Here is a 57235-nt window from a genome sequence, read left to right on the forward strand (position 1 = left end):
GGGGTGCTCACCTTTGCTCTCAAATTTTAATACCAGATTTGAGAGAAAAATACATTTTGTGTGCACACAAGAAATCTCCGATCTTGGAGCTTACCTGGTGAAAAATGTAAGTGTTGCAGTTATATCTTTTTTGAGTGTACCTCAGATATGAATGGCACCATCTTGCAATTTTGTAGCCAGAGGTTGCGCATTAGCAATTGGGGGATTGAGCCTCTGTAGCAGGGTCCTGTTGATATATGCTTTTGACCAATCATGAGACAAAGTCAATGATGAAGTTGCAGGTCATGATATCAACAAGTAAAAACAAAAATATTGGAAGAATTAACATTTGAACATACATCATTGTGATGAGAACTACTTAAAAAGACATGAACCATCTTTGAGAAAAATGTATTTGACGTGTACATAGATTTTTTAGGTTGGTCCATCTCTCATCTATTAACATGGAGGAGTCAATCGACCTATAGTGCAGCCAGTCACCAGGTGGTAATAAAGAGGCTTTGGCTTTACTTTGGGGAGCTGTCATGTCCTCCATTTTTATATTTAGTCTATGATGTTAAAATTACATTTTGTGAATTATATCCTTACTTACGGTTTATTTTTAAAACAGAAGAATATTCATACAACAAAAGTAAATTTAAAGTTAATTTAAAGTGACAGTTATGGAGACATTATACAATTGTTAATATTGTTATTAATATTACGATTATTATTATTGTATTATTATTAAGATTGGTGAACTTGGTTTCAATAGAATATTTGTGCATACACATTTATTTCCCCAGTGTGGGGTCAGAAAATCTGACATCTTATCTTATCTTATTTTTGAACTTTTAAAATACTCTACAGGTCAGACACACAAGATATTAAAATAAATTATTAGTCTAAACTCCCAAATAGAAACATCGGCCATATTACATTTTAAATAGTTCTTTCTTCAAATAGTTTTAAGTGTAGGGTAACTACATTGAAATTTACAATCACAGTGAGAGAAAAAGACACATAGGAAAACAATCTCTGAAAGCCAAATTCTAACATTGAATAGTGACTGTACGAGGTGTCCCTGAAGGCACCATGGTCCAACAGCTGCCTGGCTGTTTGCGCATGCGCGTGTTGAGCCGTGGAGCAGATGGTGAAAAAGTGAGGAAGACTGAGGAAAGACTCATGAAGAAGACACAGGAGGAAGACGCATGTGGAACACAATAATATATGAGCTCAGCCTCTGAACACTCACAGCATTTAGCAGCTGCTGCTGTTTAAACCTGTGTCAGCTCCACAGACGCGTCAGAGACTTTTTTTATCCTTAAACAAACAGCGGCTCGATTATATTTTCCCTTCATTCATATTTTTTATTTGTGCGCAGGTTGTTTAAACTTTTTGTCTTGACGGAAACTTCGTAATGATGCAATCGATTGTCATCGATTGTGAACCTGCTCACGTCTTCTAATCAAAGAAATGGGATTAACCGGCACGAGAGACGCGTGGTGGGACTGTGCGTCTGTTGTCTTTAGAAACTCAAGCTCCTGAAGCTGCCGCGAACGCGTCTGTTTATTTTCTTGTGTTTGCTTGTGATCATTGTTCGTGATGGAGTCGGTTGGGAACTTTGAGTTCAGCAGGAAAGACCTGATTGGCCACGGTGCCTTCGCTGTTGTGTTCAAGGGAAGACACAAAGAGGTAACTTTAGTATCCCAGACAAAGTGAGGTCGGTGTGTTATTGATGTACCTGATTATTACAACTTTATTTCAGAAACGGGACTGGGAGGTTGCTGTGAAGTGCATTAACAAGAAGAATCTGGCCAAATCAAAGTCTCTTCTTGATAAAGAAATCAAGATATTAAAGGTGATAACACTTTTTAATGCTTCCATTCATACTGTGTCGGGCTCTCTGTGCTCACTGTTTACTGCAATGTTATTTTCTCATCTCTTCCAGGAGCTCAAACATGAAAATATTGTCAGTCTGCTTGACTATCAGGTAAGAATCTCTCAGACCAGACACGTCTGCTGTAACTACATAGGAATACACATACTGTGAAGCCTCATGCTGCAGATGTTGCCATGTGATCATGATGTGCAGATACGGCTGCTGGATGTTGTAGTTTTTCGCAGAGCTGAGAAGCCTCAACTTCAACAGTAGTGTTAAATGGAAGTTTTCTCTATTCTTAAAGATTACATTGGTTTATCCTAAATTGAAATGTAAATCTCTGTAATGTGTTTTACTCGTATCCCCTTAGATCATACACTTTAGAAACAAGTCACACGTCACTCAGGTCGTTAACCATTTGTGTGGTGAGTTTGTTTTCCTCTCACCTTACCGTCAACCTGCCAGACAGTCAGACATGGGATTACCTTTTCTGACAGATGGCAGGGTGCAGCTGGTTAAACAATGGCTTTCAGAACAGAGGCCGGTCTCCCAGCAGACACCAACAACACATCAGGGATCATGACTACATTAGGAGATGGTGCTTATTCACCTGGTATCTACACAAACTGTGCTTCTCTGTTCTCTGGTACCATGGTAATCGCCATAAGCTGTTTTTAAACCGTAGTACGATAGTGATAAACGGTCACTAAGTTTCACTCCGACACTTAGCGCTTACTAGCTTTAACTTGGTGACGCACAAGTAGAGTCCAACTGATATGGAGTTTTGGGGGCCGATGCTGATGTTAGGGAGGAAAAAAAATTCCCAGACCGATATTTACAAAATTGACCATGATTCCTAAACAGTCGTTATCAAATCCTTATGACAAAGAATGTAATTGCAACCAAATATATATAACTTATTATCGAAGTACTTATTTAGACAATAATAACTTTTGTAAACAAAAAATGTAAACACAAAGTCACATCCTAAACCGATACTGATATGTCTGTGTAAGGCTCATATCAGCCCTGACTATCTACTGGTCCAAATAGGATTTGACTTGCTCCCCCCCTTTCCTTTCAAGTCCGGTGGGGCTGACACCCTTAACTTCTCACACCCCGAAACCCCCCCCCCCCCCCCCCGTCTCACCTCACTGCTCTGTCAATATTCCCAATGCTAACACACGCTCTTATTGGGGTTAAGTTTCCGACACCTGCGTTAGCTGCTGTCAGGGAGGGAGGGGGGCCCCCAGAATTTCTAGAAGCTCTGCTGGTGACAGGTCAACTCAGAGTTTATTAAGTTTAAGCAACGACCCAATGTCACTTCTTGTGTAACGTGTGGGCACTGACATTGATTTATTATTGGTTATAAGTAATGTATTTATTATTGTTAAAGCCCTTTGAATCTGCTATTTATCATTGAGTGTATGTCAGTTATTACTAGGCTGATCGTGTCTATTTTATGTTATTAACAGGAAATGGGAGGATGTGTGTATCTTGTCATGGAGGTGAGTTGCATTAGCAATGGATTACATCATATTCACTATTAAAGGGACAAAGTCAAAGCTTCTATAAAGACATTTACTCTCTGTCATTTCAGTACTGCAATGGAGGCGACCTGGCTGAGTACCTTCACTGTAAGTTTGCTACTTCACATAGACCTTATTATAGTCCACATGTCAACACAGTGAAAACTTTCCATTCCAACTGCGGTCCAGGCATAAAGAGGGACAGTGACACCACTCCTCAGTGTTGCAACAGAGTTGTTGGTAGAAAACACATTTGGAGCAGCTTACTGCACTGGCTGGTCAGGTGTGGCTTTTAAGAGGTTTTGAATGAATAATAGGATTTTGCCAGTACAATGACAGAATTCAGGTTTCAGTTTGCAACAAGTCTGATCACTAATACTCAGAGGTACTTGACCCAGATACAGTTTAAACCCTCTCTTGACCTGGAATCAAGTTTGTTATGAAGAATGTAGGTGTAGTGTTTGAATTCTCCGATGATTCTTTTCTCAGTCGACTGCACCGCTGAAGATTTGCACCACCTCAAGTTTCAACCCCTGTTTTAAAAAAATGATGAGGCAGGGGGAGGTGTGGGATTTATTTCTTCCCGGCTAAATATGCCTCATTGGTGTAGGTGTTTCTATTGAATGGCTGATGTAGTGTGAGGGTCTGCTGCCATCATCTCTTCTTCTGTTGATTGGACCATTCTGTGCCTCTGCTAAGACGACACATCCAGTTATTTGCAGCACAACACTCAGTCACACTTGGCAAGGCTCACGGAGCACCCGAATGACCTCACCCATCTGTCAGCCACTTATCCCGTGTGCTCCGGGTGGAAAAACACTGCTGCCACAAACACGGGGCGTATGAGGGAGGAGAGGGTCGCCAGCATGTCACACAGCGAAGACATGTTTTTCCAAATGAAGCCTCATCATAAACAGACTTCTCTTCCAAGAAGACCGACGCAGTAGTTAGAGGTGTATATCTCCTCCTCAGATCACATGCTCATTCATAGAATTGGTTTTGTGTATCGCATTGAGAACATCTCCGGTAATATCTATCTAAGTCATTCACTCATGCTCCTCAGAGAATCAGGTTAACACAAGTAAAGTGAGAGGGACTGAACAAATCAATTAAATCTTGTTTTTAAAATCAAAGGCTGCAACTAACATTTGTATTATTATGAACCTTAATAATAATTTGATCTCAATATTTTATTTATTATTATGATTTTGATATTAATAATTATTTGTCCCAAAGCTCAAATAGAAATACTCAAAAAGATTGTTTTCTATTTTTAAATAAAAAAATATGTAGTTTAATTACTTTATATAAAAAAATACAGCTGAGATGCAAAAATGGGCAACAATCTTAATACATTTTAACTAATTGGTTCCCTTTTATCACGAGTTATTACTACTACTAACTTGCCTGCTGATGGAATAACCAGTTTAACAAAATAAATAATTTAACGCTACTAAACACTTTGTTTACATTTAGCTGTAGAAACTTTTGATGAGCATATGTCTAAATTTGTGTATTCTACTCTTTTGATGACTATATAATAATAGATTTAGTTTGATAATAGCACTTATACATTGTTTATTAATATGATAGTAGGTAGCAATATAATAATCCTTCTATATACTGCCATGCTGACTGTTCTTATGCATTTCATCCCTCTGATCCACAGCAAAGGGCACGTTGAGTGAGGACACCATACGCGTGTTCCTGCAGCAGATCGCTCAGGCCATGAATACCCTGCAGAGCAAAGACATCCTCCACAGAGACCTCAAGCCCCAGAACATCTTACTCTGCCACCCTGAGGGCCGCAGGTCCAGCTCCATCAACATTAAGATAGGTAATGACAGCACAGCACGCACCAATGCACCCAAATGCACAGAGACACTACTCTCCATCCCTCACTTCATGTCTCTCACCCCTCAGCTGACTTTGGGTTTGCACGTCACCTCCAGACCAACACTATGGCAGCCACTCTGTGTGGCTCCCCCATGTACATGGTGCGTATTAAAGCTCTCGCACTCTGTTGTCCTTGGCCAACACAGTGTTAGGTCACCGTGTCTCTTACCTGTGAGCTCTTTGTTTTTCTGAACCCAGGCTCCTGAGGTCATCATGTCCCAGAACTACGATGCCAAAGCTGATTTGTGGAGCATAGGTACCATTGTGTACCAGTGTCTGACTGGAAAGGCACCATTTCATGTGAGTGGCACTAAAAACCGATACATGCAGCATCATCGTTTTAGGTGTTTATGTAAATAGGTGTTTGCTGAGGCTCCTCACATAATTACAAAGGCTCAATTAGTTGTTTTGCTTTAGTTTTTAGAGAGGGCCGACTCATTGTTGTGGAGACAACACTTGACATGATACATCCCTTTCACAACACAGAGAAACAACATGATCCTCAAAACCACCTGCCTGCTGGATGTCACTCTCCCACATATCCAGTGTTGTTCATTGGAAAGTGTTGGAACAGCTTGACTACTTATTAGGAAAGAGCCTTGTTTACAGACTGGGGCATGCGGAAATGGCTGTGAGCCATTTCACTGAACTCAGAGTAAATATTGTTTCGCAATACTGGGTATTAGTTTCTGCTATTCATGTGGCTGCTTAGATGAAGCTGTTATTTGCAGTTTGCCTGAGCCATGACTTATTTATTTTGTCTTCTTCCTTTTTTTTAACAGTGAAATTCCTTCTATTCCTATGTATTTGCAGTTAAAGACGGAAACAGGTTTATTGTTTACCTGTTGAGGTTATTTATGTTGCATTTCCTTGAATGTGTTTCCCTGAGAATGACAGGGAAGATTGACTTCTATTTGTGCCAGACAGGTTAGTGAGTTGAGATTAGTCTAAAGGTCAGAGTGAGGCTAGCTGGGGATGATGTTGATGATGATGTTTACTGAGCTGGCTTTCACTTGCATATCCCAGCATTCCACTTTGTTTGATCGTCAAATACCCACATGTTATTACTGTTCAGATCCTATACACTTTGGCACGAAGCATTTGTTTTATATTTGTAATGATGCAGGCAAATAAATAGAAAAACATTTCACTTTCATTTATTTATCGATCAAAATAACTGTTTGTGAAGGTTCTTTAATTTGCATATGTTTACAAGTTCAACTCATCTTTTGTGTGTGTCTGTACGTGTATAGGCAAGCACACCACAGGAGCTCCGTCTTTTTTACGAAACCAACAGGACCTTGTTACCCAGGTGAGTGCACCAACCAACCCACAGCATAATCAATGTGCGTACACAATAGAGCCCAACCGGAGTTAGAGTAAAACACTTCTGATGCCGATACATACACGTCATTGAGAAAGATTCTAAAGATGTTGTTATCAAAAGAAAATGAATTAACCTTAAACTTTATTAATAAACTGGGATGGCAAATACCTCCACCAAGGCCCAACAGTCCCCTTGTGAAACTGCATTTCAATTCATGATTTGATTTTTATTTGGATCTGCACCACATTTCACACACTCTTAAATATCAGTCCCCTAAACATGCTTGATTTTTGCTTGATTTAATGAAAACATAACACACTGCATCCTTTACCAAGTTCCATGTCAATCTGTCCAGTAGTTTTTGCGCAATCCTGCAGCTGACAGACAGACAAACCAAGGCAGACGAGAACAGAACATTCATGTAAATTATAAATGCACATGTTTTCTACATTGTTTATTTTATAAACTAAAAGTTTTCATATCGGCAAAGGTAAACACAGAAACTGATTTTTTTGTGAAAGGTTTATATCAGTGACTTTATATCGGCCAACAGATATATCAGTCAGGCTCTAATGCTCAATACACTCAGGAAGAGGAGTGTAAACAGGCTTTACAGGGACACCTGCTCAGTTTACTGATGTTAATGATGTTCACATGCACAGGGATAGTTTGCAAAGCATAGGCTTACACACACTCACACCCATGCACACATACTGTAGCTAGCTACTGTATATAAATCCATAGCATTACCAAAGATAGTCCCGCTGTGGAAGGCAGTGATACAGACACTCAACAGGAACGATCTGAATGTGGTGTCCTAACCCTAACCCTACCTATGGTATCTATGTGTACAGTTTTGTAATGTGAACTACCTCTGTTGTGATGTTAATAAAACAAGTTGCTTTACATCAGTTAACATGACTATTTGCAGTCATTATCAACACTGGAGCTCTGATGCTTATGAGCTGAACATGGAAAGTGTTCAAAGAGATTCATGGATTGTTTGTCACTGTTTTCATGGTGCACTTTATCAGCCTGTGGATGGCTCGGAGCCATGCTTATCTTCTGCAGTGATAAAGCCGGGTGATAAGTCGGACCCTGCCTGTGTGAGCAGACATGGTTTGTTGTTCATTCTATATATAACCTGCTCCGAGCTGCCAGTTTGTGGCTTGCACGGCTATCATTTTCCACATGACCCACATAGCTCAACCCAGGGACACACACCCACTCACTGTCTCTGCTGACTCGGAGTGTCATGCTGCCCTGAGGTTTTGCACTGAAACCATAAATTAAATTAACAATTCACATTTTTATAGCTCACTCTGAGCTTCTGAAAAACCACTGACCTAAATATCATTTCTTTTTAAACCAGATGTATCTGCGACAAAATCACGAAAAAACACTCTGAAGCAGCAAGTTGAAAATGTATCTAGGAAACACACACTGTGCTTCACACTGTGTTAAGACTCTCATACATCTTGGACATGTTTTTTCTTCAGTGTTTTGATTTTTCCAGTATTTAATTTAATAACAGTGTTATTTATCGAAATGGGAAACCTTTGTATTTTCCCAGCATCCCAAAGGAGACTTCTCGTCACCTAAGACACCTCCTGTTGGGGCTCTTGAAGAGGAACCACAAAGAGCGGATCAGCTTTGGTAAGTCCCTGCCTTCTCAAATTCAGAACCCTGTTTCATCATTTGATTTATAAAGCTTATTTTACATATACATGTGCTCTACGTGTGCAGATAAGTTTTTCCACCATCCTTTCCTGGAGACGAGCTCCTCCTCCAAGAAATGTATGTACTATTTCCTGGTTTATTTAAGTATCTATCTATGTATAAACATAGGTGCTATAGCCAGTCTCCTAACACAACAACTTATTTTGACAGGTTCGCCTGCTCCCATGTTCTCCTACCCCCTCTCAGGCCTGGGCAGCTCTTCAAGCAGCTCCTCCACGTCCCAAATGGCCTCACCTCAAGTACATACTGCTTTCTCATATGGACAACTTGGGTGAAGATGTGAATTTCTCAGAGTTAAACCTGATCAAACGTTCCTTTTTTCTTATGTGCTCTTAGCATTCCGATGGAGAGATCCAACAGCTCAAGCCTAAAGCGAGGTACTCCCCTACACAAAACACAGCTGACTTCCTCCTGCCGAAAGAAACAGCCAATCAGGACAGTCAGACCACCTCGTCGTACACAGAGGACTACGTCCTGGTGCCTGATCAGTTTCCCAGTACGTCCTCTTACCCTCACTGTGTAGTCAACTGTTATTCTTATTACACCAATGTTTTCTTTACATCAATTTTGACTTTCTGTTTCACTGCTTGTAGGTGAGTACCCATGTGAACTGGAAAGTTGCCTTATATACAGTGGGTGAGTGGCACATAAACAAAATAGTAGTAGTAGAACTATTGAACTGCTAGATGTATTAATAAAAACTGACATATATATATATATATATAATTATGCCTGATATATCACACAGAATTACTAGAGCAAAAACATTATTTAACATTTTCTCCAGGAGCCCAGTCGGAGCTGAGCGAGGGCCCAGGCCTGCAGGAAAGATTCCTCTCCACCCCCCCTCTAGGCCTGTTGGGTAAGAGAATCAGTTTATGTATTCAATGTTCTTTATGATCGATAGTGCTTTAATAACATGTGAATTTGCTCTTACTCATTTCCACTACTGTTTTCCCTGGGCTCTCTCTTTCATCCACATAGCAAGCCTTTTGAATTGGTTGGGCGTAAGTGCAGCGACTCTGTGCCCATTCCCGTCCCAACACAGATCCTAAACTACCAGCGCATGGAGCAGAACCTGCAGCCTGTTGCCCTCCATGACTCCAGCAGGCATGTACAGTACAGCCTCTTAGCTGATTTACCTCTGCACCTACGCCACCTCAGTGTCTTGCAACTCTCTTCTGCCTGCATCTAACTATACATCTCATATCATCCAGGGTCACACCGTCCAGTGCAGGCAGCAGCGGTGAAAGCTGTGCACAGTTTGGAGGCCGTAGAGCAGCTGGTACAGGATTTGGCGTTAACTCCCCAAGACTGGCAACAGGAGTAGCTCAACCTCAACAGGGCTCCCCTCCAGGTAGGCATCTCCATTAGGTATTGTTTAACCTGTCTGGGGCTGGGCTTTTACAGACAAGTGAACTAGTTGATCCTAACTTATCTGTGACGTCAAGCAGCTGCTGACGTCATTAGCAATGAATCAATCTAAATTACATCACATATTCGATTCTGAAGTTGGTTTACCTCGGATCTACAGAACGTTTCTTTTACCGCAACTGTGTTGGTCACACGTCTGCAGTCCGACACACTCCATAAGAATTTGTCAATGTGGTGTCAATTGCTGCTTCTTGGGCGTTAACAAAAAACTCCAACACCTGATTTATGTCTTCTTTATTACTTTCCCAGAGTAGTTTTGTGTTTGTATTTGATTGTTTTTTCTGTGTATCCACATTCCCTCTGCCTAACTCATCTTCTTTTATTGAGGCCTTTTGACAATAAACAGTGAACATGCCTACACTTGATTCATTCAGTGTTAGTGTTATTGTTTTTCAGAGCGGTAACACTCTTTTGGCACAATTCATTGGTTATGCTAACAATTTAATATCTCCAACCCTCTGTATTCTAGTGGGAACCACCCCAAAGAGCTCAGAGCCGACTCTCCCACTCAGCACGAGGACTGGACAGTTCACTGGCTCACCCGGCGCCTTTGCTCCCAAGGTCAACTTCTAAAACATTGATCTTATAATTATTCATATTATTTATTCGTTGTTGTTGTTGTTATTATTATTATTGTTACAGAATAAAAGTGTTATAACCTATAACCTACACTGCATCATGTCACGCACACTAGTTTCATTTCACGTTTCTTGAGAATCAAAAAAAACTAAATGGTGATTTATTCTTTATACTCTGTATAAGGGCTAAGAATATGAATAACTTGAATTATATTATACCTTTGAATTTAAATACAAGGTTTACAAAGTGCTTTGACAGAAAAGGCATTAGCATGATACTCAGCGGCACCGGCAAAAATGCATTCACAATGATAAAAAACATTTAATAGATAAAAGCAATAAGAGGTCAGCATCACTTGAAGCAGTAACTACAGATATAATGAACAGTAACGACGAAAAAAAAGAAGATGCCATTACATAAAAGCAAATAAATACATACAAATTCTTAAATCAAACATCACGTAACCATACATGTTTCTGATTAAATTATGTTTCTGAAGAATTTCTTTTGATCAGCAGGTTCAGTCGAGACTGCTAGACAGGATCAGGACGGTCCCAGACCTTCAGTCATTCGACCCATCTGCTGCTCCTCAGACCAAACACAGCAGGAAATCTACCAATAAAAACTACCCATTTAAAAGGTGAGAACATTATAATATAATATATATAATATAATATATATAGACAAACAATTATTGATGTTTGTCTATGTTTATTGAATTTTTTTTTTGATGGAATGTAATGGGAATTTGTTTGTGTAAATAATCCACATATAAGTGAGACCATCATGCCACCTGGCACCTAGAGATGTCACATATACGGAATGGTGTCTGATCAATTATTAAATGCTCATGATGGTGTCTCTGGTTGTATTGAATGTCCAGAGCCCTGAGCACAGGCAGGCTGTCCGATCTGCTGCTGAAGGCGGCGTTCGAAGCTGAGGAGGAAAGTGACGAGAGCCTCAACAGTGAGAAGAGCATGGAAACAACAGGTACCAGTGCAAAGTAAAAAACAAAGAGACCAGCGCTGTTTCCTCTGATAGTGTTTGTCTTTGTACGCCAGTAAATGATTAATACAGCTAGTATGTTGCTGTATTAAGTCTTGTAAGTTCTGAAGTCATGCACAAGGAAGGCTCTCATTGACAATGAGATAAAAACATAGTGTGAATAACTATCATAATGTATCAGCAAGGTGTTAATATGCAGTAGTCAATTTTAAAAGGATAGTTCACCCTCCCTTTAAGGTACCCCCTGCTATGACCATGGTATTTACTTAGCTGAAGTTCAACTGGACTACATCTTTAAGGAGGTCTTGACCATTTTACTTTTTAAACTGTTTTGTTCCTACAGCTCCACCTACTGGTTATAATAGAGGATTTCAATGCTCTGACAGCCCACCTATTGCAGTCTTCACTATCGGGTCTCCATCCAAGGGAAACACTCCGCCTGATACCAGGGTGTCAAAGATACTCTCAGGTTGGTGCCCTAACTACCTGAATATTGACCAAATGTTGAGGTGACTGATTGTGTTGTTGGAGGTTTTGAGAAGTCACGTAATTAAGTATTTTACAGTCATGAGTGATCCAATGAGGCGGTGGTTTTATTAAGTGCGTTTCTCTCTAATTTGAGTTCATTTAGACCACTTGTGAAAATGAATGAGGTGTAATGATGACATTTTTACTTCTCAAGCACAACACAAGCACTGAGTTTCTTTGTTAACTTGAAGATTTGTCAGGTAAAAGAAAAGTAGTTTTTGTAGATATAAGTTAGTCTGTTGTTCTAAAGAACTCTAAAGAAAAATGTTGAAAAAAATGTTTAGGTAATTATTATAGTCCTCAAATGTGCAATCTGTTACCCCTATAATGATTTCAGCTGTAAACCTGTATTTTTCTTAAACGCAGGTTCTCCCTCCTACATCAACTCAGCCTGGCTTCTTCACAGTCGCCTTCTCCAGGGAGAAGGTCGTAGAAACAGTGAGAGTGAAGCAATGGACGCTTCTCCACACAGCAGTCTGCTCTTTCACCCTCCAGAGCTTGCAGAAGATACGCTAATGGAGGTACAAACTAAACCCTCTGATGAAGCTGGCATTACGTTCATTTGCAGATGGACATGAAATAATACAATTTAGATCACACATAAAAAGATTCCATACTAACAAAGTTTGGTTCTTTTCACAGCAGGCTCACACAGATGCCCTCAGTGACCTGCGCTTCACCTTGGCTTTTGCCCACTGTGTCATGGAACTGGCTTCTACTAAAGACCCAGGGCTGGATGTCGTCAGCAGTTCTGATGTTTCGTTTCTGGAGCAGAGCCTGGTCACAGATCAGATCAGCCTTTTGAGCAGAGAATGGAGGTGAGAGCCATGAAGCTTTAAGCATTTCATCAACATGTATGGCAGCTTGCTTCCTCTACAAGTCTTCAGGGAAATGACTTTCGTTTCTTTTGTGCATATTCCAGCTATGCCGAGCAGTTAGTATTGTACATGAAAGCTGAAGAGTTTTTGTCATCAGCACTGCACACAGCGAAAGAGAATATCAAACAGGACCGACTCCTTCCCTCTACTACAGTCAAACAAGGTGAGACCAGTGATCATCAATCACTCCTTTTGTATCGGTTCGGTTTACCGCTCATAGTTGTTAGCGAGCATTTCAGAGCATTTACAAATGCCAAGAGCGTCTTGATCTATCCAGGTATTTCTGGTGTGGTATTCATTGAGAATTGTTTTGCTTCATGACCAGGATGAGTTGATATTCTCGATTTCCTTTGTACAGTGATCCGGAAGCTGAATGATTCCTATAAAAGCTGTGTGACTTACTGTCGCTGCCTCAGTGATCGCCTGCAGACTTTCTTGCTCGACAAACAGAAGCTCATGGACCGTTTCAACGGCCTCACAGCAGAGAAGCTCATCTACAGCCACACTGTGCACATGGTGAGCTCACCTTACTGAAGTACATGTTGATGTTCACTCCAAATCAGTTTAGATCCAGTACACTGTATATTCAGCATGTACCTTTATCTTAGATATAATGTGTGTGTTTTATCGCATTCAGGTGCAGTCTGCTGCTTTAGATGAGATGTTCCACTATGGCACAGCTTCAACCCAGCGTTACCAAAAAGCCCTTCTGCTGATGGAGGGTCTGTCACGAAGCGTCACAGAGCAAAAGGACCTGGCCAGCATAGATAAATGTATGTGGCAGCCTAACATGCTTGAATCAGAACACGTATGAAAAGGTCTGCATTGTCAACTCACCCACGTCTTGGCAAAATGTTAGTCTAATCCGAATTGTTCTTTCTCCCTGTGTTGTTTGCAGGTAAACAGTGTATTGAACGACGCCTTTCTGCTCTTCAGACTTAACCGTATGCACAAGCTCTACACCCGCACTAACAGCTACTGGATTATCTTCACTCATCCATTACCTGCGATGTAGATGAATCCTCCTGGACTGTCAGTAAACACAAGCACTTTGATCTTTCTTAGGGGAAACGACCACTGGAGCATCTGCTCTAATCCCAACACCCAGTCTGTGAACTGCTCATAAATGCACAGAAAAGACTGGAGGTCCTGTTTTGTACACATTTGAGTGTAATTTGATTGTTTGATTTTGATAAGGTAATTTTTGTCAGTAGTTGATGTCTTACATGCTGTTCATTTATATATTTGTGAGTTGTTTTGTGTTTTGCACATGGAAGTATCGGAGGAAATAATAACTGATTTTAAATGAGTTGTACTTGAAACATGGTGACAGGGTGGTCCTGCGATTAGCGCTGTCGCCTCACTACAAGTGAGGCCGGGTTCTTCAGCTTCCTCCCACGATCCAAAAACATGCAAGTTGGATTAACGGATGACTTTAAAATGCCCACAGATGTGAATCGGAGCATAACTGGATGTTTTTCTCTATATATCGGCCCTATGATAGACTTGTGCCCTGTGTAGGATGAACCCGCCTTTCGCCCAATGTCTGCTGGGATTGGCTCCAGTCACCATGCAATGCTCTAAGGATAAGCAGTGTAGATAAAGGATGGACGTACTTGAAACACCGATTGATAAGTCTTTTTTTGTACTAGAGGCATTTGTGTTATTTGTACAGTAGCAGTTCATCGGCAAACAGGAGTCAATATTCTGGATGAGATGACCACATATTGCCAATGTGTAGCAACATAAATCTGTGCTTGCTTTTTGTACATTTTTCATTACAGCTAAATAGTGGCTGTAAATCATAGCTGTCTCACACTCATATAGACATTGGCAATAAGTGAGATTTTCGCTTTATAATAACCGGTTCAATGATTCTCAGATGATTATGTACATGGTCATTACATTTACTACAGGCCACATATTTTTGTTTATTCTGCTGTTTGAGTGTATGTGTGAACATTTTTACTTTCTTACAGTTGTGCTACTTCTGATTTTAGAGGTATGAGTTTAAATGAATATAAAAAGTTAATTGTGGATTAATTTGTACTTGATTTCTGCCTGATACACTATATTGTTTATTACAATCACACACTCAATATTTTGTGAAAATATTGGTGTTAAAACGGAAGTTTGTTAGAATTTCGAATTTCAAATTGCCTTTTCTACTTTTGTTTGATGACAACCAGTCAAACTTGCCAACATGAGTTGTTAAATACTGTGTTGACAATAAATGTTTCTTGTTAAAGCGATGGGCAAGTCTTTTTCAGTGTGCTTTATTAATCAGTGTGTCCCCAGTTTAATATATTATATGACTATTATATGACCATATCATTACACCTCATAATGAATCCCATCTTCCAAATAATTAGTTAAATTAATACATTTTTTTTTATTGTTACAACGTTTTGTTACATTAACAGCAGGTTAAAAAACTACTAATGCATTCCTATAGATTTGTATTTTATTAAAGTTGATCAATTTAATCCCACTTTCTTTCATTTATTTAATTCATAACAATATTATCGTTTTACATCCATTTATCAATGTAAAGTATGTATTTATTGTTATTACTGTTATTTGCAGTAGGAAAACAACATACGAAACACAACCCTTTCAGTCGAAGCTAAATACCAATCGGAAATTATATAATCAAAATGAATCAGGTTGCAGATTTTATTCACGTCATCGTTTCATAGTGTCCCTGCTTCCTGGAGACAGAACGACATCCGGGTCACATCAAAGGTTGCCGCGGTCGCCATGTTGCTGAATGAAATTAGCTCCAAAACATTGACTAGCCGCTAGCAATATCGATATTTTATTTTTCCGCGTAATAACATTTGTTACAGCATGTGACTCACTGTCAATATGACCTAGGATTTATGACGTTACTACAGAAGCCCCACTCCCTGTAAGTAACATCTCTGAGGTGATATCATGTATTTATTGACCGGTAGCTGGCCTGCTAGCAGCAACAAGCTAACACCGTTAGCATTAGTTAGCACGCGTCCCGCAGAGAGGTTCATTGTAATTAATTGAATGGCACAGACAGCCTTAATGCACATGTTAACACTTTGGCAATTGTAGTACACTTTAGTCGTATTCTTGAACCTTAGTAAAATAGGCTAAATGATTATCTAATGTGCGTGTGAATGTATTATTGTATTGCTATTAGCTAGCTAGCGGTATCTTGCAGACCGTCCCGGAGCTATACTTTAAGTTGACGCTACAAACAAACATGACAATTCATGCGAGGATTCTGTCACTGATATCCGTGTTTAGCTGTAAGAGCTTTTGGTCTGTTTACATGCTGTCTCTTATTTACTGTAACAGGCCAATAGCAAGTGAAGATCACCACTGTTAGAGTAACGATACATCACCTTTGTTTCTAATGCATCTGATTCACAGCTGTACATTAGATCAACTGTATTATTTACATCACTTAACAATATGTAGTTACCATGTCGGGGATTTTTGAAATGTCCATGCCTACTTAAAATGATGCATAGATACATTAAAGAGTTGTTGTAATGTTACTTTGAATATATTGTCTTGTAGCCTGTGAGTAATTTAGTCATAGTATAAGTTATGGGCTTAAAGGTGTCTGTCATTGCCTTGTTTTGCCCTTAACTCACCATTAGTTCGCCTAAACGATCATATGCTGATGTACCAAGTGTAGAGTGTGAAGTTTACCTGTCACATAAGTGATCTCTATATTTCTTATTTGCTCATTGTACATGCATTAAGACTGATGTATTTGGCAAATGTCATGTCTACCAATTTCAAACAAGTTATTTGTAACATTTATAAAATCGTCTGTTACAATATGTCTGATTTTACATGGTTAGTTTCTCAGATATATCAACCAGTTATGAATATTCGTTTCATGTGAATCCAGTCAATTTTATAGATTTAATCAAATATTGACAGTGTCACTGCAAGTATTTAAGTGATAAAGAGATAGATGGCGGTAGCTATGTTGTCATACTGTCTAATTGAGAAATCAATTAAAAAACATAAATCAAAAAGATATGTGAAATCTGATTCCAGGCTGGATCTATCGTACTCTTGCAACATGGTGCTAGTGTTTGTGACTAAAATCACTTAATAGTGTGTTTTGTTCTTTTCACAGATTATTGTGTTTAGACATAGTAACAGTGTCACGCAATGCACCATGGAAGTGGATCGCAGAATATGCAACGACAGCTCCAAAGATCCAAGTCTGTCAGCGGGTCTGAAGCAGAGGAGCCCCAACAGCAGCCGCCAAACATGGCAACGACGCAGCAGCAAGTTACAGTTAACCACCCTCAATCACCCGTGACCACGTTTTCCTCCGCTGCCAGCCCTTCAGCACCTCAATCGCCCAATTATCAAATAATCATGAGTCGTAGCCCAGTCACAGGCCAGAACATGAACATCACTTTACAAAATGTGGGACAGATGGTTACTGGTAACCAGCAGATCACCCTTACTCCCCTCCCAATACAGAACCCAGCATCCCCTGGCTTCCAGCATACTACACCTCAGTGGAGGTTTGAACATGCACCATCCTCCTATATCCAGGTAACCTCACCTGTGCCCCAAACCTTGCAGCCCCAAAGCCCCACCCAGCACAGCCCAGTCCCTCTGCAAGGAGTAACTAGACCAGGAGCACCCACAGCAGCATTGGGTGTGTGTGGACAGAGTCCAACACGATTTGTTGACGCTGGTATGTTAGTGCGACAAATCAGTTTAAGCAGTCCATCAGGAAGTGGCCACTTTGTTTACCAGGATGGGACAGGATTGGCTCAGATTGCCCCTGCCACACCAGGCCAGGTACAGCTGGCCTCTGCAGGAGCTCCAGGCTCTGTGAGGGAACGCCGTCTCTCTCAGCCTCACTCACAGACTGGAGGCACCATCCACCACCATGGACCTCAAAGTCCAGTGGCCACTGGAGCAGTTCTCCCCACACTGGGGAGCCCTGGTCACATTACCACTTCCAACCTACCTCCACAGATCAGCAGTATCATTCAAGGACAGCTGGCACGCCCTATGATATTTGAGAAGACAACACAGGGTATGGTAGCTGGAGTCGGTACTACTGCCACATCAACTTTCAGTATACCCTCCTCCATTCCACCTTCTAGCCCTTCCCTCACCAGTCAACCCCAGGGGATCGCCAACAATCCACTTGCAACCACCAGCATCTCTGTGGGCACCTTGAAGAAGCAACTTCCCAAGAAGTTAGAGGAAATTGCTCCTTCTACACCAGAGATTGCCCAGCTGAGGAAACAGTTCTTGGAGCACCACAACAAGAAGATGGATAACCTAAAGGAAGTGTTCAAAGAATATCTGATCGAGCTTTTCTTTCTGCAACACCTCCAAGGGAACATGATGGACTACGTAGCTTTTAAGAAGAAGCCCTGTGTTCCCTTGTATACTTACTTGAGACAGAACGACTTGGACCTTGAAGATGAAGAGGAGGAAGAAGAGCAGTCGGAGGTCATTAATGATGAGGTATCACTGGCTGGCGCTTATTGAGAGATCCAATAGGAACCTTACAATTAGAGAGTTTTAAAGTAATTTAACTTCATGAACAGTGTACATCTGTCCACTCTATCTTTTCAGGTAAAGGTTGGTACAGGAAAGGATGGCCAAGCAGTTACACCAGTTGCCATAGCAACCCAGCTGCCTGCGAACGTCTCTGCAGCTTTCTCCACCCCACAGCAGTTTCAGGTGATACAGGCAACACTTGTTTTTAGCACTTACCACAATTCATTGGAAATTATCCATAGCTACTTTGTTAAATTGGGGTGAAAATATTTTGTAATCTCTTAGTAATGCTGTAAGAGTTTGTTCTTGCAGGGACATCAAACTGTTGCTGGCACCATGGCAAACCCAGGAGACATGGATGCCTTTAAGAGGCAACAGGCTATGGGGCAAGCAGGTAGGGCAAGGATTATAGACTCCTGTCTCTTATCTTTCTTTATTTCCTCCCTGTTTGCTTTGTTTTCTGTTTTTCTTTTCTCCCTCTAATTGCTTCTGCTTTTAGATATTTGGCATCCTTTAGCGCTCTGTGTTGAAGTCTTGACCCAAGGAAGGAGAGGTGACCTGTCAGGTCTTCAGAAGGTCATTGCTCATTGCCGGGTGCTTTTTTTGCGTTATGAGGGTATTGTGTGTTTTGAATCCCAGATCAGGCTAAGAGGTCCCGGATTGAAGTTGGTCGCCATGGGCTGATTTTCCAGCATCCTGGTGTAGCTCCTTTAGGATCAGCTGGCGTTCCGCTCCAACAGCTTATGCCAACTGCGCAAGGTAGGAGTGCTACTACCAGGCCGTTCTGTGCTCTGTTCGATGCTGCTGGACGTATCCCCCTCCTCAAACTAGGGAGATAAAAAAAACTATTTATCACAACAATCATCTTCAAAAAACTTCAATCAGCATCAACAAAGAGACCTTCATCCATCTGCAGGATTTCTCAGTAGTCCACAGGAAGCAGAGTTTAGCTCTACCAGCATCTGCTCTCTATCAAGATAAATGGGGAAGAAGACAATCCAAGTCTGAAGAAGAGTAGCCACGCTATGGGAAGATGCCATGTCTTATAATTTTCCTTTTTTGTTTTTTCTCTTGATCACCCGTCGTTATCCATCTCTTCTTTTCCGAAGTTTGTTTCATTCGTCTTTGTTTGGACGGACCTTCCCGTGCTGATGGATTTTCATCATATTTTGAGGTGGATCGCAGAAAGTGGGAACCCTGTGTGAATAAATTCACTTCACAATGGGTTTTGCTTGTTTTCCCATTTTATGAATCCACGTGTCATGGTTCCCTTTGGTTTCCCATTGTCATTCCTTCACAAGTCCTTCCTTGTCCGATTGTCCTTCCTCACATCATCAACGAGGATTCAAAGTCATCAATCTTCTATTCATACGAAACATCTTCAAGATTGTCTTTATTTCTCTCATGGTCACATTTGGTTGAACTTCTTCCATGTTATTTCATGGCATTCTGTTCTGACTTGGCTTCTTTCCCTCAGTCTAAGTAGGAGGGAAATCATGTGGACGAGTTGTGTTCACGGCACAGGTTTTTGCGATGGTGTGGGTGTGTCAGGGCCAGATGTTGATGGCCTCTAGGCAAGGTGGTGTGGCGTGCAGGGAGGTAAGGCAGGCGCTGCTTAGTGTGCACAGCTCCGCTCATGCCTGCTGTCCGCAAGACCCCACGTGTGTCTTTTTGCTCATTTCTGTGCTCTCTTGCTATATGAGGCATCCAAATGCCTTGGTTACCGCTAGAATGACATCGCTTCATGCATGCCAAAAATATAGTGTTTTTGTGAGTGTCTGCTCTGTATTTTTTTATTTCCCCTCTCTTCTCCCTGTCTCTTTACTTTCTGATGTTCTTATATTTCATTTCCCTTTGTAACATTTCTATTTTTCTCTTTATGAACCTCTCTTATGCATGTATAATTTGATGGTTTTACCCACATTCTCTCAACATTTGAGATGCAATGTTCTGGTTTTGCATTAATCAAAGTAGTATTTTTATTTGAGAGACATGTAGATTCTCACATTGATTTCATTTCTTCTGTAATCATTTTGCTGTATGAGTTTCATTAGTTTCTGCCCTTATCATCAGAAAATAGTATACTACTGTTGATTCATACAGTACATCTAGTTCATTAGATTCTGAGGAGCTCTAACATCGGAAGCTCAACTGTCATTTAAAAATTGAAAGCACTATTTTATTATCTACTTATTAGCTTCAAAAGTCTTGTTTAAATGGGGTCTCTCAAATATATATTAAGGGAAAGCTACCGAGCACTAAGTAATATTTAAAATGTTTTAATTCTATCAAGAGCACAAAATACATTTACAAAACACTGAAGATGACAAGATTTCTCTTTTGCTGTTGCTTTTTTTACCACCCCTTTGTGTGTCCTTTAATCTGGTTACTATGTGTACAGGCGGGATGCCGCCTACTCCTCAAGTGGTCCAGATTGCAGGACAGAAGCAGAACCAGCCACAGTATGACCATTCCAAAGGACCTCCAGTGCAGAACGCAGCTAGCCTGCACACCCCGCCTCCCCAACTGCCGAGCAGGTTACCCGGAGGTGGCCTCCCAATGGCAGGCCTGTCCATGACGCTCTCTCAGCAGGCTCAGTTAGTGGAGAATACAGCTCAGCCTGGTGGTCACCTTCAGGCACAGGTGAAGATGCAGGCAGGTGGGCCTGTCCTTGGCACAGTTAACCCCCACACCCAGCTCCAGGCCCAGCTGCAGCAGCAGATGCAGCCTGGTCTTCATCTTCAGTTGCAACCTCAGCAGCAACAATCCCAGGCCATACTACAGTCAGGACAAGCGGTCAGTTTACATGAACTAATCTGAATACTATGTGTATATATATATATATATGTATGTATGTGACTTAATGCTGATATTACATTCTTTACCACTAAAAAAAATATTTTTCTCACTCTATAGACGGTGGCACTGGCTCGACCAGGTGCAGATTCAAACCAGCCAGTTCAGAGGATAATGACCAACTCTATATCCATGACAACCATTTCTCCTGCTCCTCTCTCTACTCCCAACTCTGTTACAACCCCCCACACTGCAAGTCCTCTCCGTCCTCTTGGCCCTAACATTAACCCAAGCACGCAGTCCAAACTGACTGGAACCAATGGTATATCTGCTGTAAAAATAGGTGGCTTTGGTCAAACAGCGACTATGCAGTCGTCACAGGAGGGTTCTCAGGATAAGCAAGTTGAACAAGTTAAACTGGTGAGTTACCAAAGTACGCTTTAGTTGCAAACAGATTATTTAATAAACTTTTGGCTTTAATAGATTTCAGTGCCTTTAAACAAAATATAGAATTGAAGTTGTGTTTTGTGAAAGTAAAGATTTAGATTTATGTTATTGTTTTCCTTGTAGTTGCTTGTTTTGATATTTGACAGAAGAATAACTGACATTAGGTTACGAACAATGACCAGTGATCTCTGTATTTTGTGCTTTACCTTATATTTAAGGAATAATTTAGATAAATAAGGATAATTCTTCTGGATTACTTTTATTGATGCCGCACTTTCCAATTCTCAGGAGAGTCAAGTGCATCAACGCATCTCTGAGCTAAGAAAGGAGGGCCAGTGGTCAGCCAGTCGACTTCCCAAGCTTGTGGAAGCCATGCGTCCAAAGTCCCACTGGGACTACCTCCTTGAGGAGATGCAGTGGATGGCAGCTGACTTTGCCCAGGAGAGAAGATGGAAAGAGGCTGCTGCTAAAAAGGTACAGCTGAGATGAAATAAAAAAAATTTAAATTAAACATAAGGACAACAAAGGGACAAGGTACAATTGATCTCATGTGTCTTTGCTACAGCTTGTCCGCACATGTGCCCGTTACCATCAAGAGCAGAAGAAAAGTGAAGAGAGGTCAAAGGAAGAAAGGGAACTCCATCTTCGTCACATTGCTAGCACAATTGCTAGAGAGGTGGAATTCTTCTGGTCCAACATTGAGCAGGTAAAATACCCTTTTCAGGATTAGCAAACATTGCAATGATTTTTAAATTACTTTTTATCATTCTGAATGAGGTATTTGTCTCTGTCAGGTTGTGGAAATTAAACTCCAGTTTGAAATTTACGAGAAGAGGCTCAAAACACTCAGTTTAAAAAAAGCCCCGGCTAAAGGTACGACCCACCTAGCAAAACAGAACTTCTTTCCTCTGTATCATGACTTAACTTATTTATTCATTAATCTAACTACCTAACTTCTTTTATTTTGTTATTTGTATTAACATCAATTGTTTGTGTTGCAGCATTAGGTCAGTCGACTGGAGAGAACATTGATAAAGAGGTAAGTGCTGCACAAATGTGAATGATAATACAAACATCTACTGCACCTCAGATTTATCCCTTCATACGTTTAATTTTTATAGGAGGCGGCCACATCAACAAAGAAAAGAAAATTAAATGTGTCCTTGTTTGATGAAGAAGGTATGTTTCATATGGTGATAAAAACACATTAACGAGATTTTGCACTTTGTTGTTAATTTTCTTAACTTTGCTAAATTAATTGTTTTTTCAGTGCCTGATGAAGTTAGCACCATAGAGGAACAGGAGGCAATGGAAGGAGAAGCAGACCACAAGTCAGAGTTGGTTGACCTTGCAAAAAATGGTACTTATTCCATTATGTTGACTTCTGTGCATATGTGGAAAAGCAGAATCGAGGACGATACATTTTCTTTTCACATCCTGACATAATGCAATTCACCATTGATGCTCTGAAAGGTTGAGAGTTGTGTGTGTAACACCAAACTTTTGCCTTCAATAATTCAGTATGTAACACACCATCGTATGCATGGTTAACAAACTTGATATATGCTCCTGATGCTCATAATGGAGAATCATCAACTAATGATCTTAACACACATTTGGTATTTATGCAGTGAAATTATCCCTGGGAAACTTGTTGAGAAAATATAGAATTATATTTTCTCAACAAGTTTCAACCTAATTTAAATGACGGAACCATATTCTGCTCAGTTAAATATACCATACAAGTACCAGAATGATTTGTCTTTGGGTTTTTCTGCTGACTCAAATGCTTTTCTGTTTGGCTTATAGCTGAGATTCCTCTGGACGCTTTGATGAAGCAGTATGCTGGTGCCTATGCTGACAGCTTTGAGTGGCCTCGGCCAAGTCCAAGTCCTAGTGATGAGGAAGACATGGAAGAGACCGAAGGTGCGTAAATCATCCAAAAAATGTATTGTTCAAATGTTCTCCCTCACAGTCGTTTTAGGCAGTGGAATAGTTAATATTCCTTCATTTCCAGAAACGGAGAGTCCTGTGGGGAGTCCACCTGAAGCTGTGTTGATTGACTCGCTGCTGAGCGTGGATCAGTACCGTGGAGCTGACAAAGCCACTTCCTGTGGCACGAGTGGGAAACCTGCCAGAGACATTGCGGAAGTGGCTGCAGCCACAGAGCTCATCCTACCTAAAGGCAGCTTCAGGACCACCTCTTCAGTAAGATTCACACATATAACAGAAACAAATATATGCATTTTGTAATTTTTTTAACTGACCTTCTTTTTTTTTTCATAGTCCCGCAGCCAAGCACCTTTTCTTCTTCATGGGTCGCTACGAGAGTATCAGCAAATCGGTGTGGACTGGATGGTAAACCTTCACAAGAAGCACCTCAATGGAATTCTTGCTGATGAGACGGGTCTTGGCAAGACTGTACAGACAGTGGCTTACATGGCCCACTTAGCTGGCCAAGAGGGTATGACTACATTCAAAGATGTGTGATTTTAAGTGGATAGATAGATAGATAGATATATAGATAGATAGATATATTTAATGGTGAATATGTTTGTCCACAGGCATCTGGGGACCCCACCTTGTTGTGGTGAGAACATGCAAGTTGCTAAATTGGGAGGTGGAGTTTAAGCGTTGGTGCCCTGGCCTGAAGATCCTCCTGTACCTAGGCAACAGAAGGGAGCGCAGATCCAAGAGAATGGTAGTTTTTGCTGTATTTCAACAACACATATTAATGATAATATCAATATATGAGGCCTTTTAAAAATAATCATCCAATGTCTGATCTACAGTGGTGGGGGGAAGCCAACAGCTTCCATGTGTGTGTGACATCCTACAAGCTGCTTATAAAAGACCAGAGTCATTTTCTCAGGAGAAGGTGGAGGCACCTGGTCCTGGATGAGGTGCAGCTCATTAAAAACATGACTGAGAAACACTGGGAAACAGTCTTTGCTCTCAGGAGGTGAGCTGGTTGAAAATTATTATAACAATTCCGGTTTCCCAAACATCAGGATTCTGAGTTTTCACATTATATGATTTATTTGTAGTCTGTAAAGTTGATCATGGATACGAATAAGACTGACGAATAGTCACGTGAATATAAGGGGTGGTTTTAGGCAAATAACTTCACTCATGAGCTTATTTCCACTGTCAGGAATTTCAGTCTTTCTAATATTCTGATCAGATGCTTATAACAAGGCTCAGCTGACTTATGATCTGAAATAATTTTTATTTATTCTTTGCATCTTCCAGTGAGCAGAGGATTCTTCTCATCAACACTCCTCTGCAGAATACTCTGAAGGAGCTCTGGACCATGATCCACTTCCTTCTACCAGGAATCACCAGGTCCTACTCTGACTTCCCTGTTAAGGCAGGAACAGACCAGAACCAGGACTACTGCCACAAACTGGTCATTCGCCTGCATAGGGTGGGTATAACCCCAGCTTATTCATCTATCCAATGAACTGTAAACAGTACAACACATTTATATTCATATACCTGATTAACTCATCTCACCCTCTATCCTTTAACACACATTTGTAGATGATCCAGCCCTTCATCCTGAGACGATCCAAAAGGGATGTGGAAAAACAACTGCCCAAGAAGTACGAGCACATCCTAAAGTGCCGTCTCTCCAACAGACAGAAGAGTCTTTATGAGGATATCCTCACTCAACCAGGGTGAGAAAGGCTATATCAAATAGCGCACCTCTAAAGTTGTACAGTTTCACAGACGTTGTTGAATTTTTCGGTAAATCGATGAGAATAATATATAACCAGCCTGTAGCTGAAGCAGAGAGGAGATTCTCCAAGCTGAAACTCATCAAGTACTACCTGAGGTCCACCGTGGCACAGGAACGCCTTAGTGACCTCTGGGATTCTATTAACCATAAAGTTGATTGATGACTGTTGATCAAAGAAGTCAAGTCAGCATTTAAGTGTGCAATAGTGTGTTGTTCTATTTGTGTTATCCACAAGGAGGATTTGTGCAATTGAGTTATATTTGTGTGTTCTTTGCTAGCTATATGTTATCTTTGGTATTTGTGATTGTTGTGACATATACATAGTTTTGAGAGTAAATAATTGTATATTGATGTAATTCTATAGACATTACATGAACTGTTTTCATAACCATGTCTTCTGTCTGTCCTCCCCTAGAGCTCAGGAAGCACTGAAGACAGGTCATTTTGTCAGCGTGCTTCAGGTTTTGATGCAGTTACAGCGAGTGTGTAACCACCCTGAGCTGGTAGTTCCCAGAGAAACCAGAAGCTCCTACTTTAGGTCCTCTCTGCAGTTCAGCGTCCCATCATTGGTGCTAGGAGCTCTACAGAATGACTCAAATAAGGTATAAATAATTGTGCTTTGCAGTTCTGCACCAAGGTTTCTATCTAACCCTGTGTAACTGTCTTTACTCGAAAAATATGTGTACAGCCTAATTGGCGAATGCTTTCAAGCTGTTTATTAAGATGAGATAAATTCATGGTCACTTGAAACGTGAATAATAAATGTTAGTAATATCTAAAATTGAAGTATGAAGTATTTGGTTGCTGCTGAAATGTAATGGTATTCCCTCTCTGTAGATATAACAGATACCATAGGTTCTTCGAATCCTTGAATGGATTCTGGCAACTTGCGATATTCATTTTTATTGCTTTATTTATACTTTGTGAAGGCTAATTAACATATCCACTAATTATCATGTCATCTTTTTATGATAATAGAATTCTGTCTTCATTTTTAATCTTGCTAAAAATCTCATTATTCTCCTAGACTGTGAACCTGTCCATATTTGATCTGATCAATAATGAGAGCACACTGAGTCGGTATCAGACTGAGGAGGTGGTACCGAAACTGAAAGTCACTCAGCAGCTCATAGAGGAGATCTACACGGCTCCAGATCCTCCACCACGACCCAAACAATGTCCGATAAAACCCATGAGGTCAGCAATAATATCTTTCTCCAGACATCTATATAACCTGATGTGGTGATGTCGAGATCCTCTGATGTTTTGAAAAATTTGGAAAGTGTAAATTGATATTTTAATGTTGCTATTCTGATGCAGATTATTCCAGCCAGTGCAGTATGGGACAAAGCCAGAAGGTCGCCTTGCTGCCATCACAAGTGCAGCAGGCCAGCGTCCACTGAGTTCCCCCGCTGCTACCTCTGCCTCCACCACCAGCCAATTGGCACAGAGCAGGGGCAAGCCCCCAATCACAACTGCAACTACTACCCCCACTTCTCATGGTAAGACTATTCAGGGGCAGTTCTCAGTAAAGAAAAGGAGATTTTGTTTTCACAGTGGCTGAAGGTATACAGATGGTGTCATCTCACATCAAAATTAAAGAGACAACTTGTATACGCATTTTGTTGGTGCATTCACTTCACGTTCTTCTACTCATGTGTTGTGTGCATTATAATATGTTGTGCTGCATGAAGTTTACAAATTCACACTAGGCCATTCGATTGTATTCTGCATTGGCAGCACATTTCAGAAGCAGTACTGCATATTTAAAGGTTAGGTCTTACTCCAGCAACTTTAGTTGTTGATTCACCTTTACAGGGTTGTTTGACGGGTCATAGAGGTTTTATAGGTTGACATACTTCATGCATCATTGGTGGGCATGAGACATTTTTCCCACATGACAGCACAGCCATTTGGGTAAATATGTGTATTACAAGTCAGCAACAGTTTGCCTCACTAGGAATGTCTCTTTTTATCAACATTTTGCAAAAAATTAAAGCCCTATGCCTCACCTCAGTAAATAATACCTCATTATTGCACAACTGGCCCTTATCCTCTGTAACTTCATGAAAAGCATGATGTAATATGGCAAAGGATATAATAGCAGTAGTAGTAATAGTAAACTTGACATGTGAATAAATGCAGGCAAAAGACATTCAAAGCCGTTTGGGTAAAGTTTGACCATCACTGAAAACACCTGCACAGATGGAACTTTCAATCAATCAATAACACCACAGACCCTGTTTGCTTCGTTGGCCCACCATTGCTGAATGAATAAACAGAGGAAACTGTTTGATCATACTAATGATTTGACTATAAATTAGGTTACCCCTAACATGTGGTCCCATACCCCATTGCCTTGTACTTCACAGCGGTCGGAACGGCTTCTCAGAGAGCCCAGACTACCCCTCCAATCAGCATCAGCAGCAACTCTGCCACCTCCACTGTAGTCTCCTCTGGGAACAGAGGCGTTGGGCAACATGTGTTGGGGGCTGCCCCTGTGGCTTTGGGCCAGACCCTAACTGGCGCAGTTTTGGGATCTGTAGCTCCCATCAGCCAGCCTGGATTAGCACAGGTCCCCAGGCCAGCTCTAGCCCCCAGCCATGCCATCCAGCCCAGCTTACTGTCCCAGAGGCTGGTTCTTACATCCCAGGCCCAGGCACGGTTGCCTAGTAAGTGGCCTCCCCTCCCTCTCACCATTCCCTCTCCGCATCTGGCACCACAATACAGACCGCTCTACACTGAGGCATTTACTTGGGGCACTGCTGATATGTGTGCAGTTTTTAATTCTCCCAGGAAATGGTTTTGTACATAGACTTAAATGAGCAAATGTTAAATCACTGTAGTGGCGTTATTTGAATCACGGCAGAGCTGTTTTATATCAGTAGCTATACAACTCATGGTAAAGAAAACCAACAAATTGTATCTGTAGCCATATCAGCAGCATCTCCACAGCCTCAGCACTCCCCGGTTTCTTTCTCAAAACCTGCATGTACACTGAACGACCCACTTATGTTACACTACAGGTCACTACACTATTTAACTTAATTACTATGACCCACCTCCCCACCCCCTTTTTTAAATAATTTTCCCCCGGTTTACTAATACTCTTGTGTTCCTTGCATCAGCCCAGCTGCAGGACGAAATCCCAAAGCTTTGGTTGTTTCATGATTTTTTCTTTGCTGATATGGTTTCACTGATGTTGAGCATCACTGTAAAGCATGTTGAACACAACTCCAAACCTTTCTGCCTCAAATGTGAACAGAGAAACCTTTTCAGTAACAACACACAGATTGATTATTTATATACAAAACAACAAGAAAAGATGTAGGCAATTTAAACTTAAAGCTTTGGAAGTAAGAGTAACGGAACAATTTGAATTTTGAAGAAAACATCTTCAAAAGCAAACACTTATGAGCAATTTGTACCTTGTAAATATAATTAATTTAGCAACTGTTAATGAGTTATCAGAAACGATATAGAAAGAGATAAAAAAAAAATGACGTCATGGTTTAACAACCAAAGTCCCCTTGTATATTAAGAAAATGTGGGCCTTTTGGACTTTGAAACGTATTGCCATGTCATGCATCTAAACAGAACAATGTGTAGATTTTTGTGCACACATATTGTCAAAAAATGTTCTCTGATCGCTGCTGAGCTGTGTACATTTTATTAACTTGAAGTTAATGTATTTTTTAACACATTGACTTTCCTGTTAAACCAGAGATTTGCTTTGGTTAAAAACATTAAAAGCTCAGTAGAAACTTAATTGCCATTTCCATATTTGAACCTTACAACAAAATGTTACTATAAATACATTTGATTTAATCTGTTAATTTACATTTAATGCTAATCAGAATGAGTGCATTGCTTCATCAGAAATTGATAAACGTAAAATATGTATTTTAAATCAATACATTTATTTTTCTTAGACCAGTCTCTACATATAGCTTGTGTTGGTTTGAAACGGCAGCAAAGTGCAGTGCTCTGTGTATGTGTATGTTTCAGGCTCTCTGTCTCACCTGAGGACCACCCTTACATCCGTTTTCTTTTTCCCTTCAGGGTTTGTAAAAGTAGGAGCTGCTATGGTTCTGTTGTGGAGGGCGGCTCTGCTCGTTCCACTGATTAATCCACCCTGGTTCTGCATGTCCTGACCTTGTTTCACCCTTTAACTAACTGATGCAAAGTTTATATTTTTGTAATTGATAAAATGTGAGCCATGTCAGTTGACTTTTTAATTAGTGTCTGTTCTTCCTTTCTATTCAAGGTGGAGATGTGGTGAAGATTGCTCAGCTGGCGAACATAGCAGGTAGTCAGAATCGTATCTCCCAGCCAGAGACTCCTGTCACTCTGCAGTTTCAGGGCAACAAGTTCACATTGTCCCCGAGCCAGCTCCGCCAGCTCACCACCGGACAGCCTTTGCAGCTCCAAGGTACACTCGGTAATGTACATCCCATCCTCACTCTTTATCTCAAAATACTTTTATTCATCTCCTTTTGACATTTCAATAAAAGTCACAGTTTTTTTAATTCTGTATATCACATTTGTGGCATCTTTTTTAGACATTTATATAAACTTTTACATCAAATAATGGACATTTGTTTTACTCTCCTCATGTTTCTCCTGTGTCTCTGTTACCTCCTTTCAATAACTTATAAATGACAAGTCCTAATAAATTAAATATGTCATAACCACAGTTAATGATAAACAGTTTATCTGAAGTTTAGTGTCTGTTGTTCTATTGCGGATGCAATTTCATTGATGTTCTTTGGTTTTTTGCCTTTTTATAATACTAATACAATATTTAATCCTGCATTATAGATGTCCAACTGTGTCTGAGAAAGGGCATCTCTGATAATGGCTGCAATTTGTGTGTCATTCATTTAGGAAACATCCTGCAGATTGTGTCGGCTCCTGGTCAGCAGATCATCAGGCCCCAGGGATCCATGGTAATGCAGACCATACCACAAGCTGTTCCTGCTTCCAATGCCTCATCTTCCCCTGGGGCTCCTCACCCTGGCCTGACAACAGCCCATCAAGGTGACCCATTCACACTGCAGATATTGTATTGTTATATCTGATTAACTGTAACTCAGTAATTCAGTCTCATGTCTTATTTCAATAAATGTTTGTACGACATATAATGCTACCTTGCACCCACCATTTAACATCTTTGTGTATGGTAGTTTTAACTTTGGCATTCACAATAACACTTTTCTCTTCTTTAAAGCAACGGGTGTGACTACAAATGCCACATCAGCCCCCAACAAGCTCACTCCTGCAGCTCATGCTGGCTCTCAAGTAATTACATTACTTTCAAGCAAAATCATGCATTTTACTGCACGCAGACTGGAGTTTTTATTTAATGTGGTTGTGTAACATCTTTCTTTTGTTCAGGAGTCCTCAGAAGAAAAGACTCAGCAGCTGAAGGAGCGTTTGAGTCGCCTGTTTGAAGCAAATGAGCGACGCTGCAGCCGCAGAGTATTGTATGGGACAGACCTGCTGCAGGCGTGTACTCTGACCTCAGAGCCAGGTCACTCTGCCCTTACAGCGGGAGGCTGGAGGTGGGTGGGCAGAGAGAGCTGCCTCAGGGCTCAGAGAACCTGCATAGCTACCACCTCTACACTGCGGTCCACTCTGATCTCTGTGGAGGACCGACTGGAGGCTGCCAACAGCCTCATCAAGAGGTATTGCAGCTCAGTGTTGAAGCCACTTCAATAACTATACTCCAGGTTGTTTAAAATAGCATAAAACAACTAATATATCAATGCATTATTGATATATAAGGATCGTCACCGATGTTTGAGTGCGACCAGGCGCGCCTTGTTTATCGGACGTTTTATAGGCCATTATTTCCGATTAAGATTGTTAAATATTATTATAAATTTCTTAATCCAATTTATTACTTTCTAAATTTCATATATTTCTCCATCAGTGTTTAATACTAATGTCATTCCCTTAGGTTGGTATGTGTGGTGCCTCCAGCTGCTGCTCCCCCACCTCACCTATATGCAGCCAATCCCCCGGTTCCGTACAGCCTCGAGCATAAGTCTCTTTGCTGTCGGCTAAAAGAGGCCTCTGCCCCCCACAGTGCCGATGTCCACCACTTAACTTCCAGGCGTCTCTTTCCTTCTCCTGATATGCAGCTAATGCAGATGGACTCAGGTAAGCCAGGCATCTTTTTCTCAAAATAATCATGTTGAAATTGCATGTTGCATCTAAATACACCTCACTTCACCCTCCCCTTCAAGGATGAAGGAAAACCTAATGCTAGCCTTCAGTTATCATAAAAACTAAAAATGTGTCTAGTCTGTTCAGTCTGGGCCACGGTAAATAACATGGTGGCTTTGTAGAGAGGGCCTGCTCTTGATGTAAATATAAGTATTTATTTATAAAGGGCCCATTCTAGGGTAAAGAAAACAACAATCATAAACTGAAACGTCTGACAATGCCAAGAATAATAACTTGATATTTATCTTTTCAAAAGGTAAACTTGAAGCTCTTGCCATTCTGCTGCAGAAGCTTAGGTCAGAGAGCCGGCGTGTTCTAATCTTCACTCAGATGGTGAAGATGTTAGACATCCTGGAGGCGTTCCTCGATCACAGGCAGCTCACCTATGTGCGGCTTGATGAAAGCTTCACTCCTGACGAACGACAGGTAAAATCCCAATTTAGAGTGATTGTGGCTGTGGCAGGCAACATTGTTTGTTAGATTAAGTCAGCAAACATCAGAAATGGGTTTTGTGACACTGGAAATGGTACATACAGTATAATTAGAGCAATAATTCTAGTAAAAGAGGGTTAAAAGTAGTTAAAAGAGTTGACCAACAGTGGGCAAACTATTTCTATGGTAAGCAAGATTATTGCAAAGTCTAAGCCTTAAGTATTTAACCTTTTAACTGCAAACATAAATTGCCTCAGTTCTCCAGCATGAACAGGTTTGTTTAGATTTTACACAGACAGTAAGATGTCTCCACCTTTGTGTGCCTCCTTGTCTAACACCTGGACCTCCCAGTGTTAGTGCAGAGGTCTGACTCAACAATTATCTTGCTCTCTTCCCTCCCTGCTGAACGATTGTCCTCTCAGGGACATTAGTCATGTTATTAAGACTTTCCTATTTATTGCTGTTGTGTTGATACTCTCCCTGAACTCTCAAATTCAAAACTTTAATGTTCTTTTTCTCTTTTGTCTCATCTGTTGTAATGTATTATACAATCCCTCTTGTGCCTGAATCAGTTAATTAGATCTGATCCAGTTAGAAAATAGTGACGCACCCAACCAAGTGGCCACAGCAGTTGGATCAAAAGAGAAGATTAAGAATTTAACTGTTACATATAAATGAGAATAAAGATAATGCAGTGTTAGTGTACAGGGTAAACAACATTTCAAAATATATAGTTTGCTACAAACTACAGAGATAAGAAAATTAAGTACATGAAATACATGTGTTGGCCTTCATCTCAGTCCGTTCATGTGCTTGTTGTGTCCCTGCAGGAGAATATGAAGAGGAACAGGCAGGTTTTCTGTAGCATCCTGACCAACCGCTGCTGCTCTGCAGTCGGGACAGTGTTTGATGCAGATACCATCATCTTCTATGACACAGACCTCAATCCCAGCATGGACGTTCGCACCCAGGAGTGGTGTGACAAAATAGGACGGTCCAAGGATATACACATATACAGGTGGAATCTCATTTAGGTTTTTACCAATAAAGTATTTTTAGTCCTTATATTTTATAGTACCTAACGTCCTTGGAACCAGTTAAATGTGAGATGTAACGTTAGGAGTTTTATGCTAATTTTGTTTCTTATTGTGTGCTGCCCAGGTTGGAGAGTGGAAATTCGATCGAAGAGAAGTTGTTGAAAAATGGCACCAAGGACCTGATCAGAGAGGTGGCTGCTCAGGGAACTGACTACACCTTGGCATTCCTCACACAAGTAAGATTCAGTCATGTTAGTCTTGTTCTGGACTTTGAGAAACTGTGCATACTTTCTAAACGCTTAATGTGTTTAATGCTTAATACTTTCATTCTGTATTTTCTCCACACTGCCAGTGTTGAATTTAATCTTGAACATAAAGGTCCTGTCCCAAGTCCTCTCCCTTAGCGCTACCCCTAGATATGAAGTGCCCTTTGCGGGTAGTGTCCCCTCGAAACAGAGCCACAAGGGAGAGAGCTTGAGGATCTTGACTAAGTCAGTCAGCGTGTTTACATCAGTTATTTCTATGTAACGTTAGTCCTGTCCATAGAAACATCTGCCCTGCACTGCAAACTTTATAACAGGGGCGAAAAGTTTTATTCAAAAAAAATATATATATACGGGCCTCTCACTCAGACTGTATACGTCCTTGTTTTGACTGCGTGAATGGTTATTTTGTACGATTTTGTACATACATTTATGAGCATTTAACCCGCAGTGCTCACCATCTTGATTCACTTCAGCCATTAGTAAAGCATTCAGGAGTTTCTGTCTAACCCTTTGATTTTAAGGGGTTCCTGAATACACTACGGTTGAAAGGGTGTTTGAGGGGCTAAATGGCCACAACATCCTTCACACCACGAAATGAATTGGTGAATTGGGACCGACCTATGTCAACTGGTCTCATCTTGTGTGTTTGTAGCGGACAATCCAGGATCTGTTTGAGGTGGAGGCAGGGTCAGGGGAGAAAGTGGAGGAGTTTGTGGTTCTTCACCAAGAGCCCTCGGCCTCTGAAGCCATTTCTCCCAGAGTGGCAAGACCCTACATCCAGGCTCTCCACAGCATAAATCTAGATGCTCTGCCAGAGGAGGAGAAGCAGCAGCAGCAGCAGCAGCAAGAGGAGGAGTTAGCAGACAAAGACTCAGCAGAAGACAACCAAGAGTCTGAGATCCAAGCTAAAGAAGAGCCTGCTCAGATTGAGGAGCTAAATGCAGTCATGGAACAGGTAGCTACACCTTTTCTGTTTAAGTTTGGGAAATTGTGGAAACAGAAAAAGAACAAATAGAAGGAATACATTTACATAAAATAAAATGCTGTGTGATGACTTGCTGGGTTTACATTTAATTATTCTCTAACAGCTCACACCAATTGAACGGTATGCCCTGCATTACCTCGAGTACCTCCACATCAGTGATGATGAAGCTGCTCTCAAGGTAACTTAAACTGTGTCTGAAATCAGCTGTAACTGTAATCAAATTCTGATAAATCTTGATTGATTAATTCATGTTTTGTCAATTCTCCTCAGGAGCGGTTGGAGAGCTCTAAGAGAGGCTGGGAGCTGCAGCAGGTGCAGAAACTGAAAGAGGAGGCGGTGGAGGAGGAGGAGCGGCAGCTGATGGAGGGAGATGAAGAGCTCTTCACCTACACCAGAGAGGATGCCTACAACATGGTGGGTGGCCATTCTGATCCATGCTAAAAAAACAATTGAAGTGTTGCACTGTTGTTGACATTAAACTTTTTTTCTTAATTTCACAGGAGTATGTTTTTGATGCAGAGGATGGACATACAGAAATAATGCCGGTAAGACAACAAAAATTATGTTACCGGGGAAAAAATATCCAGTATTCTCTATTCCTAATAAATTTTTATTGAGGCAAATCATAATGTCCTGCTCTGTTTCATGCTGCATACTGACTTGTTTTTTATTCCAATACAGCTTTGGACTCCACCTACACCTCCACAGGATGACAACGACATTTACATCGACTCTGTAATGATGCTGATGTATGACACCACACCCATGCCAGAGTCCAAACTGCCTCCTGTCTACATTCGCAAGGAGCACAAGAGACTCAAGATGGATCCTTCAGGTGAGAGGCAATTTGTCAGCTTCTGTTCTGAACTCTCAGAACTCTCATATTTAGCAGTATGGCTCCACTTAGTAGTGTTATGTAGAGTACATCTACTTTATCGTGACTAATCATGCATTCAGACAAGAAATTATAGATATATTTTGTTGAGTCGCTGTTTATTTTAAGGGGAAATAGTTTTGTTTGTTTGGCATCTGTGTCCTTACTGGAGTGTGTTTGTCCAGCAGCTGCTAGAAAGAAGAAGAAAGGCCACGGGGAGACGGTCATTCCTCCACGCTCCCTTTTCGAAAAGGCCAGTATGCTGAAAGTTCGCCGTGAGGGCAAGGACCAGAAAAAGAACTTCTCCCTCAAGCAGCAGGCACCGTTTGCCAAGCCGTTACCGTCACTTGTTAAACCTGTTATGGAGGCCGGCCAGGACAACCCAGAGTGGCTCATCAGTGAGGACTGGGCTCTGCTTCAGGTACTTTACTGTGCTGTTCCATCATGTACTGATAGAAATCATTAAATCTATTGCACTACATATCACTTTGTGAAATAGAACAGTGCACTCAACATCGAAATATCACACTTGTGTTTTTAACAGGCCGTAAAGCAGCTACTGGAGTTGCCGCTGAACCTGACGATTGTGTCTCCTGCCCACACACCTAACTGGGATCTGGTGAGCGATGTAGTGAACTCCTGTAGCCGCATCTACCGCTCGCCCAAACAGTGTCGCAACCGCTACGAGAATGTCATCATTCCCAGAGAGGAGGGCAAGGTACTGAGCACCTCGTTTTGCTTTAAACTACTTTACTTATTTTCTACTTATTTTGTTTTTCTTAACCAATTCCAAAATTCTTTGCAGTTGGTGTATGAGGCAAACCCCAAGAAGAAAACCAAGAGTATATACAAGGTACCTTATCCTGCACATTGAATTTGATGTCAGTTTCTTCGCTTAAAATTCCTGGTCTCACTTAGTTATGTTTCTCATTATTATGTTTTTGTCTCTCAGTCCAAGAACAGTCGTCCTCTAAGGACCTGTCAGATCTATACACAGGACGACAATGCAACTCACATTCAGCTCTACAACAGCCGCTTTGAACTCATGAAGATCATCGCCAGTAAGAGGAGTCCGCCAATAAAACCACTGTAAGCACTGCTCATTGTCTGTTTACAATGATTGTGTTAATCTTATGGAGGAGCCAACAGTCAAACAGGAGACTCACAAAACTTCTGATGACATGTTATGATTATCCCAAAAGTTTTAATGATTTCACGTAAACAATGGTTAAGTGATTGCGTACATTATGGTTGTGAAAATGTGCATGAAACATTACGTTATTGCAGAGGCAGTAATATGTGCCAAAGCGTGATGATACATTTCAGGAAGTTGTTTTCTGTCTTAACAATAAAGTGATTTACATACATTCAATTCATTTCCATTATTTACAGACTCGGAATGAATCCATTCCAGAAGAATCCCAAACATGCATCAGTCTTGGCAGAAAGGTGTGTTTAAATTTCCATTTTTATGCAAGTCATTTAGACTAACTTTAGAGACAAAGAAAAACGTTTATAATCTGTTCTTCTTTTCCTTAGTGGGATCAGCTACGACAAGCCTCTCCCACCCATTCAGGTTGCATCTCAACGTGCTGAGAGGATTGCCAAGGAGAAAAAGGTGATTGTCAGCCATGTGCCAACAACTGCCTACAGAGTTGTGTGTTTAGCCATGTGCTGTGCCATGCAGGTCTGACTTCAACAAACAAAGACAGCATTTGGTTTTGGTTGTTGACACAGCTAATCATATAAATCTGCTGTCGGTGCCTTCACATGGGCAGACAACCTGCATACCTTCGTTACACTAGGGTAGCAGTTGTCTATCTCTCTCACTGCAACTGTTCCATTCAAGCACAGTTATGCGGGTATGTCCCAAAATGTGTGCTGACATGTTCTGTCCACAATGAAAGAAAAGCATCTCCCCAAACAAATTCCATGCACAGAAAGAAATCAATACAACTTTCGTTGTTGTTGTTCAGGGTGATAAATCAACAGCTGTTTCATCGCTGTCACATACAAAAGTGTTTTTTACTGACTTGTATTTGTGTTAGATTTAATGCATTGTGTGTGGGTTTGTGTTTCCAGGCCCTTGCAGAGCAGCAGAAGGCTCAGCAATTGGCACAGCAGACGACTGGAGCTCCTCAGGCCCAGGCTGCACCCGGTCTGGCCGGGACTGCTGCTGTTGGCGGGACTCAGGCTCTGGTCCCCCAGGCTGCTGCAGTGGCTGGAGCCACAACTGTGCCAAATGCAGCAGTTCTGGTGAGGATCAAAAAGTTCTCCAACAATATTCTTCTCCATACAGTGAATCATTCTACCCGGTGACGTTTTTCAAACACACATTTCAATGTTTTTCAGGCTGGAGCCATAAAAAATGCCACCATAGGCACAACCCTTCAGGCCGGTACGTCGACACTCGTATGGTTGTCATTACAGAGCTGCTGGAGGTCCAGTGGTTAACTCACTCTGTTTGTTTCCTCCAGCCACCGTAGGGGGGAATGTGATTGTGAACACAGTAGCTGGAGTTCCTCCAAGTCCCTTCCAGGCCAACAAACGCCTGGCATCTCCAGTCATACCAGGCACCCTGTCTGTGAGTCATGTTCATTAATCACTGCTGCTTTGGCTCAACCCAGCCACCTCCTGACTGAGGGGATTTCATGATGCGAATAGCCTTTGAAACGGCACGAAGCAGAATGCTCTCCCACTACACCCTGAATGCACAATGATCATTACAAGTTCTGAAGCGTTTACTCACTGTGTCTTATTGTTGATGTTCCAGCCTGCCAGTGCACCTGGAGCCCAGTTGGTCCACGCCCAGCAAAGAGCTGTCACGGCTGCTCCTTCAGAAGTAGTCGCCATAGCAACAGGCCAGGGTGTTCGAGCCGTTACCCCAGTGACAGCATCTGCGGTAGTTTCTACCACTCTGAGCCCAGTGCAGACACAGACTCGCCCGTTGGTCGCTCAGGTGACACCAGGTAAATGAACTGCCGATAAGTAGTCAGATACCCATCAAGTACCCATCACTGCTTCATTCACCTCACTTATCTCCTGCTCTCTATTCCAGCTACAGGTATGCAACTGCCGCAAGGAAAGTCTCTCACCACAGCCCACCTGCAGATGCTCCGTCAGCAGCAGCAGCTGCAGCAGCAGCAGGCTGCTTCCCCACAGATTAAAGCTGCAGGAAAACCTCAGGTAAATCATCACCATCTTTATACCGGCCACCCAATATGTCGCTGTAACTTTTAACATATCTACCTTGTAAACAATATGAAAACGTAATGTTGGGCATTGTCACTTGATCCTGTTTTTGACTCGATTTCTGAAAGGCAATTAGACTCATTTTAGAGTTGGACTGAATCTCAGCCTCGACATTTGTCATGCGATGTATGGTAGGGTGGGAGGAGTGATCAAATCCTCGTCAGTTGGATGAATTGGTGACATGCAAGTCATTTTAGGTTAGGCTAGAAGATCACACGGTACAGTGGGGGCACTTACATCATGATCTGTAGCTTTCTATCTCAGCAGATGTTAAAGGGAGTTGAATAGTATGATTCGAGGAAGGCCCTGTTTAGTGGCTCTACTAACAACACATTAACACTTCATGTGTCTTTAACTGGTAATCTATGTGTTTCTAGGAGCTGCTGAAGATGCACAAGCATAAATTGCAGCAGCAGGTGGCTGCAGCAGTTGCAGCAGCAGCAGCTCAGGGCCAACAAGCTGCAGGGGCCCAGCAGGCCGCCCAGGTTCAGCCTGGACAGGCCGCCCAAGCCAATCCTCAGCTAGCAGCTGTGGCAGCGGCCAGACCTGGAGCAGTACTGACTGGCACCACTGTGGCAAACCTGCAAGTGGCTAGACTGGTAAGACTGGGTCCAAGAGTCTGTACATTACACACATACAGAACTTCTGGCACTAAGTTAAGGAAGTAGTTGAGAAAATGTGCATAAGAGACCCTCACCATACAAATCAAAATACAAAACAAATTGTTGACCAACAACAATACATCTAATGTTCAAGTTCATGTATGTCAATATCAGAAGAATTGAAGAGATGGCATGTTAATTCTCTTCTTTCCTCATGTTCCTCAACAGACACGAGTGCCCACCCAGGGTCAGATTCAGGCCCAGGCAGGACAGACGGCCCAAGTGACCCTCACCAAGCCTCCTGTGGTCTCTATGCCAGCTGTGGTTTCATCAGCTGGTGTCACTACACTGCCAGTCACCGTCGCAGGCATCAGTGTGGCAGGCATCAGTATTAACCAGGCACAGAAAACAGGTGTGTTCAGGGTCTTTGACAAGGAATGTTTTGAATAACTTACCGTTGATTGTTGCTTCTCATTTCCATGTGGGCTTTGTCAAGACAGTTAGCAGTTTGAGATTATATTCTGGGTCATTTGCTGTTACCACTGATTGGAATACAATGAGATTAAGCCAGAGATAGGGTTGTTGGTGATTTATCACTCTTTTGACGTCCTGTTACTGTGACAATGCATCTTTACAACAAACTTCTGGTATGTTCTTAAGTTCTAACATGTCATTGTTCTCCTCCTCTCTGTCAGGTGGGCCTGTGCTGACGCCGTCCTTCCCCCAGATGCAGGTCCAGCAGCTGCTTCAGATGAAGAAGCAGCAGCAGCAGGCGGCGGTTCAGGCCGCAGCCGCCGCTCAGCAGAAAGCAGGGCAGCCTCAGCAAGGACAGGCCACTGTGCAGCAGAAGGTAAAAGTACACACAACTTTCATGTGTTAACAACTGACCATTTGTTTTGATGTTGGTTTCTCTCCAGAACATAAGAAACTAATACACCATATACTGATATTTAAACATGTCCACATTATGTTCTGATTAACTATATTACTTCTTAAGAAATAATCATATAAATAAAGTTATTGTATGACTTGATGAGTTATGTTATTGACCTTAGATGGGCACCCAGCAGGTGACGGTGCAGGCGGCTCAGCCAGCCCAGCAGGCGCAGCAGAAGGTGACCTACGCTGCCACGACCCAACTCCAACCAGGGATCAAGACCCAGTTCTTTACATCTATCGCCCAGGCTCAGAAGCCCACTGGGGCCCAACAGATCCAGGTACAACCTCAGTGCCAGTCAACTAGCACAAAATACATATTTGCAGATAAACAATGGGTTTGTGTATTAATGCGAGGTATTCTTGTTTACTTCTCTTATCAGGTGGCTAAGCTCCCACAAATAGTGCAGCAGCAGCCAAACGTTGCTAATATTCAACAAATCGTGTCTTCTCCTCAGCAGGTAGGGTTTTAGGCTGAGCATTGCTCCTGTAGGTAACTTGAAAATGTAGTTAACTGGATTCTTAACTGCTTTCATCAATTCTTCACCTGATGTTGTGTGTGAACCTGATTTCATAAAGTGGACTGAACAATTATGAAGTTTTTCATCTTTCTTCAAGAACTTGCTTCTTCTTGGCCTCAGCACTATAAAGCTTCTAAATGCAGTGGTTCACATTGAACCTCAGAAACAGAACATAACAGTCGTGTTTGTGTTGTTGCTGTTCAGATCCAGGCTCAGACAGTCACTCTGACCCAGGCCGCCACATCAGCTCCTGCTCAGGTGCAGATGATTCCCGCTGGGACGGCGACAGCGCAGGTGGTCCAACAAAAGATCCTACAGCAGCAGGTGGTGACCACAGCCGCCTCGCCGCAGATCCAGACGCCTCCTTCCCACAGCCCTGCACAGCAGCCTGCGGCCTCGGCTGCAGAGTCTCCTGCACAGCAACCAGCTCAGCCCCAACAACCCACCAAGGGTCAAGCTCGACAGGGGGGCATCAGGGCCAAAACCCCTGCCAAGCCCAGCAGCTAGGAGAGTCACACTGATGAAACTGGATTTGTCAGTGTTTTTTTTGCAGTACACACATTACAGTACAGCTGTGCTGAGCATTCTTCTGCATCTCACAGCAGCTGAGGGCTGAATCAGACGTTCCTCCACACTAAAACGAAACCAGCCCTTAAATCTTAACCTGAGCGAGGCTCGACACAACATAACTCATTTCACCTGAACAGTTAGGGCAGATCAGTCTCTGCTCTTCTGGTGAGATTTATAATTTTTCATTACTGAACCAACAATGTTGATGTTGTCTTTATTTGATCCATGAATTGTGGAATGTTTCTTGAAATTTGTATAACTTAAAAAAAAAAAACTCCCCCACAGCTGCGACCCAGCTCATCAAACGACAGACACAAAGTGATGCCTTCAATGTGATGATTCAAATGTTACTCAGCAGATATGAGGCTGAGGTTTGTGGGTATTTCAGAGTCGGGGAATGAGCTGTCCATTAGAATAAGTGTATTCATAAATAGTCCCTTTTATGTCTAATTCCCTTGTTGTCTATAGATAGATGAATGGAGAATAATGCACGTTCCTTTAGTCATTTGTTTTTTATTGCAGCAAATACACTGTAAACATGTACTTTAGTATTTTGTGTTTTCTCATGAATTGTCTTTTTTTATTGATGTCAAAGGAAAAAATGTAAATATCAACAAAAACATTTGTACTTGTAAAGTAGTTGTGTTTTCATTGGGTTTTTTCAGCTAATTGTAATAAAGTGTTTTGTTTTTATACACAAATTCATCTTTTTTTCCCCTTTTTCTTTTTGCATTAAATCCGTTGTAAGTACTTTGACATCTTGTGAATTCTTACAACACACTCCCTGGTTTTGTAATGGTGCACAGAGATGTATGTTTTTGCAGCCTTGCATATCAGTCTCAGACATTTTAAAAAGTGAGTCCTGGAGGAGGCAGGAGAAGGAGATTTCTGTTTGACAAACACACCAGACAAAACAGGAATCTGTGTTAAAGCTGCTGCAGGGAAGGTTTTATTTTGACGGGGAGTTGATTTCTGCATTTTAAGCATCTTGGCTTCGGACAGTGAGGAGTGCCCTGTCTCCCTCAGCACCATCTATTTGGCCTGGCTACGACGCTGACTCGCAGAAATACCAGCTGATTAATTCAGACACGAGGATAGAGGATCAACTCAACACTTTATATGAACATTCATCTCTTAGTCCTTACACTTAAAACATTTCTGAATCAGGAAGACTTACAAAAAGGTTGCTCGAAAGCCAATAGAAGTGAATTTATATTTGTCTTGGTCCACAGGGGGGCACTGTTGTACCAGTATCACTCTGCACTTCTGAGAAGAAGGCCCACTTCTGTCTGGATTTTCCAGCTCATTGAAATGTTCCCATCTGCTCCTTGATGCCTTCACTCTGCGTCTCTCTTCCACTGGGGTTCATTGACTGGTCCACATTCACCACTAAATGGGTGAGACAAGGGAGCTGAGGTGGAAGAGCGGCCCGAGAGACGAGCAGATGGGCTGAGCTGGCTCCTCTGACCCGCACCACGCTCCATCCCTCTGCTCATCTTCTCTCAAGTTTTACCTAGAACATTGCTGTCTGGGAGTTATGGATGGAGGCTATTTTGGAGTGTGTTGTGGACATCAGCAGCTAGAAGGGCTACAATGCTTGTGTGCATTTATTAAGGCTGGAGGGAGTAGCAGCTGGTGGAGTCGAGTGCATGTGAGCTGTCACGATCTGGTTGAGGAGAGAAGATGAATCGCAGCACTTCAGCTCATTCATCTCATCAGGAGCCTCACAGCTTCGCGCTGAGAACGTGTGCATTTGATGGCGAGCTCGGCAGAGAAAAGGGAAACGTGCACGACTGTGAGATCGTCTTCCACTTCTCTGCTACAGCAGATGCAGGTGGAGGCAACTGTTTTCACCTTTCACACACAAGTGGAAACATGCAGATGCACAGTGTTTCTACTCTGTCTGATCTAAATAAGACACAGCTCCAGCTCTGTGATGAAGGAGCTGAGAGCAGACGGAGAACATCAGTATCTATACCTACTAATTCCATAAAGGCCTGTGTGTATGTGGACTGAACATCTTGTGAACCATTCATCGGATCCGCTTCACACTTGTCATGTGTAGTGATAGTGGCCCGAGGAAATGCAGAGTCACATTCGGTGTGATTTGGACATGCTACCAGCGCTCTGTAGAAGTCAGTGAGTTCAGGGCAGCGTGCTTACAGTCAGTCAGTGGACCGAGTTGTCTCCTCCTACGTCCTCAGATAAACTATATCAGTGTCTTCAATGGTGAAATCACAGGTTTAAATCACTGACACAGCATTTGGATAAATTGTTTTTGAAATTCACCATAGCAGACTGAGACACAGCTGTGAGAGCTGATCTCAATCATGGCAGCAATACTCATAGCATCACTTCTTCTTTAGCAATTGCTCAACATTGTAAATTTTGTTGCTGCAATGCTTTAGTTTGTCAAGTCTGGGCTCCGGTAAAAAGGCGGACTCCATAAAGAGGACCCACCCGTGGTGTTAATATAAAGTATTGAAATATAAAGAGCCCAATCTAGGGTAAAGAAAACAATCCATACAATTTAGATTGATTATACACTAGTGAAAACATCACCAGGATTATTTTATATTAATTTTCTGCCAATAGATCCCTTTCACTTAAATCTTACAGACTGATCGGTTAGTATAGAGATGAAATAAATAGCTTTTATTTTGAAAAGTAATGAACTTGGGTCTGAAGCTTGTGTCAGTTCAATCAATAATTCGAATTTATATATAAACCACACAAGGGAAGATTAATAAAGCAAATATTCTTTCATAAAACACAGACAATAAAATCTTCCCTGTTGACTAACCAGGTAGGATGAACACAAACTTCTCCAGCTTCCCTCTGCACCATAGACTGTTTATACAAAGCACACACACAATAAAAAGTGACAGTGAATAGAACTGTTTGATGAGGACTCACTTATGACAAGGAATAACTCTGAAGTAGCTCCGGAGTGTTAACACAGGCCAAGCCAAGAGCACATTCCTAACAGACCAGGGTTAGAAGAACAGCCACTGAACTGGTACATGGAGCGACAGCAGCACTTTGGAGCGAGAGCGAGTCCTCTTCGTTTCAAATGGAAAGGTCATGCTTTAGGGGAGGTGCGGGCGGAGCAGTGTGGGGCTGCTCAGCCTGTCAGAGCTGCTCTCATCCCTTTGCTCACAGACCCGTCTCCCCACCGTGTGAGTGTTCACCTCAGGAGGGTCTTTACAGCCTCTGTCAAATGTGCGAGCTGCAGGCATGAGAGCTGCTGCTCTTCCACCATTGTTTTTTTTTCATCTGTTTGCACAGAGATGTGAAGAGCCCCCCCCAGTACGTCACAGAGCAGAGGGGCCATGTGAACGTCAGCCTCTGGATCAGGGATGGGATGATCATTGCGCATGTTGACACGAAAAATGTTTATGAGATCAATGCGGTGAGGGCTTTGTTGTTGCCTGAGAGACGAGCCGGGCGGAGGGCAACAGCTTAGCCCACTGTGGTGATGATGATGATGGTGATGGTGATGATGATGATGATGATGATGATGATGATGATGATGATGATGATGATGATGATGATGATGATGATGATGATGGTGATGGCGGTGGTGGTAGACAGGTATGATGGAGCAGATGGAGGTTTGTCTTGTCGGCTCCACCCAGCTCATGATAAAGGTTAAACCCTCCGTCCATCATTCTCCCCACACTGTCTGGGGCAGATCACACAGCCCTGGGGGTTCTCCCGGCTAATGATGCACCTCCGATGATGATGCTGATGATCACCACTACAGGAGGAGAAACAGGGCCATCTAGACTGGAAGGTCGCCATGGCAACCTGCTGCGACCCCCCCCCCCCCCCCCCCTCCTCTCTTTTAGTGCCTGGTCTGGTGAAACAATGTTTTTTTGCAGCACACACTCTTGCAATACACATTTTTCAGACATGCTTCATCTCCATTTCCCTACAGATAAATTACTTATATATTCCAAAGGCTGCTGCTGGTGTTCCCTTAAGCTAAAGTTGTTTAACCCTGCAACCCGGCCTCCCTTATCCATATCAATAAGGATTCAAGGTGAGGTGGCGTCAATCATGTCCTCCTCCTCTGTAATGATTGTCGTCTCCCTGTGCTCTTTCCACAGCCCGACACAGAACAGAGCTTTTACTCTAACTGATGAGTCACAGGTCTGCTGGACGATTTCTCTGAATTGGAGGAGGAGGAGGAGGAGGAGGAGGAGGAGGAGGAGGGGGTGGTACGCGTCAGTGGTAATTGTTCTGCATGCGAGATTGGGCAAGAGAGAGATAGAGCACCGGAGCTCACACACTCCACTTCCCCTCCACATAGTTATAGGAAGTGTCATCCCGCGCTTTGAAAATGTACCACAGAGATCTACTGTGTGAGTCTGCCACTCTCTGCTACCACCTCCCACTCGTTTTCGCTGAATCTCTGTCTCTGTCTCTCTCTTTCTCTCTCTCTCTCTCTCTCTCTCTCTCTCTCTCTCTCTCTCACCCTCTTTCTTTCTTTCTTTCTTTCTTCTCTCCGTGTCCCTGGGCTTCTCCCTCCTCCCTCCTCCCTCCTCCCTCCTCGCCTCTTCCGCTCCCTCGCTCACCCCGCCTGATTCTGTCAGCTGAACCACGCTCGGCTGCTCTCATCCTACATGCAAACGTCTTGTGGTATGACAGTCATGTAAGCGAGTGGCTGTGAACCACAAAGGGGATCTCTGTCTTCCCTCCCCGAGTCTGAGCGACGGCCTTGTCTGAGGTGTGGGCCTGCTCCACCTGCCAGCACACACACACACACACACACACACAGACACACACAGACACACACCCACAGAGGGCCCCTCACTCGTCACCCCCTGACCCACCTGCCTGTCATCCCGCCCGCGTCCCGTATTCTGTGCTTTGTGAAATAGTTGGATTCCCTTTACTGAAGCGATGGAAGAGAGCCAACTTCAGCTATAGCTTTTCCTTTCCAGCTGCACGATGCCAAAATCCTTCATCCACTGTAATTAAATGTCTCCACTATCTTTAGTAGGAGCATAAATCATCATCTCCTGCTCCGCACTCATGAGGCGTGACAGTCTCAGGCCGTAGTTATTTTGATGAACTATGACCTGAATTCACCTGACCACCGATACTGAGCAGCTATAACGCTGGTACTAATATTAGTTTCGCTTTGAGTGAAATGAAAAAACCTCAGTTTTCAGATGTCAGACTTGCACAGAGCTGTTGCTGCTGCAGCCAGACTGAAGTGTAGTCAGGCGCTCTTACTTCTTCCTGGCTACTATGGAGCAAAAGCCAAAGTGTCTAATGTCTAAACCACCCAGCTCCCTTAGTGAAACCACAGTGTGGAGCTTAGTGGTCGGTGATGGGGGGGGGGGGGGGGGGGGGGGGCGCGGTGCGTTGGAAGAGAGAAAATGTAAAAAACATAGAGGACTTCCCTCTCCACCACACGCACTCATAGACCTCAACCCCCCCCACCCGACCCACCGACCCACTTCCATCGCTCCATCCCCACCAGTCCCCTCATGCACTAAGCCCCCACCCCCTAAACAAACTCACACACATGCTGAAAGATGAATGTCCAACAAATGGAGGCAAGAGGTGAGTGAGGGCCCCATATGAGAGGAGTATTGTGCAGACGGGGGCCTCCACCGACCCCCCTCCTTGGAGGGCAATAATCAAGGGGGCCCCTCAAGGGGTGGCCAGGGGGGTCTGGGGTGGAATGGGGCGGCGGCAGATGAACGGGAGGCAGTTGCTGTCTCACTAGGATGTTATTGATTGGCCTACTTTGAATCTCCTGCTGCCTCCTGCACTCCCTGTCACTCCCATTGATCTTGTCCTGATCCGCCCCCACTGATGGCGCGGTGGACAACCCCCCCCCCCCCCTCCCACTCATGATGTACAGTGTAGCACGTCCTCCGCTCCGGAAGGGATGTCCAGAGGGGAGAGAGGAAAGGTTTTAACATCACTCTCGTCCATTAGACTAAAGGCAATGTATATATCTATAGGGTTGTAAAGGGTGAATCAGTGTTGACATGGTCTATAACTGTGTCATGGCACAAGTTGCATTTTCCCCTGCACAGTCAGTGTGTGTTGAGAATAATGTGGGTGTTGGCTCATAAGTCATAACTCTTTATTGCTCGTTTGTTTTGGATCTGACTTTGGGAGGCTGTAACAGTGGTTTCAGACATTGTGGCCAAACACTGGAAATACGGGGAGTTTAAGGCATCAACTATGAACCCAACGTCCCAAGTTTTAGTGTAACTGAAATAAGCAGTAGAGGTAAATGATGAAAATGTTTATTTCAAAGACAAAAATCTGATTTGAAGGCATTTTTCTCGACAAAGCTAAAAACGAATGATTCATGAAGCGTTAAATAATCATCACAAGTCTGTTTTGAATTCTAGGAATAACTAACACACAACTCAGATGAAACCAACTGCACCACTTCTGGCTTGTAATAACAGGTACGGAAATAGCTCTATGCTATAAAGGATTCGTCTTTGTAATAATCGTGCAAAAAACAACAATTCATGTTTCTATTCGTTCAGAGGTATCCTAGAGATGTTGATAATAATCTCTGCAGATATGTTTTCCCAGCAGGTAAATGCTAACGTTAGCTTTGGGGATTGTTGAGCCCCCAGTGACAAGTCAGAAGAAGATGATGGACGCATTCAGTTTGTGGCTGTATTGGTTGCTTGAGCTAAATCCTAACTTCAACATGCTAACATGCTCACAAAGACAGTGCCAATGTTGTAATCCTGCATTATGTTGATTGTGTTTACCATCAAAGATTGAATTATTAGCATAATGTCCAACATGTTAAAGAAAATGTCAAGGGATCACCATGATATATCTGGGATTTAGGAACATGTTTATATGTTTATGGAATAATCAACCCATTGTATGTGAAGCTAGTCAGTGAGTCACCAAAGTTGGAAGGGTTCATCCCCTCAGGACCATGAGTGCTGGTTAAGGATTTCATGATAAGCAACAATTACAGTTATTTCGCATTGGACCAATGTGTAGGGTTTAGTGATATCTAGTGGTGGGGTTGCAGATTGCAATTGGTTGAATACCCCTCCCTTAGAGCTCTCATTTTCAAGTGATTATACACTGATTATCACATTATGATTATCACTGATTATTACAATTATATTTCTTTTCTGCCAACACATTCCCCTGATTCCTACACACTGGACCTTAGATACGTATTCAGTTGAACAAATACAATTACAAATCACAGTCAAATTCTCTACTGTGAGGATTTTGTTTGGAAACACTGAGACATAGCTGAGCTGTTCAGCTTTTCAAGGAACTTTCGCAATTCCAGTTTGACGCTGTGCACACGGTTTGAGTTCTCTTCCACTGGAATTGTCCAGCACAGTTTCGTGCACTCAGTGCCGTTACCTTTATCACATTATATTCTGCACACAAACATTGAAATCCAACTTGTTATTCTCGGTGTGGTTTATCTTTGTTTTATTTGGACGTATTTGGTACAAGATAGATCTTTTTTTGTGGAATGCTGGACAACGCCTGGAATGTGCAGACCATGATAGGAAACATGTGTGTTAGATGAGGAGGTTGGTTGGTGGGAGATAATGGAATTCACTGTCACATGTATGCCTGAGGGGGATCCAGTCAGACGTATCAGTTACAACACATGGATCATGCAAGTTAGCTGCTCCATAAACCATCCAAACCTATTGTGCAGCCCTCTCTGTAAATGTCGCTGTGTGTGTGAGCTGCCTCAGTTATACAGTACAACTCTCCCAATACACATCCTCCCAATACACAGTGATATACAACGTTGAGTCTGAGCCATGCAGAGGAACCAGGGATATCAATCTGCGTGTTGTAGTACTGGTCTGACTGCCTCCAACACGCCCTTCCCTCAGCCCCCTGGACAGCCTGAGGATTCAGACATGCAGACGAGCTATCTAATAACATCCCTGCTTCAAACCACCTGAAAGGCATGCACGCTCAGTTAAAAGGCTCCAGGCGAGGTGTGGTGTGGCTTTAGCTGCAGCGGATTAGCAGCAAGCAATGTTCTCTCGTTCAGCCACAATAGCACCGGGGCTCTGGGGATGGTAACGTCAGTCGGTCCTTGAGTCTTTCCAGCCTGATTTTTTTCAGGTGAACTCATGCTCGTGCAATTTCTTCTTTTCTACGTGCTACATTGGAATCAATACCCATTCACTTAACTGCAGAGATCCCTTTTGGGGTTTGGATGTGTGTGCGTGTGTGTGTGTGTGTTTTTTGCGGTGCATGGTATTATAGCCGATCCATAATGTACTCGATCACCCATGGCTGATGTGAGGCAGAGGCAGAGGCAGCATTGCAATGTGCAGGAACTGCCGCCTTGCCCACAACTTCCAGGCTGCGAGCACGTCGATAACGAGCAGCGGCCTCTCTAACAGAATCGTTTACTGCCTGGAGGGCCCGGAGACGAGAGTGGAGTGTGCATGCCAGCCTCTAACCTACTTAAGCCTCACGCTGCACAAATGGAAGTGTTGATATGCAACATGAGATGTCCTGGTGGATTCCTGCCTGCAAGTGGACTGACCAGAATAAATGTGTGAGATTAATGATGGAAGTACTCATGGTGCGTGTGCATGCGTGTGAGTATAGGTGTGTGTGTGTTTGCTTTAGTCATTGCTTTTGACATCTTGGGAGTTTAGAGCCATAACACCGAGCAGGTTATTGCGAATGAGACAATACCGGGGTACAAGGATGAGGCAAATCCAAATCTTTCGGTTTATACACCAGTGAAGAGTCAAACAGACAGACTGCAGACATGAGAAAGAAAAAGGTCTGTGTTAGAGGGGACACTCGAAGCCTTGGTGTGTGCTTTCCTGCCGTCAGCTGAGGAGCTATAGGCATACTTTCAGTGCCTTGACTTGGCTCCTTAATTATATTTGCCTCTCAGGGGGACATCCCCCCTAAAAACCTCTCACACACATTTTTTTAGAGAGCTTTGTTGGGCGACTGGGGGAGGGTGGGGAGGAGCTGGGCGGGGGGGGGGGGGGGTCTGTACTCCCAGCTCCCACTGGGTCTGGACAAGACACATAAATCACTAACACACATGCACACACACACATGCACACGTACGCGTATGCTGCTATGTCGTGAGGTGATGGGGTCCAGTATCTGGGCGAGGGGCCTCTTCTCTCGCCTTAAAAGTTAGAGGGGGGCTCAGAGTAAAGACGGAAGAGGCGGGGGAGGCGGGGGAGATGGGTGAAGACGGAAAGGAGGAGGAAGAAGAAAGACAGGGGGACGGGTGATTTATCGGGTGTGCTCTCATTCAGTATACTCTTAAAGTCTTATTTATATCTTCATTATCATTGGAGCTTCTCTGTGTAGAGTTTGCCGGTCGTTTCAACCAATTCTGTGGGATTTGTTCCAGTGCTTTGGGGACATTTATGTAGTTCACATAACGCTTAGGTTCCGGGTGTTCATTTTTTTCAGTAAGTTTGGTTTCAATTCATTATTTGATGCCGTAACAACTTTGTGAAATGTTAGGAGGTACGTAGCTGTTGAATTACTCCAGTGGTTTTTTCATTGCGCAAATCCATGATCAACAATTAGATAGGAGAAACCACTTATTTACCCATGTACAATATCAAAGACCCATTGTTACTCAACTTATTAAAAACTCTTTGGGGTTATTGATTTCCACCACCAACCTGCTGGTAGCTGGTTTTGCATATTTCCACAGAAACGTTTAATGTAATAGTTAACATGTACCTGCTGTGTGTCCAGGCAGCCTCCCTCAGGCATTCTCCGCTCCAAAGCTTGTCGAGGCTCAGGCTCAGCCATAGAGCCAGACACCAGCTGGGGACCAGGCCTGGGCTCAGAGGAGAGCAGGAAGTTATGGAGGCAGGCCCTGGCCAAACGAGCCACCAGCTAGAACACCAGCTCCTCCAAAGGCACTGAGTGGAAATACCAGAGGGAGCCATGGAGCCGCTGTGGGGAACATGAAGTGAGGCTCTGAAGGAGGGAGGGGAAACCATACTGTCATATTCTCTTTGCTGCAGAGGTCAACCTCGTCCTGACAGACTTTCACATTTGCAATGTTTAAAATGTTCCGCGCTGATTTAAACCAAATATTTACATGAGACATTCTGATTGGACTGCTAATCTGTTTGTAAAAAAGTTTTATATGGCGCATGTGTTTTGCAAGTCACCTAAGTCATTCACATAATATATGTGATCATTCCAAGCAAAGATAGTTAGTCAAACCCAGACTGTATGTGCAGATGAATGATGCAACTCCACTTTCTCCCATTATATAAAAATAAAGTATCTTAGATCCCGCCATGTTGCATTTTGGTGTCATTTGGAGCCGGACTCTGGGTAGTAGTGACCATAAGTTGGAGCCGAGGTATCGAAGTCAGATCAATACACGCGTTTGACCAATCATGAGTCAGTATGAGCTGTGACTCCAGAAGTTTCAACCCACATCTGTTTGATAAGATCTACCAGAGTGACAGAATACATTTTTGGATTTTTATTTCACACGTACTCTGTGTTTTTAGTTTTATCCATGTTCCATCCACTAATATGGAGGAGGCAGAGTTCACTGTTTGGGAGCTTTAATGTCTTTCATCTTTCCACACAGTCTATGTAGTAAAGATTATGCCTACTAAATATTAACATTTGGACATTGTCATCGTTTGCATGTGAGCACACTGATGTTAGCATTTAGCTCAGAGAACAGCCTCACAGAGCTGTTAGCATGACTCATGACAGAATAATGAATTACTATCACATTATTCAACTTTTGAAACAAAACATGGCTCAGTCAGTATGGTTTGAAAAGGTAAACTGACTATGGAAAGATTATCTATAGTTTTTGTGAGTTAACATCTATTTAATGTACAATATTGCACATACACAAATCCTCTTAATAAAGACACTGGATGGGAGGTTCAGCCTCTCTTTCACATCACCCTGACTCATCCAGTGAACACCAAACTCTGGCTTAGCCAGACATCAGATTAAGATTAAGATGCATTTATTAGTCCCAAACACATACACAGACATGCAAAGGCACACTCATGCAGGTAGGAAAATTTAATCTCTGCTTTTTACCCATCTGGTGCAGGACACACAGAGCAGTGAGCGACCATGTACGGCGCTCAGAGAGCAGATGTTGGGGGCGTAAGGTGCCTTGCTCAGGGGCACTAGACAGGGTAGGGAGACCCCTGGATTTTTTGGACAGATCAATCCAGGTTCCTCTTTTGTTGTCTCTCCGTGGAGTCGAACCAGAGACCTTCTCTGCCCATAGCCCACTAGACCACCGCCTCAGCTGTCTCTTCTTCTAGCTTCAACAGGGAATGGTGGACAAGAGAAATATTTGTTGAAATATGTATCAGCAGGGGCTCTGGGAGTTCTTCGGGGGGATCGCGCGTGTGTGTGTTTTTGGATGCGTTTGAGTGAGCAACTTCATCAGGGAGATACGGGGAGACGGGTTGACATTTTGCCTGCTAAAACATGCATCCCTGGCTATTCTGGTATGTTTAAGACAACACACTGACACAAAAAAAATATTTTTTTTACAGCTGATGAGACTCACTCGCAAAAATGTGGGAAGTATCCTCTGATTAAATAATGGACCATTTAATAATTTAAACACATATTCATGTTCCCGTCGACTGCATCTGAAGTAACAAGTGAAATGGGTCCTGAAATCTCCAGTCACATGGTCAATTGTCTCTATTTGGTATTCAAGGGGTGATTTGGACTCAGGAGAACATGTGTGAGGTGTTAACCAGCTCTTAGAGCGTCCAGTGCTGGCTGACGGCACCTCAGCATCATTAATTAACATGCCATTATCCGAGCTGAATGCTGACTGGGGGAGGCTAATGCTGCGAGGAGCTGGGAGTGGATTAAAGGTCACATCCTGTGTGTTAATCACCCAGCACCCCTGACCCCTGGAAGGAAACACAGTAGAATGGGGACATTATTGCCACCTGGCTGGGCACCAATCACTGCCAGGATCAAAATGAGGATGATTCTTCTGAGCAGACAGAGACCTTGAATGGACGAGGGAGAGAGGAATGTGAAAAAAGAAAGTCATGTTTTAAGTAATTTAATGATAAGGAAGAGATCATACAGATTTGGCACTTGGAAAATCAAAGGTTACAATTGCAAAGCTGCCCCAAGGCTGCACTGCTGTCCACTGATGTCATGTTACACATTGGCACAGTAGCAAAGGATATTCCTGTCATGAGCAGTTCGCAGGCTTTTAAGTTCTGCTATTTTGCCACTTTCAGAGTCTCCTCTCTGTCTCTCATGGACATAAACACACAGTGACCCCACACAACCCGGTTACATCCTCTGTGAAAAGCCCCGAGGACAATCTGAGGTGGATGGATTCAAATTCTTGGTGTTCAAGAGAAATCGCTTGCAGGCTGGGTCGACACTTTCTATATCATATTTCTGCAGCCCACACACACCTCCCACTCTCCCACATCTGACAAGAATCTCTTAGATTGGATGTGAATCACTAGCTTTGGCAGTCGGAGGCTGAATTCCTCCACTGTTACTCTCTCACAATGACCACTCTTTCCACTGGCTTTATTTAAGTTTTCTCTCGTAGTCAGCCACACAGGACTCCAGCGTCTGACGTCATACAGGAGAACACGGTTTTACAGGAATTTACAAACTGTCAAAATTAGTTTTTCCTGACAGCTGCGGTGGTGAGCTTCATATAAACCTGCTGCACATGTAGTGAATTATATCATCTATTAAACGCTATTTGGGAGTACTCAAAAGAGCATGACAAACGACATTTCTCAAAGTAAAACTTGAGTGTTGTTGCCTCTGTGCTGGAGAACACAAGGCAAGGTCCGGTGGAAAAAGGAACACACAGCGCAAATGCTCAGGGAAGCATTGTAGATGCTTACAGAGCAGGCTCTATTCTCAGAGGACCCTGTATTCCTGCATCAACACTTTCCAGGATGCAGACGCTTGGTTCGCTGCTCGTTTGATGGACTATTTTCCCCCCTTTGAGAGCAGGGCTGTGTACATTTTGACCTTGGTGTCAGCAGAGTCAGACAGACGCTGCTGAATAGGATATCTGCCTTTTCCTCAAGGACAAACAGTATACGTCAGCCATCGTGTTTGTTTTGATGTCTTTTGAAAGCGATAGTGAGAACATTTGCATATAGAGTGATGTGAGTAATCTATTCTGTTAGGGAGGGCACCATCCTGTCATAATACACAGTCTCTCATTTCTCTTTCATGTGTCAGAAAGTATGTAAAATATGAAATATGCATGTGTTCTATCATTGAAGAGGCTATTAATATCTGAGCCATGCTATAGTGGTAGGACTATTGGTCACCCAAACCATTTAGCTCAGACTGAAATATTTCCACAGCTACTGGATAGTTTTCCCCTTTTTGTACAGACATACTTGGCCCCAGTGGAGGAAGCCTACTGAGAGATCAGGGCAAAAAATCCCTTTGCCCAATCCATTGGTTTATGAATAATTACCAACTCGCATTGGCGAAATCTGTGTTGCCTGCTGAATATAAGCATTTTAGTACTGAACCATAGACTAAAATAAAGGTCAACGACATGACTGCTCCCAAAAAGTGAAGCCAAAGCATCTTGATCCTCACCTGGTGACTGGCTGCTGTATAGATCACACATTCCTCATCCTCCATGTTAGTTGATGGAACATGGACCAAACTAAAATGTCAAGTCATTATTTTTCCCTTAAATCGTTTCTGTAATTTTGGGTGCTTTTTATGACACTGCTGTTTGTTCAAGTGTAAATTTGTATGGTAAGTTTGGTTTTAATAAGTGATTTGATACTATAAATCAAAGGGCAATATGTCATGATTGACAGCTTAGACCGACTCATGATTGGTCGTAAGCTGACGTGCTCCATCCCCTGATTGCTACTGTGCAGATTCCGGCATCAAATGTGCAGGGTGGCAGCGTTCGTACCCAGGACGTTAATATCTGGATAGTGGGAGGAGGTGAAGATGTGTTTTCCTCTTTATAGACAGCCTATGTTGGGAACATGTTAGTATGCTGATTAGCACTTAGAGCACAGCCTACAGAGCTTCTAGCATGTCTCTAGATTCTCAACACTCTCATATCAGTGTTTCTGATCACAAAAATCCAAAACCCATAGTGTTATGTCTTCCGCTTAACTCTGCTTCTCTGATAAGATTTGTTTTAATCAACTCAAATACTAATGAGTATTTAACAATTACTGTTTCAGAACAATCTGGAAAATCTTGAATATTATATAATAAGGACAGCCCAGTAAAATTTGAGACTTACCTGAGCCAGTAGAGGTTTATGTATTGTATCCTTGTTTCCGGTCCCTTGTGTTTTCTATGGCCAGAATTATACTCGTGGGGTTAAAACTATGAGCAGCAGTGGAAGGTCTTAAAAATAGCTTCCATTGTCAGCTTCTGAGTCTGGTGCTGCTGTTATTCACAGGAGAGCTTCACCTACACGCCTAGAGACTCTTACTGCTTTTTTGACAGTGAGAGTTAAGATGTAATCACGCTGTCAGTCCGCTTACATCCATGACTGGATACTAACTAAGGAATCAAACTGTGAATGCTCCCATTATCAGTCACTTTGTTGTTTCTCCACATCGATCATGAAGTGCAGTGGAAATCTCAGCTTTGAGGAGAGAGATTTATTCAATTTATTTTGATCTCTCTGAGGGCAAATCTAGGTTCTTGACTCAATTAGACCATTTGCCCAGCTGACACTGGAGCAGTTGAGGGAAAGTTGAGATTTAAAGATGGGGAGCCATTGATAAGGACTTTACCCTACAGTGTGTCTTTCTTTGGCATGTTCGAGCTTCCTCCTTTCAGCCAGGCTGCTGAAAAACCATTCCCTCAGGGTGTCTAACTCAGCCCTAACACAGACACACACACACACACACACACACACACACATACTGCCACTACCTTGTGATCTCAGTGCAAAAAGCACATGAAAGATCGATCTCAAACACACACACACACAGAGCGAGAGAGGGAGTGTGTGACGGAGATTACTCCAGTCACCCTATGTGCCACTGCACTCTATTCTTATCTCTGCACTCTTATCAACTCCCTGTAGACTATGAGCTCCGTTGACATTTCACCTCATTTCTTGTGTAGAATACTTCCAAGGCCTTATTATCTTCGTCACACGCTTCCTTTTAATTCCACTCCTCTCTGTTACAGTAAAGGACTATTTCCTGAACTGTCATATTTTCCGTTTGCCCTCCGGGATCATTTATAATGACTGCTCGGTTTATAGTACATAATTATCAGAGGCATGCATACACCTGGACTGTTATAGTTTATCTACAACATTGCGTATGAATAATGGGAACCTTATCAATCATTTACAAACCAGTGTGTTTACGTTCTCTTAGATGAAAGCTGTACGCTTATCTTTACCCCATCCACCCACGGAATGAGAATAAAGACGACGTGTCCATGTGGAAAATGGCTAATAGATCAGTTTCCACTGCCTGCGAGATGCATGAGAGCGTTAGCTGCTGCAATGTGCTGAGTGTGTTTGGTTGTGTACATTGAGCTACCCCCTGCACAGCTCCCCTTAAAGGAACCCATCCCCCAGCAGAGACTTTTTTGCTCTCTATATGTGTGACTACATTACGCCGGCCTGCCCTCCCCCACTGAGTGAGCCCTCTGAGCTGGTCCCTGGGGCGGTGTCAGTGTGGAAGGTAGGCCTTTTCCGCTGTCCATGGGTTGTTATTGATGAGGTGAGGTAATGGATCTCCCCGCTGTGCTCACAGGGACACTGAGGATAAATCAGACAGTGGGTAAGACCCAACCAGCCATTCCACCTTTATCCAGACTCAACTGCCATTTCATTAGTTTTATTTATGGGGGTTCTGCACTCTTTTGAACCCCTCCCCTTTCAGTCCTCCCACTGAAAATACCGCTATTATTCTTCTTCCTCCCTTATAAAGTGCTATGGCAACCCATATACAACCCAGTTCTTTCCTCCCTTTTTTTCCCGCTGGAAATCCCAGTATTCTCCCTCCCACACATCTTCCCAGGAACTATTCCTTGTCAACGCCTGGTTTGTATGGAAGTGAGCGGTTAGCAGCCTGTGAGCCTTATTCCTGTTATCGTGCAACAGACAAAAAGGCTGGATAGATACTGATGTGCTCTGAAGTGGTGGAGAACTAAGTCCTGGCTGAGCTTTTAACATTAGACGCAGCATTGCAAGTCCAACCAGCTCAGCACTTCTAGCCGAGCTG

General features: G+C 42.6%; 2 protein-coding genes across 10 annotated transcripts; both read left to right on the forward strand.

Moving 5' to 3' along the window:
• Window positions 1–1137: 1137 nt before the first annotated feature.
• On the forward strand, window positions 1138–15029 carry ulk1a (unc-51 like autophagy activating kinase 1a). Of its 4 annotated transcripts, none has more exons than XM_062383669.1 (27): window positions 1138–1674; window positions 1748–1840; window positions 1931–1972; window positions 3337–3369; window positions 3462–3498; window positions 5060–5227; window positions 5314–5387; window positions 5485–5586; window positions 6540–6598; window positions 8187–8269; window positions 8360–8410; window positions 8504–8592; window positions 8690–8849; window positions 8947–8989; window positions 9141–9215; window positions 9338–9463; window positions 9571–9710; window positions 10257–10348; window positions 10882–11006; window positions 11250–11356; window positions 11715–11840; window positions 12266–12420; window positions 12545–12717; window positions 12822–12940; window positions 13136–13293; window positions 13415–13550; window positions 13676–15029. In XM_062383669.1, exons 1-27 carry the CDS (start codon window positions 1585–1587, stop codon window positions 13717–13719), a joined length of 2700 nt encoding a protein of 899 aa, XP_062239653.1. In that variant the 5' UTR covers window positions 1138–1584; the 3' UTR covers window positions 13720–15029. The 4 variants fall into 4 exon arrangements, with proteins under 4 accessions (XP_062239653.1, XP_062239637.1, XP_062239645.1 ...); XM_062383653.1 differs by having other exon boundaries at window positions 1139–1674; window positions 12542–12717; XM_062383661.1 differs by having other exon boundaries at window positions 1139–1674; window positions 10885–11006; window positions 12542–12717.
• A 493-nt stretch (window positions 15030–15522) lies between these two features.
• ep400 (E1A binding protein p400) lies at window positions 15523–41756 on the forward strand. 6 transcript variants are annotated; one of them, XM_062383690.1, is made up of 53 exons: window positions 15523–15688; window positions 16910–18273; window positions 18385–18492; window positions 18622–18703; window positions 20711–21105; window positions 21226–21525; window positions 21841–22026; window positions 22118–22258; window positions 22347–22425; window positions 22554–22591; window positions 22674–22731; window positions 22823–22912; window positions 23362–23478; window positions 23570–23760; window positions 23839–24016; window positions 24117–24253; window positions 24345–24514; window positions 24805–24979; window positions 25096–25232; window positions 25710–25896; window positions 26322–26491; window positions 26615–26796; window positions 27667–27966; window positions 29562–29735; window positions 30182–30334; window positions 30525–30595; window positions 30692–30981; window positions 31257–31459; window positions 31782–31951; window positions 32788–32975; window positions 33119–33230; window positions 33913–34215; window positions 34349–34423; window positions 34516–34659; window positions 34746–34790; window positions 34927–35080; window positions 35305–35540; window positions 35664–35837; window positions 35925–35972; window positions 36072–36208; window positions 36512–36568; window positions 36659–36737; window positions 37202–37375; window positions 37472–37517; window positions 37597–37703; window positions 37893–38088; window positions 38178–38305; window positions 38749–38970; window positions 39202–39385; window positions 39669–39823; window positions 40029–40190; window positions 40293–40370; window positions 40635–41756. In XM_062383690.1, exons 2-53 carry the CDS (start codon window positions 16945–16947, stop codon window positions 40935–40937), a joined length of 9318 nt encoding a protein of 3105 aa, XP_062239674.1. In that variant the 5' UTR covers window positions 15523–15688; window positions 16910–16944; the 3' UTR covers window positions 40938–41756. The 6 variants fall into 6 exon arrangements, with proteins under 6 accessions (XP_062239674.1, XP_062239700.1, XP_062239709.1 ...); XM_062383716.1 differs by having other exon boundaries at window positions 40041–40190; XM_062383725.1 differs by having other exon boundaries at window positions 40044–40190.
• Window positions 41757–57235: the final 15479 nt, after the last annotated feature.

The sequence above is a fragment of the Platichthys flesus genome, chromosome 3 (assembly GCF_949316205.1).
Source record: "Platichthys flesus chromosome 3, fPlaFle2.1, whole genome shotgun sequence".
Classification (NCBI taxonomy): Eukaryota; Metazoa; Chordata; class Actinopteri; order Pleuronectiformes; family Pleuronectidae; genus Platichthys; species Platichthys flesus.

Coding starts and splice junctions, on each gene's coding strand:
- ulk1a (XM_062383653.1), top strand. CDS start 1,585: ATGGAGTCGGTTGGGAACTTTGAGTTCAGCAGGAAAGACCTGATTGGC. Junction 3,499..5,059: donor CCTGGCTGAGTACCTTCACT/GTAAGTTTGCTA, acceptor TCTGATCCACAG/CAAAGGGCACGTTGAGTGAG. Junction 11,007..11,249: donor AAAAACTACCCATTTAAAAG/GTGAGAACATTA, acceptor TTGAATGTCCAG/AGCCCTGAGCACAGGCAGGC.
- ep400 (XM_062383690.1), top strand. CDS start 16,945: ATGCACCATGGAAGTGGATCGCAGAATATGCAACGACAGCTCCAAAGA. Junction 18,274..18,384: donor CGGAGGTCATTAATGATGAG/GTATCACTGGCT, acceptor CTATCTTTTCAG/GTAAAGGTTGGTACAGGAAA. Junction 35,838..35,924: donor TTCCCAGAGAGGAGGGCAAG/GTACTGAGCACC, acceptor AATTCTTTGCAG/TTGGTGTATGAGGCAAACCC.